Genomic DNA, 72089 nt, shown 5'->3' with positions numbered 1-72089 from the left:
GGGGTAACTCATACCACCAGCAAGGACATACATACCACTGAACAACTAGTATCTTGAAAATTGACCCCCTAGGCAGTAAATACGTCACTCTAATGAATACTTTGTACAGGCAGCGAAGTAAGATACACACACAACTGTACAGTACCCCAACAGCTTTATGGCAGGCCTCTTCAGTTTACTCTCTCTAATTGGAACTTTTTACAAGACCACTCAAGGGTCTTTGCTCTATCAAGCTGAGCTGTGGCACCTTTCTAGTCCTGCAGGTGCATTCCTTGTACAGTATATACATCATACTACATACACATAGATTTGTTTACTAGATTTAGTGAAATACAAGAGTAGTATAGTACAGAACTACTAAAATGTGACACTAGTTTAGGAAGCAAAATTTTCCTTGTTCTCACCAACTACTTGTTTGGGACAGCAAAATGGTATAAGATATATTCTATGTTGATGAATGTTGTTTTGGCCATTCTAGTTTCTGATTTTGTTGAGTGCCAAAAGTTGACTTGCGTGCACTTGACTGGACAGTTTTGTTTACTTCTTTAACTGCCTAAAACCAACTCAACGGGAAGATGTATGCACAAAGATTTTCTTCATTAGCCTTACCATCAGTACACTTATATGATACACAATGACAAATGTCTTTTTGCAAGACAAAGCTTGTGAAAGATGTTTGTAACACATCATGCTATCTCTAAAGTGGTTAATTTTTATTGAGAATTTTTTTTTTTTTTTTTTACCTATCTCGTTACAGAGATTGTATCTTGTTTACCAATGACATCTTATGCACACATAGTGCACAGTGCTTGTGGCATGTTCCTATACCCTTATCACAGCCACACTGAACAACAGGGTAATTACTTTAAGGTCAATCTTACAGCCTATGTACCTATGTGCAGGTGTGTATGTCAGTCTTCCATGTCTGTACAAAGTACCCGTGGAAGGAGGCTGTTTCGTGTTTGTGGTTTGTTTGTTTGTTTTTCTGTGTGTTTGTGCGTGCAGGAGCAGTAGTGCTTATAAATGATGAGATCAAGGGCAAAGGGGCAATGCTTCTTGATTTTGTTTTGTTTTGTTTTGTTTTGTGAGGAGCCAAAGGGGGTGGGGTTGGGGGTGCAAGCACCCCCAGGTTCCACACCCAATCTGTAAGACAGACAGGGGTTCAAGATTAGATACGGAAGTGGATCATTTAAATAATTGATTAATTATTCACTAATTATGCTTCGACAGTCAGGGTTGAAATTACTTTCCAGGTATGCTGTGAAGGTCAGGGTTCAAGGGGTTTGAGGTCTGAATCGTGCATGTCGCTGCTAATGTGCTTGCTCAAGATTAGGTGCATAGCTTCATCTAAGCTTGCTGTGTTCACACATGACTGAGCCATTTGAGTGAGTACGGTTCTTTTGAAGCAGATCCTTGCAAAATGACATCATTTCTAGTGAATGCAAACTTCAGAATTTGCCAAAGAGTATAGTATGCAGCATATTATGTATAGTGGTAGTCATAAAGCAAGAATAATAGTTATCCCCTAAATCCCTCTTCTGACGAAAAATAAAGATTATTGAATCTTTCTCTCTCTCTAATCTGTCTTTTTGTATTTGTTTCTTTATCTGTCTATCTGTCGTCATGTCCTCACACACAAACTCTCTCTCTCTCTCTCTCTCCCTCTCTTTCTCTCTCTCTATCTGTCTATCTATCTATCTATCTATCTATCTATCTATCTATCTGTCTGTCTATCATGATCTCTGTCTGCTTTTGTAACCTGCTTGATATCCTTATATCTCTCCTTTTTCTCCCTGCCCCGCCCGCCCTCTCTCTCTCTCTCTCTCTCTCTCTCCCTCTCACTCTCTGCCCCTCCCCCTTTCTCTGCCCCTTCCTTTCCCCTCTTTCTTCTATCGTACCATCTCTTGGTATCCCACCTTCTGTCCCTCCATCCCTCTCTCTCTGCCCCCCCCCCTCCTTCTCCTTCTCTTCCTCTGTGTCTTTCCATCTCTCGCCGTCTCTCCGCCGAGTAGACCCTCAAATCCTTCTTGCCACATATGCTGGAGAAGAACCACGGCCACGTGGTGACCATTGCCAGCCTGGCCGGATACCTGGGGGTCAGTGGTCTGGTGGACTACTGCGCCAGCAAGTTTGCCGCAGTGGGCTTGGATGATGCCCTCTTCAACGAGCTCCACTACACCAAGAAGACGGGGGTAAAGTGCACCTGCGTCTGCCCTTTCTACATCAACACTGGGATGTTTGATGGAGTCAAAGCGAAGTGAGTCTAGACCCTTAAACCCTTTAGCAACTTTTTTCGGCCACACATGTACCCAAGAAAGAATATGTGGTGTACCATGAAGCCTTCTGCTACTAAACATTCTGCCACCATGGAAACCTTAAAAAAAAATTCATTCCTTTCTCTTTGCTTTTCTTTGTTTTTTTTTTATTTACACTCTGCAGTGAGCAAGGTCATTATAAATGATGAGTATTAATTCTATTTATTTTTTTTTTAAAGAAAGAGAAAACAGAGATGCCACATACAAGAGACCTTGAGAATTTTACTCCTGTCTCCTTGTAATGAATGAATGAATATATACATACATGGATTTCATGTGCGCCTTCTCCTTTCAGACGAAATCTACTCGTAGACATTCTGGAACCAGAGTATGTCGTCAAGCAGATAATGACCGCCGTACGGACCAACCAACGAACCCTTATCCTCCCGAAGAGCCTCTACTTCTTCCCAGGGTTCAAAAAGTAAGTCGAGTGCAGTGCCCTCTGCCACCAATCTCATCATAAAACCAGAGTTGTGCTATGATAGTATAATGGTCCTGACACTTGCACGCATTTCGGTTTACACTTTGTTTGCGCATTGGCACACAGACAATTTCATGCCAATGTAGGAAACATTTGTGGCAATGTGTGGGAGGTTTTTCGCCAATGCCGTCAATATGTGAAATGCGTGATAAAGATTTTTAACATGTTCAAAATTTTGGTACATTTTTTTAAAAACCATTTATGAACTATGCACAAACTAGCTGTTCCAGCATGTGCAATATTGATATGAGGAGCATTGCAAGAATTACATGAACCAGTTGAAGCAAGTCATGTGACCAAAAAAGAAAAAAAAAAGTGACCATAGCAAGTATCTCTTGGCAATGAATGCCAGCTCATGAATAATGCATAAGCATAGCATAAAGATGACGTGACATTGTGTGTTCTGAAGATTATGCTTTTTGTGAGCTTTTCTCAATTGGACATAACCACATAGGGACCAAATGCCAGTAAAAAGCATGCATTGACACGCCGTAATGTGGGGGCAGTGCGGAAGCCAAATTCGCGCAAATGTCAGGTTGGCTTACCTCATCCAAGCCAGTACCATGCCATGCAAAAAAAAAAAAAAAAAAAAAAAGTGCCCATGTTCTCAAAATGATGCAAGAACATTGCTGATTACAAGTTGTATCATTATCCATGTTTTTTTCTTTTCAGTTTGTGGGTTTTCTTTATTTCTTTCGTTCTTTTTTTTTTAATTCTTTTATCATTTCCATGCATGGTTTGCTCTTAAAATCATACCTTTTATTTGAATACATGTATGCTCCGTGCAAGATATGATAAAAAAGACATCAAAGTTTGATTTCTCATTGTCAAAGGGCAGACGACAATAGCTACTATTTAGCTACAACTTCTTTCTTCACCTTGAGTCACAGAGTAAAAAGAAAAGCAACATTTTTTTTTTTTGTCATAGTTGCATTTTAGCCTTTAACATCATAACTCAAGTCATGAAAATAATGTGTGACTATTCTGTATTGGCGTAGTGCTGCAAACACATATGAAAAGGAAATGGTCTAACTGAGTTGGGAGTGCAAACATGGCAAACTATGTAGTCTTATCGCCAGGCTGTAAGATGAGATAATCATTTTTCACAATATGTTTGTTGTGTGTATATGTGTGTACCAAGTGTGTGTGACGTAAGCTGATGCTGCATCTTGTAGGAAAGTAAAGAGTGAATGTTATTATTTGTGGGGACAGATTTCTTACACTGGCAGTGTGATGTAAAAGAGCATTTGTCAGAACTGTAAAGCCAAGATAAGCAGTCCTTTAGTCCATAGATACTGCTAGCTGTGTGTGTGTGTTTGTGTGTGTGTGTGTGTGTGTGTGTGTGTGTGTGCATGTATGTGTGTGTCTGTGTCTGTATTTTAGGCTGTATGTGTGTATCTGTGTTTGTGTCTGAATGTGCATATGTCTGTCTGTCTGTCTGTCTTTGTGTGTGTGTGTCCGTGTCTGTTTGGTGTGAATATGTCTTTGCCCATTTACATGAAAACCAGGAAAAGAAGAATGAGCTGAGACCATTTTTACATAAGATGGCTTTTGCGGCCCTCTACTCTATTGCTTGCACTTCACTGTGCCAAATGGACACAGTATAGAATGGATCTTATGAGTTTGAAATAAAAAATCTAAACTTCCTAGTATTTGTTGCCCTTATCCTGTCAAGGAAATTGGGGGTTGTTTTTGGAAGGTAGTGATAAAAATGGAGAATTTTTTGAAGTACTTGAATAGAATATTGAGAGGATAGAGTTTTGAGATATTTTGGAGCAAAAATTGATGACATTTTTATCATTGATAAAAGTCCTAAGTTGTATATTTCAAGTTCACCTCTCCTTTCTTTTTTCTAGATGTACCACAGTTTAAGTTTCACAGTAGTCAACATGAAATTAAGCACTGAGATTGCATGGTTGTGTTTGCATGAGTTCATATTTACTATGGCGGCAGGGAGACTTTATCTGCATTTCATTCTAGGAAACTTTGGGTAAAGGTTTGCAAGCATTTACTTCCCCTGTGAAGCAGTGCTTTCTGACTCGCCATGTATAGTAAAGGAGCATCCTCCACAACCTTTTGCTGCTACTTCTACTACTATAAATTGCTCCTGCTGCCACCACTGCTGCTGCCGTCACTTTTTTTTCCTCCATGTCACTGCAAACATGTTGCCTAGCAACCTAACACATTTCCCATTCGCTCAGCTCATCAGCTTGCATTTCAGCTTGGAAAAAAAAAAAAAAACGGTAACAGAGCTTTCAAATGTAATAGCAAGGGTACTTGCCAAGCCAGTTCAGCTGCACCCTTACAAGTTTCATCTTCTGTTCAGCCATTTCTGAATTCAAAGGTGAGTTTCTTTCTATCCTTCTTTTCATAAAGATCTATAACCATGTTACAACTAGAGAGATTTTTCTTTTACTTGGTAATGTCATTCCTTTACACATTATTTTCTATCTGTCTCTTCTAAATAAACTCAGAGATTTATCTTATGCCTTTCCTGCACACAGATTCAGTGATGTTTGCTTGTACTTTCCATAGAAAGAGTTTGTGTCACAAAAACTTTGACCTTTATCATACCCCTTGTTCTTGAAGGAGGAATGATTTTACAATAAATACCCTCTGATTTGGAGCAGGAAATATTTATTTTGCCCTCTGTCATTGCTGCAGTATTCACATTGAATAATATCCCTCACAAGCTGGAATTACAGCAAAATGCTTCCTTGAGATTGTTGAGTTCCATAGTAAATGTCTGTGGAGGTTACCTATACCCAAAGAGCTCGGATAAAACGCTTCAAGAGGATAGAAGCCCTTATGTGGAACGTTAGAATTAGGGAGGAAGGTGTGTGAACTGTAAACACTAGATGTGACTTTATGCAAACCAAGGCAGCCCCGCCCAGTCCGCATAAAATTGAGTACTGTTGAATCCTTATTTGTCTCTCTTTTTTTTTATCTGTATTTTTTGTATGAATGTTATATGGTTCTTTTATTCGCTCTTGAGATTAAGTTATCCTTTTCCTCAAATCTGAAGGACAGAATGATTGCATGGGTATATATGCACTACTGATAATGATACCACTTGTGTTCCTAATATGATAATCATACTGACCAGATTAAAATTGAAAGTTATAAAAAGATTATAATGATAATGGCAATGACATTGACAATGCTGATGATATTAATTATGAAAATCCTGATGATAATTATTTTGATGACATTAATGACGATAATGGGCAGTATCCCACAGAAAAATTGTAACATTGAGGGAGTGGCAAAACAAAAAACAAAATCAAAAACAAGCTCTTGCAAAGTTCTCTAATAATATCTCAAGTCTTAGCATATCTGTCAAACTTACTTAAAATGCTCACAAACTAGTCAAGATGACCATGTATGTATTACCATTTTTGCTTGCATGCATATATATACAATATACCTACCACATCTACTATATATATCCTTAACCACTGTACCATTTTGAATTTGCTTGTATTATGCCCAGCAGCATATCACTTTATATGCATGAATATACCTACTATATTAGAGTGGGAAGTATATTCCAACCTTAACTTGTAGCAGTGAGCAATGAAAATCTCGACACCTATAGTATATTTAAGGCGAGTCTTTTCTTGTGTGAAACATTAAATTCAGTTGACTTTTAGGCCTGTATATAACCATACAAATACCACCTCTCTTCTTCCCACACCACCCCACCCAAAATCTCAAATCTTCAATCTGACACATTATATCCCAGACTTGCCAATCAAAATTCAGCTGCATTCACAGTAGCAGTAGTTCATTGCTCTTCTCATTTATATTTATCAAAATGATTCATTCAGCAGACTTAGACACATAAGACCTTTTGAACACACTTTGGATCTGTATCAAAGCAGAAATTTTACAAATGAACAAAGATGTCATGATTTCAGTCAATAGCTACAACCTAATCCCTCTAAAAATTGAGTTGAAAATGCTTCAATTAATTAGTCTACAGGATACAATTTTTTAATGTTTTCTTTCATGTAACTTAAAAAAAAAAAGATAACTTCAGACAAAACAGGACAGAAGAATGTGAGGCAGTAACATTATCCCATTATATAGTGTGCATATACTTAATTTTTTAGGCAATGTTACTGATCTTTGAAAATGTGTGATTTGTATAAATTCTATAAGCTTTTACTGCATTTTCTGTTTGGCTTATTTTTATCCAAATCAACTTAAAGGGATAGTGCAGTTTCAATTGAGTTGGAGCTTCAGGTTTCCAACATTTTTTGATGATGATGATTTTTGAGATATTGAGAAACTTCTCATGAAGTATGGAGGAGCATATGATTCTAAGAGGAATTCAAATTTTACTTGATGAAAATTAGTTTTGAAATGGCTAAGACATCCCAAACAAAGCAATCCTAAAAAAAAAAGGTGGGACCCACCTTTTAGTAGGATTGCTTTTTTATACTTTGTTTTTGGATATCTCTGCCATTTCAGAGCCAATTTTCATCAAATAAACTTTGAATTCCTCTAAGGTTGTATGCTCTTTACCATTCCATAAAGTGATTTCTCTATAAAAGTATCTTGCAAAAAGCTTGATTCTCACCTCAACCAATACTATGCTATCCCTTCACACTTGCATTGGTACATATAAAGTCATCAAGTCTCTCAGATGTTTGTCAAACAGGGTTACTGAAGAACAATTCTCTTCTGGCATAAATTTGTGGCTGCTGATGCAGACTCATTTCATGGGCCCGTCTTCTCTTTGTTCCCCTCACGACAGCCTCTTCAACGAGCACGCAGTCTTGGCCCTCAATAATGCCAACGGGACCAACACCGCAATGGAGACGTTTGTCGGAAGGAAGAAACAAGACTGAAGGAGCTTATACTGTAAAAGTGAAAATTTTCGCCCATTTCACGCAACCAAAAGCTAGCGCGAAAATAAAAGCGCGCAAATGTTTTTTGCATGCCATATGTTCCAGTAGTTGATGTCCTGATTCCGCGGAATTAAAAACATGTGAAATTCGTCCTACCAGACCGAGTGTGAAAATTTACTCGCATGAAAATATCCACTTTTACAGTAGTTGGACCACAGCAATAAAATCCCATTTGCTTACCAGCGCGTGAGTGACAGTAACCATTTCATAAATATCGATATGGGTAAAAAGTTTTCAGAATTGATCTATTTTGTTTGTTTGTTTGTTTGTTTGTTTGTATGCCCAGTTTTTCCAAGAAATAGGAAATTGGTTATAATGTGAAACCAACCTTTCAAGAAAAGTGTGAGAATATTTAAAAAAAAAATGAGAAGAAGGTGATTTTTTTTCCTGCAAAGATTACTTCTACCTCACAAGCTCATCAACCCATGTCTCTGATCGACAGGATATCCTGTAGTTTTGAAAGCACTGCAAATGCCGATTTACGGGATAATATGTCACAGAAATAACTTGGGCATTGACGCCATTTATAGAGCTTTTTATACCTGTGAACTCTGACCTAACATCCCACAGTCCCTTGCCTTGCTTCCTGTCACTGTTGTTTGGATTGGCATTATCACTTTTTAAGTTAAAAGCTAATTGAATAGTTCTACATCTACAGCTGTATATGAGATGGAACAAAGTCGTGCATGTACATGTACTTTACTGTAGTTCCATCCATAGGTTTATGCATTAGACCACACTAACCTATAGCTGTCAGTCGATTTCCATTCAATATTTCTTTATATTTGTGAGCATTATACACTATTAGTTATATACCACTGGAAAGCTTACGTCATGAACATTTGAAAAATGATGATTGTCTTTCTGTACAAAGACTATTTATATATTTCATAAGTAGTTTCTTGTGAATAAGCAGTATGATTGTCCATAAGTGTGTATTTTATGATGCAAATATTTATATTGATTAATTGATTGAAGTTGATTAACGCTTTCATAAAACAACATATAACAGAAACAGACAGCATTACAAACAATAAGACTACATATAAAAGCATATTATGTAATGTCACACTATTCATCAGAGGAACCTGATTTACATTTTATATTGAAGACCGTTTATTTCTCTTTCAGTTGATATATAGTTTTCCATAGTTTTCGTCTCATATGTGTCAGTGATATCAATTTGAGGGGGGGGGGGGGGAGGGCACCTCCCAGGCCCCCCCCCCCCTCCAGATCTTGACCGTTGACCGTGCGATTGCGACGGAAATTGGCACACACATTGCCTATGATGTAATCTAAAATACCAAGAAGTTAATTTTTTTCCAAAAATTGCAATGTATGCTAAATTATGCTCATTTATGCTAAATTATGCTCATTTATGCATAATGATGCATGAAATCAGACTATTTGGTATAAATCACTAAAAAGCTCAAAACAGGCACATTTTTTGTGTAGATATTCTTTTTTAGTGTCATTAGCAAATTTAAGAGAAAAAAAAATTGTGAAATCAGAAAAATTTTTAAAGTATTTTATTGTTTTTTGAATTTTTAATGTATTTCTTTGTTTTTTCGACTTTATGTTTTCCATTGTTTTTTCGATGACATTTGTTCTTTACATTGTTCCGAACAAAAAAATATGTTATTAATTGATTTTAATCAATAACACCCCAAAATAATCATGCTTTTATGAAATTTGCAGTTTGTATTAAAATTGTACATGGATTCACGGTTTTGAGCAATTTTTGGTCTGACAGGCACGTACATATTTATGCGCAACTTTGGAACTGCTCACCTGGGCATTGCAAATTTGGTGTCAAAAGATGTGGGAGACTCAAAAGAAAAATGTCATGAAACATTGCGGCGATAGCTTTTTGCGATAGCGATACATCGCACGAACGTTGCGGGGGGGGGGGGGGGGCCTCGGAGCCCCCCCTGGCCTAGTTAGGGTTAAGTGAATGTGCATGAAATAGTCTCTAGCACCAACAGCTTATAAACTGCATTACACAACCAGCCGATGTGGGTTAAGAACACCAATGCTTGATCATTGACCAGAGCACTTAACAAAAGCATCAGAAGGAACATGGTGATATTTGTTTGATTCATATGCATTGAATGTCACTGGGATTGCTTACAAGACACAAATATTACTATTACATTACACTACACTCTGAAAGGAGAAAATATTGATCTTTGCTTTCCATTCCTACATAATGATTTAACAGCATTCTTTTTAGTTCTTTTGATTTTTTCTGGAAAAACAAAAATCACCCAGTCTTGGATCCAAGTATCTGTTGTATCCTAATATTTCACATGGAGATGTAAACATGCTATATTGGAAGCATATAAGGTATTTACTTATTGTCTTTTATCTTACTCAAGGCATTTGTCGTACACAGTTTGGATTTGGTGTTTTGCATTCTGGTGTAGAGGCATCAAATGTCTAGCCACTGTTAGAAAAGTTTGGTCACTTTCTCTTGTGTTGCTGTGTGTGTGTATTTTTTATCTGTGTTTGTGTTTGTGTTTGTTTGTTTGGTTTTTTTGGGGGGAAGGGTTATAAGATACAAACAAACATTTGTTCAAAACCAAAATATCCACACACAAAAAAAAATCAATTTGTGCAAAAGTATCTTGGTGTGAACTGTGGTACTACATCTTAACGAGAAATAAATGTTTGTGCCTAATGAAAAGCACATTTTGTTCTCAAGAAAGTCTTCATGTTGTGTGTTCTTTTGTGTGCAAAGATGGCAACTCCTTCTCCTCCTTCTCCTATTTTCTTTCTCCTCTTCTCCTTTTCCTTTCTGTTTTCTTTTCCTTCCTCTTCATCTCCTACCTCCCTTCTCCTCTTCTACCTTTCTTCCTCCTTCCTTTGTTCCTTCCATCTTCCCTCCGCATCTTTACCTTCCTCCTCCTTTTCCTCCCTCTCTTCATTCTTCCATCCTCCTTTCCCTCCTTCTTGCCCTCCTCTGCCTCATCTTTCTTCTCATCTACCTCTTCTTTTTTTTCTCCCCTTCTCTATCCCTACTACACATCGTCCCTTCTTCCTTCTACTCCTCCTTTTCCTCCTCCTTTTCCTCCTCCTCTTCCTCATCTTCCTCCTCCTCTTCCTCCTCCTCTTTCCCCTTCACTTCCCCCTCCTCTTCCCCCTCCTTTTCCCCCTCCTCTTCCTCCTCCTCTTCCTCCTCCTCTTCCTCCTCCTCTTCCTCCTCCTCTTCCTCCTCCTCTTCCTCCTCCTCTTCCTCCTCCTCTTCCTCCTCCTCTTCCTCCTCCTCTTCCTCCTCCACTTCCTCCTCCTCTTCCTCCTCCTCCTCCTCTTCCTCCTCCTCCTCTTCCTCCTTCTCTTCCTCTTCCTCCTCCACTTCCTCCTCTTTCTCCTCCTCCTCCTCCTCTTCCTCCTCCTCTTCCTCCTCCTCTTCCTTCTCCTCCTCTTTCTCCTCCTCTTCCTCCTCCTCTTTCTCCTCCTCTTCCTCCTCCTCTTCCTCCTCCTCTTCCTCCACCAACTAATTCTGCTTCTCCCACCTCTGCATCCTTTCATCAGTCACTGCCAGTGGTGAATCATTAGGCATGGTCACTTTTTTTTCTCCAAACTGAGATCTAAACAGGTCAACTCTGATTGTCTTATCTTGTGGACTGAGAAGACTGTATCCTGTCTCAAAGGAAGGGTGTTGCCAACAGCCCCCTTCTATGTTCCAAGCTTGTGAACAGAGGATTCTGGCTTTCGTTGTGACTGTTGTTGGTGATGGTGATGTTGTTGTAGTGGATGTTGTTGTTGTTGTGTTGTTGTTGTTGTTGTTGTTGTTGTTGTTGTTGTTGTTGTTGTTGTTGTTGTTGTTGTTGTTGTTGTTGTTGTTGTTGTTGTTGTTGTTGTTGTTGTTGTTGTTGTTGTTGTTGTTGTTGTTGTTGTTGTTGTCTTTGAAACAATTGAACCATTAGAAAAATGCTGTTTCTCTGGAAGGAGAAAGCTAGGAGGCGTTGATAATCATGGAATATTCCTTTCAAAAGTCTTTTTCTTTTCGTCTACATTTTCTTCATTATTCACTGTATGAATATGGCTCATTGTGTGGACATACAAATTTGTCCTGTGTGTTTGTTAAAATCATTTCTCTTGTTATTTTTCATTCCCAGCATGCACCAAATTTCTCAAAGGATATCATGCTCTCATATCTCTGACTGTATGGTATAAGCTGAGAGATGAACGCATAATCAATGATTTTTGAAACATAAGCTCAACAGCATTCATCTTCATGTGGATGGAGAAGTCTTGAATGAATGCGTGGAGGGATGTGCATAAATTATGGAGAAAAAAAAAAATCCATGCTGCTTTCTGTCAACTGGTCCTGTGAAGTGGCAGCGCAACCGCTGGTGAGTTTATCCTACCTTTTCATTCCATCACATAATGCAGCGATCTGACTCAAATTCATGATGGCAGGTAAGGTTGATTCACTTCATCCTCCTGATTTATGTAGTTTTGATCTTTTTTGCATAACATGTATGCATCACCAGGAAGAAATAAAAAGAAAGATAATTGCTTTGTTCTCAAATTCCACAGCTCTACTGTCACATTTTGTCAGTGCTTACATGGTTGTAACTTTCCAGGTTTGATGCAATTTCTTTGGCACATCAAATTTCAAAGCTCTAATCATATTAAGAGATGAAAAAAAAAAAAAAAAAAAACGTCTGCTGTAGGTAGTTTGTTTTTTTTTCCTTCCACATCTTATGTCATATATTGATTAATATCTAGTTATTTGAAACTGTCACGTGGTAACAAGAAGACACAATTTCATCTGAGCTCAAAACCTTTTTTTTTTCTCGGCAAATATGAAAATATTTGAGTGGATACTACCCATTCAAGTGAAACCTTTTTATGCATATATAGATGCAAATAATTAGATTGATGTACTGATAGATAAATAGGCCAAATAGATAAAGTATATAAAACAACAAATTAGCATCTGACATTCAATATCGTCATGCTCACCTTTGCCAATAAAAACAATTAAATAAATCTGCTGCAACCTCATCCAAATCACACACACATACATAAACAAATTGATGATTGCATATTTGTCAAAAAAAAAACCCACAAACAAACATTGTTTGAGAATGTCATTGGCTTTGTATCACAAAATGAATAAAAGACAATTCCTAGATCATTGTAAGACTGATGAAATGCTTTGATACCATTTCCTCTTCAACAGAGCATGCTACAGACATGTAAATGATGGGAAAGTGCAGGAGTTTAAATGGATGTGACAGACCTATTTACTGCTTCTGTGTTTGGGTCTGTGTCTTTAAATACTGTAAAAGTGGATATTTTCGCGCGACTAATTTTTCACTCTCAGCCGGCTAAGAAGAGTTTTGCGTGTTTTTAATTCCACGGAATCAAGACATCAACTACTGGAACATATTGCAAGCAAAAATAATTGCGTGCTTTTATTTTCGCATTAGTTTTTTGTTGCGTGAAATATGCAAAAATTTCAACACCTCGAGAGTTTCCACTTTTACAGTACTACTTCTATAGGCCTTTGCAACTGATTGACAAATTTGCCCTACATCGACATAAATAAGCAATGAATTGATCTTTGTTTTAGTAGTAGCCATGATAAAAAAATCATGGGCATACATACTCAAGCAGGATTTGAATCTGTGACTTCCTGATCTCCGGACAGGCATTTGAATCCTGCTCGAGTATGTACGCCCATGTCTTTATCATGGCTACTACTAAAACACTGATCAATTCAGTGCTTATTTATGTCAATGTAGAGCAATTTGTCAATCAGTTGCAATGAAAACATCTTGATGGGAGAATTTCATGAAATCTGTAGGCCTATTTATCATTACTTACTTAATTTCTTCTCTACTTATCAACTCACTTGTTTACTGCTATACTTATCTGCTGTGTGCACTTTATTTTACTCCAGTAGTGCTGTAGGCCTAAGCCTGCTCATCAATCCAAAATCACAACTAGACAGCACATATTCATCTCCTTTATAATGAAGATTCGTGATGTAATCTGACAAATTGTTCCGGTAATGACTGTTCGAATGTCACTTAGTCTACCTACAGTTTGTGAGTAATCAGGATGTAAAGTCATTTAGGAATATTATATGACCTGTTAGTTGTAACAACCACATCAGATTTGTGAGAGAGAAAGTGTGATCACTTTGAATATGGTGTAATATTTGCCATTGAGGATTGTTGAAATATTCTGAGTGATATGAACATTGCAAAGAAAGCTCTGTGTAATTACATAGTGACATTCTTTTTAAGATTCAGAATGGTGCCATGTTCTAAATTCTAACATATACTTCAGCATTATTGTGGAATTCAAAGTGAATGATTGCGTGGAACTTACCTTGTGAGATTGATAGCTTGTCAGGAATTTAAGTATAATTTTAGGTGTTTTCTGTAAGGGGTCATCTGGTAGGGTAACAGAAAGGGTACCGATTGATATATGATGATGTTTTTGTTGTGTTTGCAAGAATTCACTTTATATTTCCTTCTTTTTTTCAGTTTGTGGAATGAGTGGGCGTTCATGGCTGTGGTAAACAGTACCAACGGCAATGCTTCCATGGAGGGGTTCATTGGAAGGAGCAAACAAAACTGATTGCTGCGGCGCTGATGACAAATCCAGTGTCCAAATACCATCGAGCATCATTTATCAGCAATCAGCTACTGTGTCTATGTGTCTCAAGAAAATCATTTGGTGAAATCATTGGGGGGAGGGGGGGGTGGAGGATTGTAGCAAGATGTTTCAGTGGTTGTTCATTGATACATTCAGGGGCTGCACAGTAGTTTTGTTTTGTTTTGTATTGTTTTTGGGTTGGGGAGAGGGGGCAAGTTGAAAAGTCATGGCATGTAAGATTTCTGAGTTAGGGTCAAGTTTGGTCAATAAAGGTACCAATGTTAAAGGGAAGGTAAACCCAAAGAGCAATGTGGATTGAGTGAAAGCAGCAACATTAGTAGAACACATCAGTGAAAGTTTGAGAAAAATCAGACTATGGATGCAAAAGTTATGAATTTTTAAAGTTTTGGTGTTGGAACTGCTGGATGAGGAGACTACTAGAGGTTATGACGTATGAGAGGACAACCATACAAAGAAAATATAAAGGAAATTCAACAAAAAAAAATCATTTTTTTAGCATTATGAAACAGCACTTGACTAACCGCTTTCAGAAAGCAGGGGGAATAATTGTTACCCTTAACATATGTCAGAATCAAGTTTACGGAATTTGTAATTGTCATGAAAAATGGATTTTTGTTGAATTTCCTTTATATTTTCTTTGTATTGTTGTCCACTCATACGTCATAACTTCTAGTAGTCTCCTCATCCAGCTGTTCCAACACCAAAACTTTAAAAATTCATAACTTTTGCATCGATTGTCCGATTTTCTTCAAACTTTCACTGATGCTTTCTACTAATGTTGCTACTTTCACTCAATCCACATTGTTTTTAGGGTTTATCTTCCCTTTAAAGATACAAAATGAAGTGGGTCTTCTGCGTTTTGCAGCTGTTCATTTATCCTCAAAATACATAGCTGTTTAAATGCTCAGGGCCATACTGAGGCTCAGTGGGCAAGACCCCCGTCTCTCAGACTTGAGCTCCCTGGTTCAAGTCCCCAAGGAGCAACTGTTGTGTCCAAAGATAACACACATTGAATACATCGCATGTCCTTCAGATGGGACTATGAGCCATCGGTCCCCTGGTGGCTCGCTCATTGGTGGCTCGCTCATAACACTTTAGTGTTTTTTAGCAGCCTCATAAAATGAGTCCAAAACACAAACACATTGTAGCCTCAAAGCCATGGCTAGTACATTCTCTTACTTAATTATGAGATAGCTCCACTGTGTACAAGTTTTCACTCACCTTTAAAAATGTACCTGTAACTCATCTACCTATGTTAACGCCATCAATTGCATATTTACTCCATGTAGTACCATTGATATCGAGAATTGTACCAATTTACCTCAATTTCAAACTGCCTCCAGCTATTATTGCTCACAATGTATTCGGAAGGAATATGCAGGAATATTTGTACAGTACGAGATGCCTCTGGCAGAGCAGGAAGATGAAAATGGATTAAAATGGACTCTGAATTGGTATCTGCCAAACAAAATTTCAGGTTGGAGTAAGGAAAGCTTACAGAAGATACCAGAGGATATTTCAAAGAGAGACAAATATGAACAAGATATGAAATTATATCAAACAAAAAGGTTTTTTTTTTAAAAAAGCTTTCCCCAACTGGGTGCTAACTCATATTCAAGCACTTGCAAAAGATGGGTCATAAGTAAACACGCTTCAAGGTGAATAAAGCCCATGTATGTGGAGTGGGTAGATGCAGCAGTATTAGTAGAACACAAAGTTTTAGTGCTGCCATTGCTGGAGACTATGATATTTCATGATATCACTCCTGGACAACTCCGTAGAAAATTTAAGGAGATTTCAACATATTTTCACTTTTCTATCATAATGAAAAAGCACTTGATTTATATCTCTTTCAGAAAACTGGGGAATCAATATACGTTCAACATGTTTCAGTATCAAGAGGAGGGAATGCGTACAAAATACATACAAAATTAATTTTTTTTTGAATTCTCTGTATATTATTTTTCTTTATGTCATTGCCCACGGGTAATGTTAGGAACTGTGTTGTTCTCTTATCCAGCAATGCTGCACCAAAACTTTAAAGAGTCATAACTTTTGGACAGATTGTCCGCCTTTCTTAAAACTTCGCTGATGCATTTTACTTTATATTGCTGCATTTCACTCAATCCACATTCATATTTGGGTGTCATTTCCCTTTGATAATTACATGGTACATGTTTGCAAACATGACTTACTGAAATATAAAAGTAAGGTGCTCAATCTCTTCCTAATTCCTCTTGTTAATAATACCATGCCGGCGCATGGGGGATCTTGGATTTCCATTTTTTTTTTTTTTGATCCTTAGTTTGATGAGTAGATGTTGGCTTGCAATTTCTTCCACACCAGTTTCTTACTGAGTAAGAGACTGAGTATCCATTTCTGTAAATTTTCGAGGAATTTCATATGTTTTCCCTTCGATGCGTCCCATTAATGTCTGTTCTTTGAGATGTTTGTCTCACAACATAATTATAGCCCAGAAATGAGTGTTAGCTTTTTCTGAATGAAAGTATTTTTCCCTTTAGATTTTGAGTGTTTGCAGTGTTCATCTCAACATGCTAATCATGAAAATATAGACAGATCTTCTTTATCAAACTTGCTTGTTTCTCTCTTGTTTTTTTTTTTTCTACACATTTATCATAAACTACTTGACTATTTCAGTCACTTCTTTGAAGTTTAACCGTTAAGTTAATCTTATCTGGGCCGTTGCTCATCCCTAAATGTGTTATTTGTGTGTGTATATAATATATATGTGTGTGTGTGTGTGTGTGTGTGTGTGTGTGAGTATGATAGATGATTACAGTGGTTATGACGATGATAACAGTTAAGTGGTATCTGCAATAGCTGATTATAATGATGATAATGCTGATGATGATATTGATGGTGATGATAAGGATACTTGTGTGACATTGGTAGTGATGATATGTTGTCCTTAGAGATGACATTAGGCACGGTCAGACTGGCAAAAGATCAAGAAGTTTAAGATCGCAATCTTTAAGATCTCGAAGTTTTGCCAGTGTGACCGCAAACTTTCCCCGAAACTTCTCGCGAAACTTCTCGATCTGTTTGCGGGCGGTGCCTCCGAAGCGCGAGGCCATTGTCATGTACAGATGTACATTGTTACGTCACAATCTCTAGCCATCATACGGCGCACTCTTTCTTGCGCGCGTACGAATGGCCCAAACTTCGCGATCTTAAACTTCTCGATCTTTTGCCAGTCTGACCGCGCCTATTGACACCACTGATATTTAGCTGTAAAGGTGATATTTGTATTGATGTTATTATGATGATGCATTATTATGTTGGTGGTGATGATTGTTGCTATGGAGACAATGATGCGACATTGTCGTTAGTGGTCATGCGCTGGCTGTCATTTCAATTGTCAGTCTTTATGAGGTGAGTTTGCTGCTCCAAGTACCTGATGAACTGCCTTTGTACAGGGACAGCTGAATATCTTTTTTTTTATTATTGTTTTTAGGGTGGGGGATGCGGGGGTCGAAGGTTCACCCGCTTTAGATGGGAAGAATGGACAGAATCTGGAATGTCATGCATGTTGTTTTCTTTTTCCAATTTTCTTTGTTGCTTTTTTTTTTTTATTACAGTGCACTCCCATTATAATGAAATGCTAGGGTCTGGCAGTTTTTCTTTTTCCAATTTTCTTTGGTGCTTTTTTTTTTATTACAGTGCACTCCCATTATAATGAAATGCTAGGGACTGGCAGTTTTCTTTCGTTATAACGAAATTTCATTGTAACCGAACAAATACAATATATAAAACGAAAACAAGGAAACCACGCATATATATCATATTCTGTTTGCTGAATATTCGTCATACACTCGAAAGCTATGTGAATAATGGGATGGGATTATTGTATTACAATATTAAACGCAAGTTCCCCTCAGAAACTGTGCGTGACACAAGGAGCGAATACACAGTGATGTGAAGCATTCGCCCGTGCAGAGACGCTATTAATGCTTGTTCCGCTACGTATTTTCGGAAGCGATCCGCATTTCGTTATAATGGAGCACATTTCTTTTGTTTTTCTTTGTCAGTGGCGCTCGGAAAAGACTTCGTTATAACGAAAATTTCGTTATAACCATGTTCGTTATAAGCGAATTTTGTACCATAGACTTTAATGGTGTTAATTTTGGGACCAGAAGTTTTACTTTGTTATAACAAAATTTCGTTATAACCGTGTTCGTTTAATTGTAACGGGAGTGCACTGTATCCAAAAAAGTGGAGGGCTGCCACCCCCCACCCCTATTTATCCCAAAGAGGTAGATCATTTTGCAGTCAAGGCCACTTCTCTAGAACCCAAAGCCATGTTAACCCATTAACTGTCATTGAAAGTAGAACGTAGGCACATATGTGCTCTCTCGCTTTTACATGCAGGTTCAAAGGTTACTCATGATTCGCTGTACGCAGCATAACTATGGTACATGCATGGTTGACTGAACCAATCAATTTAACTTGTGGCTTGTGCAGATAACTATTAATCTTACACTTACCCAGCATTCTGTCAAGTACTATGTGCCTGCTGCAGGTATTGATGGCCAAGTTTTCACTGCAAACCGGCAAATAAACAATGTCTTTGAAGGAGCCATAGTAGGCAGAACCAGCCAGAAAAAAATGGCTAAATCAAGAGAGTGTTAATGCCCATTATTTTATTTATTCATTTATTTTTGATAATGGCTGCTACTAAAAGTAACTCTGTATCATCAGTATTCATTTCTTGTTGATGAAGTGCAATTTGTCAATCATTTACAATATAAGTTACTCAATGCAAAAATCATTTACTTGAATGAATGCCCTTTTCTTTCTTTTTTCTGCTTTAATTTTCTGCAGTTTGTGGCATGAGGGAGCTGTACACGCGGCTTACGACTACAACGACATCCAAAACATGATGAATTCATTTCAAGGCAGAGCCAAACAGGATTAGATCTTTCGACGGTGGTAGGATATAATGCAGTTATACAGTGCAGTATATATCTGAATGTTTCTATCTTTACAAATTTCATAAGTCACCTGATCTTTGTGAAACTATGAAACTATGCTCAGGAAATGTGTGGTCCATACAGCATAGTTGCAGAAGGTTGGGATCTACAGCAGAGCTACTGCCTCCCTCGCACAATTTAGATCCAGTAGATGATTCTGTTCTGACTAGTTTGTTCATTTTTGTACTGGGACAGAGGCCACTTCTGAAGCGCAAAATAAAACAAACTGACACAAATCAGCTGTTTACCTTCCTGGCCATGATTATTTGAAGAGTAGAATCATGATTTCAAGAACTCCGATGTATTGAAGCATTTAAATGTTGACTGATATGTGTTATATTCATATGAAATATTATAAGTACTTATTGAAAAGTTTGCTGATGAGGATGATATTTTATAGGCATATTTTGCTTTGACAGGCATGCTGTGATTTATTGCGACTGAATCTCTCAACTCTCGCACGATGAGATTACTCAAAACAAGTGTCAGTCATGATTGTGATGTCCTAAAATTGAAGTTCAAATGGCAGTAGAACCTTATGAAAAGAATTTAACAAGTTTCGACCCCTTAAGTGTGTATCTTGAGGCTGTTTGACTTTTGCCAAATTTGATTTTCATAGCCCAAAGTAATTCACTATGTAGAGGTGGTGAACCCAAAAGCCATTGAAAGATTTGCCATCAACTACAAATAATGCTATGTACATTATTATTGTCTGTCCAGAACTAAAACACTGTGTGAACTTGTACTTTCAGTATGTGAAGTTTAGTTGAAATTGGGGAAAACTTGAAAGTTCTGAAAGTTGAAAATATGAAAGTTATGGAGTTCTGAAGCTTCACAAGTTTTCCCCAAACAGTGACTTTGGTCACAGTTATACATAATACTGGGGAACATTGTTACAACGAGGACCTAAAGACCATGACAATAACTTTGTATCATTTTTTTTTTTGTATGATCAGCTTACAAAACACAGAAATATAAAGAGTTGGGACCTACAAAATCACCTTGATGTAAGGGGGCTTCTTTTGAAATATCAGACCACTTTGTATCGAGGTTCCACTGTAATTAGATTAGGTTATGGCTTGGCCGCACCCATCTCAAACTTGTGTGCATAAAAATCTTATTAGTGTCCTCCTATGAGACATGAATTCATGCAGAAGGAGTTACATCCTCTTTGTATAATTTGCTCTTGAGTTGCACTGATCACCAGTGATGACTTTGTAAATGAGATCGGGCTGTGTTTGATGACTTTGTAAATGGGATCGGGCTATGCTTGTTAGGTCATTGATAAAAAGAAATGTTTGATGATACTTTTATGTTGAAACCAGGAGAAGGGTTGTGAGGTTATGAAGTCATCACAATATTGTCTTACTAACTTGCATTTTGTGTGTTTGTGACGTGACCACAATCACCATTTATCAAAAATATGTATGTTATACTGAAAAGATCCATGACTCTCTGATCTTTTCTCTTTTTGTCTATACAACCTTATAAACTTTCACTCATCTTCTTGATTGACTGTACGTATATCAGAAAAATCTATCTGAAATTGGAGAGAAGGGTCTCATAGGAAGTTGTGTCTTTCTGAATCATACGATGCATGCAATAAGCTAATCAGAGCAATATATGTGAATTTTTTCTTTCTCTTGACCTGTCATTTTGTTGACCAGTGTCAGTGTGAGTCATCTTTCAATTGTGGTTTTATTATGGTTCTTATTACTGAAATTTTTATATATGAGGATATGATTTTTGCAGGAACATGTTGCACGATGAGCATGTATTGATTCATATTCAGATCAAGCATTTGAGAGAACTACAGTGTATGTGTATTGAAAGATATACATGTAATTATGAAGAGTTTGATTGCAAAACGTGTTAACTCCATTCTTGTTAATTTGAGATGTTTGCGATTGAAGCTGCTGAAACAAGGAGAAGATATGGGATATTTGTTTATCATCACTTCAAGAACATTCCCTGTTACACTACAAATAAGGTATCACCTGAGAGGTTTGTACACATGTATTACTCTACCTGATGATGGTCTTACCTTAAAATGTGTAAAATGGCACTTAACCCATGTTGTCATCAAATTCTTCATGTTATCATGGTGACATGACATTTGCTCCTGCGACAATTGTTCCGGTTTTATTTTCTCCAAGGACTTAGGGTTAGGGTTACGGTTGTGATAGGGTTTTAGGTTTTATAGCTTGATGTGAGGATTATGATTAGGGTTAGGGTTATGTCTGTGGGTAGAAATCATGTTTGGCTCAGCGTACAGATATTTCATGGGAGCAATTGTCACAGGAGCAAATGTCATGGAACCATTTTTCCAAGCTTTTATAAGATTTTTAAGGGCGTTGTATCTGTAAATGTTTTGTGATGCATATTCAGACCTCCATTGACCTGAACTTAGAGCTTATACACAGAGCCCCTGGATCGGATAGCAACCTTTTGCATTCAGAGAGGAATAATGTGAGTAATAACTAGTGAAACATATATCTGCTCACCTGGAAGCATTTGCAGACAATAAAAGATGAAGAATAGTATATAAAGACACACATGACTACACTGATAGTTGAAGTCATCCAAAGTGGTATCCTCCAAAGGGAAGACCATATGAGTTAATTTTTGGTAGAAATTGCTCTTTTCGTCCAGCGGAGCATACAATGGTGTGTTATTTCTACGTGAAGATGTCATGGCCATCACTGTAGATGTGACGTGAGAGCAGAATTATAAAGCCTACACATTTTATTATTATTATTATCATTTTATTCAGCTTTCAATCACAAATATATTAAATTTTTCGAAATCAGAACATACACTGGAGTGTATACACTTTTCGCTTGTTATTTGTAATACTAATATGTAAATTGATTTCGCAGAACTAAAAATGTGAAATTCATCCAACTAGGCCGAGCACAAGAAATTACTGGGTACCAGCAAAAATTTCCACTTTTACAGTAGGGTATTTATGATCAGTCTTGCCTTTGTGTCTAGTACTTAGTCCTAGCTGGTCTAGTGGGACACAAAAGCATGTTGCAAGTTAGTATTTCCTATTTTGACTTTCAGTGCATCTAACCACTTATCATATTGAGAGATAGGTATGTATCAGCATACACTTACAGTAAACCATGGGAGTCTCGTTTGTCACTTCAGATTAATACAGTCTTACAGGGAGGACATGTGTTTTCTTCACTGACTTAACTGTGGTACAATGTGTGTACTGAAAAAGTGAACTTGTCATTGTTTGTAAACTACATAATTGCATACTTTGATTCAAGTGTGTTCAATTTTGCAGATTTTGTATTTAAGGTATGAAACTTTCTTATATATGATGCCTTTGATTGTATGAATACATATGTCATGAACTTTGCATGGTGATTTGCATTTCCTTATTATCATGATGATGTTTTCAGTGCTGGGTAATCATTCAATCATGCAATAAATGATTTTCATTTTTTCTAATCAACCAGCCAGTGGTACTTAGTCTGCTTCAATTTGATCCCTTACAACAGTCCTTTATTGTTGATGTGGTACATAATGCTGTCAGTGAGTGATATACCGTCTCAGCTTGTGTGAATTGAATGTTCTTAATTGTTGGAATACATGCCATTGTTGCTAACAAACCTTTTTGCTGTGGTGCATGTTCACTAAAAGAGCACATATCCGAACAAAGTAATAATGTACATTATACACACACATGCACACACAAGCATCCTACATTATTACTATTGTATTTTCTGTACACCATCTACTGCTGTGACATCTTGTAGAATTGTAAAATTCCTATTTGTAAAGGATGTCAAGTGAAATTGGTTAAAGGACAAGTTCACCTTCATAAACATAAGGATTGAGAGAATGCAGCAATGTTAGTAGAACACATCAGTGAAAGTTTGAGGGAAATTGGACAATCGATGCAAAAGTTATGAATTTTCAAAAATTTTGTGTTGGAACTGCTGGATGGAGGAGACTGCTAAGGCTCGTGATGTCATATTAGTACAACAGTATAAAGAAAATGTAAAGAAAATTCAACATACAGTGTATTTTCACTTTTTTTGCAAAATAAAAGAGCACTTGACTTGCCTCTTTCTAAAGGCAATAGGAATGATATCATCCATAACATATGTCAGTAACGAGTCAAGGGAATGTGTACTTTTTTCAAAAGATGAAATTTTGTGAAATTCTCTTTATATTTTCCTTATATTGTTGTACGCAAGTGACATCATACACTGCAGTAGTCTTCTCATCCAGCGGTGACTGCACAAAATTTCAAAAATTCATAACTTTTGAATGGATTGTCTGATTGTCCTCAAACTTTCAATGATGTGTTCTACTAATATTGCTACATTCTCTCAATCCTTGTGTTAATGAAGGTGAACTTGTCCTTTAAAAAAATAAATGAATGAATGAATGAATGAATGAATTTATTATCCAATGCAATAGCAATCATTGTACATGTTTATAGTCGTATCAGTTACATAAAAAAGCGAGGATAATAGGAACCAGAAAATAGCATGAATGCTAGTCAAGTCTGGCCCCTTACAGTTTATGCAGTTATAAAGTATAATCATTTCTTAGTTTATTACCGTTCAGTAATGTGTTACGATTACCAATTATCAATAACTCTAGTACTAAAGAAGGGAAAAAATATCTGATTAAATGAACAGTTTGTGTCGTAATGAATCTACTGATAATAATCTGTAATCCATGTATATCAAAAACATAAACAATGTCTATATATACCGAAAAAATAGTATTTACATTTAAATAGGTAAAAAATATGCTAACAAAATGTCAGGAGTACATTAACTTTCTAACAAAAGTTTTACGACAGCTTTTCGAAAGTATATAAATACATAACTACTTGACAAAATGTCCAATCTCCTATGATTCTCACCAAGTTCCTAGAGTGATCATTACGCTTTTTCTAGATACCATATGCATGAATGTTGATGTGCAATTAGGGAAACTTTCTCTTTGATTGCTATTATGTGGAATATGTTAATCAAAAAATTTGTTTTATTCTAATGCTTTGTGATTGTCTCACAAATATCACAATATTCTTAGTTTATTATAAGATATTTAGTGCTCTTAGACACATTTTGCTATTAATCATTAATTTTTCTAACACAGTGTACACTATTCCTGGCAAATGAATCCCAGATTTTTAATGAAGTTGGAAGTTATTATGGTGTAATAATAATTATGTGAGAGAGAGAGAGGGAGAGGCAAAAAAAAAAAAAAAAAAAAAAACAGACAGACAAAGGGAGGGAGAGAGAGAGAAAAGAGAGAGGGGGAGGGTTGGGACATGAGAGGGGGAGAGGGAGGGAGGGGGGAGGTAGGTGAACATTGACCAGCTATAGTACTGCATTCGCAATTTTGTACTCAAGTACTCAGTACTTGGTAGGATATGAGGAGAGATTTGACGACCGTGTTCCATAGAGGGCGTCCTCACAAGCGAAACTTACATTCGGACTGCGGCCGCTGCAGCAGTAGAAGCTGGTGAAGTGTAATGCACACTTGTGAGGAGGAACAGAAACATGAAAAATAAGGGGAGCTTTAAAAACAAAACATTCGAGGCAGAGAACAGAATAAGGCAAAGAAAAACAAAACTGAAGAAAAAAGCTTAGCGAGTGGAAAAGGGAACGGGAAAAATAAATTCGATTACCCAGCAAAAACATTTCAGTCATCCACAATAAAATTCAGGTTAGGAGAAATGTAGGGTCCAATAACCCTGTATAACAGAGTTATCTTAAACGGTTCCATAATGATTGCTCATAAGACAATCCATTGCTCCCATGAAATATCTGCACGCTCAGCCAAACATGTTTTACCCACAAACATAACCCAAACCGTTTAATCCTAATCTTAGAAAATCCCAATGTAAAATCCTATCACAACCCTAACCTTAACCCTAACCCAAACTCCTTGGAGAAAATAAGAACAGAGCAATATTGTCTGCAGGAGCAAATGTGTCACCGTCTCAAACCACATCGGCATGTCCCGATATTGGTCTTTTAATGAAAGGTTCTTTTTACTTTAAGTTGTGTGTGTGTGTGTGTGTGTGTGTGTGCGTGTGTGTGTGTGTGTGTGTGTGTGTGTATGCGTGTGTGTGTATGTGTATGTGTGTGTGTGTTGTTTCCCATTTTCCACAATGTCTGCTAATGCTTTTGTAAATTAAAATAACTTTAATTTCACTATAAGTAAGATCCGTCTGCGATCTTTCGCTGTCCCGTCGCGAATCGACTAAATTAGAATGACGAATGAATATTCTGCAGACAATCAAAATGTTGTTGCTAGATGAAGATTAACAGTTTGTCGCCATCAAGGTTATTTGTTTGAAAATATTGCCATTCATAATCGATTTGGGCGTCGTTCAAATTAACTAACGGCAACCTATTTTGCATTTGCGCATTCCATATTCACTGAATACGCATTCGGCAATGGTTCGGCCATGTCGCAAAGCCTTATTTCGAAATTTCCATCATGGGAGGCAGACATGAGTAATAAAAGGAGCTTCTATTGGATCCCACACGATTGTAAATAGAAATAATTTCTATATAAGAGTGAAGATCACACAACTGGAATACGTAACGATCATAACGAATTTTAAATGAAGATGTCAAACGAAGATTATAAAACACAATGATGTTGATGATGAAAATAAAAATAAAGAAAACTGAGCGATGAAACGTGTGACCGCTAATGTGGTGCATAAAACAAATGAAATAATTCAAAAGCACTAAACGTGAGAACATTTGAACATAATCACTTCACAGTTTCAAACACAGGAATTTGAATGCATTACATAAAATTTGAAATGGATAAATTTTTACAAAATTGGCCGGCAAAATAAGATTGATCCAGGCATGCATTCAATGACATCTCACCTAATGCATGACACTGAACATCTCTTGAAGTTTTGGTACACAGAGGCCATATTATACCAGTATTATTTTCTTATCATTTCCTTTTTAGGAGGTTTGATTACAATATCTCAACATGATAAAATGGAGATAGCTCGTTTTGCGATGAAACTCTTCATAATCTATTCTGGGTAAAAGAAAAAAAAAGGAAAGTGTGCGATAACTATAAACAATTCGTTTTATATTAGTACTGCGCGCACGATCAACGAACTGTACTCCCCCCCCCCCCCCCCCCCCCGGCACTGGCTGCGGTATATTCCCCTCATCCCTCCCCTCCCCCTCCCCACCCCCACCCCCACCACCACCACTTTGTATTTGTATAAGAAGCCGAAAGTAAAATCAGATCCTGGAGCCCTTTCCTCCAGTTCCCTCCCCGGCCCGTGGGGGGGGGGGGGGGGGGATTCCACCCCCTTTGTATAGACATTGCGCGATTTTGAAATGTTAATTTTAAGATGGATTGATTTCTTGCTTGCATCATGAGTAGGCCTCACAATGCTTTGCTGTACGTCACGTACGCGGAAGGACGTGTCAGTTAGAAGTTGGCAGGGCTCCACGCGAGGACCGTAGCCGTGATTTTCTCTCTCGAATGGTCCTATATTTCGTTGGTATTCTGAGAGGACATTACTGTCATGTATGTCAGTCATGACTATTCATAGCAGCCTGTTTGCATATTTTGTCGTAATGGGTCTTTCATAAAAGAGGGATATTCAACACCTCGTGACGTACACGTGGTCAAATGACGCGAGAAACAAGCCGAAATAAAACAACAACAATAATTCCAACAACAAAACAAAACACAGCACGAAAACGCACGAAAACAAAACAAAAGCTAAGAACCTCCAAAACAAGACGAGACATAAGTTATAAAATACAAAACCGCCGCAAAACAATTGAGAAGAAATCACCCGAACGAACACACGGTGGCGGATCCAGGAGGGACGCACCCTTTATTTTTATTTATTTTTTTGTTAAAATAATAGAAATAAAAAGAAAAAAGGGGCTGTACGCTATCTTCAATTTTGTAAAGCCCCCCTTCACGGAATTCCTGGATCCGCCCCTGAAAACGAATGAAGAAAATATCGCACAAATCGAGCGGGACTAAACTCACATCGATAATAATAATTACAAAAAAAAAAAAAAAAAAAGACTCTGCACGCTGTGATGATAATGATACAAAGTCCAAATGTGGAGTGAGTGAAAGTAGCAATTTTGTAGAACACGTCAATGAAAGATTTGAGGAAAATCGGAAAATAGATTAAAAAAAGTTAATTATTAATTTCTAAGTTTTCGTGCCGTCATTGCTGAATAAGGATCCCGAGACATTAGCTACACAATCACGGCCAGCACCACGTTTTTAAAAGTGGGGAACCAGATTATCATTTTTGGTGCCACTTCCGGGTTTCATCACCTGAAAAGCAAAAGGAAAAAAAGAAAGCCTCTGACCTCAATTTTCTGGTTCCACTTCCGGGTCTGTTCAGCTGAAGAAAAAGACCTTTATATGATACCTTCACTTCTTCTACCACTTCCAGGTTTCATCGGCAAAAAAACAAAAACACCCAACAACAACAAACAAACAAACAAAAACAAAAACAAAACAAAACAAAACAAAAACAAACAAACAAACTCTGGTACACCTTCCAATCGGTTTCCAATATTGACATCGGCTAAAAGCAAAACAACAACAGCAACAATAACAACAACAACCAAAAAAAAAAAAAAACTTAGAGTGGACCTCCGGAAGATTTTCGGACTTTTACATTTGAACAACTATAAATAAGTTATATGAGTACAGAATTTCAGAATTTACAGTAACTATTATGGGATGAGGAATGATAATGTTTTCAGAATTTATAACAAATTGCAATGAACAAGGATGGTGACATGGCAGCCTCACGATAAGAATGCATGGGTTGGGGCTCAAGGCAGCACTGAGAACAAAAGAAGGCATGCATAATTCTACACACATGAACTTGTTAAGCAAGCGGTATAATAATGGAACTATAACACTGCTACATTTCTGAAATAATATGTTAGGTTCTATGTCATCAACACTGTTTATTTATTTATTTATTCAGTCTTTTTCAACAGGGTAGCCCCATCAGTAGGCATGTACTGTTCTTACTGGGGGCCCTGTTCGGTGTAATTTGTTTAAGATTTTCAGATTATTCCATAGTTTCCCTGCTCAAGGGCCATAATAAATTCCACAAGTCTATGAATACATGTATAGCTGTTGACTTATGTACTACATGATGTGAAATTATGAAAATCGTCTGGAATGCCCAGTGGCGTATCTAGGGAAAACGGCGCCCGGGGCAAGCACGAAAATTGCGCCCCTAATTTCTGAAAAAGTGTTCAACCCCAACCCCATCCCGGTAGGGACATTAAACAAAGTCCACATGATGCTTTTTCAAGCACTTAAAAGGGATCTTTTGAGGGTGATTGAAATGTAATGAATTTTGATAGCCTTTGGCGAGCGGGCGCAGTGAGCGAGCCGAAAATTTTTGTATTTCAGCTTACAAAACATGGAATTCTTGTCATTTTTTGCTTACCAAATCTCACAATTCTAATCAAGATATAGTGACAGCCTTATAGATATCGATTTATACCAAAAAACTGAGGACTTTAAAAATACTCTAAATTAGTGCGCGCGAGTGAGCTGAAATTTGTAAGTGTCCTCGTCATCATCACGTATTGTTCTTATCTTTTTTTATATAAATTTTGGCGAGCGAGCGCAGCGAGCGAGCTGAAAATTTTTGTATTTCAGCTTACAAAACATGGAATTCTTGTCATTTTTTGCTTATTAAATCTCACAATTATAGTGACGACCTTATATAGATAACGATTTATACCAACAAACTGAGGACTTGAAAAAATACTCTAAATTAGTACGAGCGAGTGAGCCGAAATTTGTATATTTCTGCGTCATTATTATGTTTTTTTCTTATCTTTTTTGAATTTTTTTTTTGCGCCCCCCCTCTCCCGTATGTTCGAAACCGTTGGCGTCCTCTTTTGATCCAATCGGCGATCGCTTCAGAACAATGAAATTGCAGTCGCTGCTCCGTGTAACATTTTCCTGCTAAATATAAAATGACATGGGTGAACGCAATAGACATTATCATTTTGTCGGCGTCAACGTCACGTTTTGTTCTTATCTTCTTCTCTTTTCTTATACAAATTTTGGCGAGCGAGCGCAGCGAGCGAGCCGAAAATTTTTGCATTTCAGCTTACAAATCATGAAACTCTAGTCATTTTTTACTTATTAAATCTTACAATTCTAATCAAGATATTATAGTGACGGCCTTATAGATAACGATTTATACCAACAAACTGAGGACTTGAAAAAATACTCTTAGTACGAGCGAGTGAGCCGAAATTTGTATATTTCCGCGTCTTCATTACGTTTTGTTCTTATCTTGTTTGATTTGTTGTTTGTTTTTTTTTGCGCCCCCCCCCCCCATGTTCGAAACCGTTGACGCCCTCTTTTGGGCGATCGCTTCAGAACGAATGAAATTGCAGCCGCTGCTCCGTGAAACATTTTGCCTGCTAAATATAAAATGACATGTGGGAACACAATAGACATTGTCATTTTGTCATTATCACGTTTTGTTCTTACCTTATTTTTTATATAAATTTTGGCGAGAGAGCGCAGCGAGCGAGCCGAAAATTTTTGTATTTCAGCTCACAGAACATGGAATTTTTGTGTGAACACAAACATTGTCATTTTGTCCGCGTCATCATCATGTTTTGTTTTTATCTTGTTTGATTTGGTTTTCTGCCCCCCCCCCCACCATTCTCCCTCCCCCTTCCGGGCGAGTTTTTTTTTTCTTTTTTTTTTTTCTTCTTCTTTTCTTTTTTTCTTCTTCTTCTTCGTTTTTTTTTTTTTTTTCGTTTTTTGCGCCCCCAAGGAGTGGCGCCCCGGGCACGTGCCCCCCTTGCCCCCCCCCCCCCCCCCCCAGCGCCACTGGGAATGCCCCTTTGACATTTTTTTTTTTTTTAACTGGTCCCACTTCCGGGAAAAAAGCAAAAATTTCGGGGGGGGGGCAAGTAGGTACACCCAATGTATTTCTATGTAAGCCTATCATAAAAAAAAAAAGTGTGTGTGTGTGTGTGTGTGGGGGGGGGGGGGGCTCTCCGGTTGCGCCGGCCCTGTTTATGACGTCACGGACAGTACAATTAAGAAATTTTGAGAAGTCCACTACCCAGATGCAAAGTACACGTTCATCTACAGTTAACCCTGAATACCAGTACTTGTTATAGGCCTATGTTCCGTCTCCTGCTTTCTGAAAGAGGTAAGTCAAGTGCTCTTTTTATGCTAGAAAAGTGAAAATATGTTGAATATTCTTGATACCAGTAGCTTCTTTTTATTGTTGTCCAAAATGACGCACTCGTGAAGTAGCCTTATGCAGCAATGACGGCACCGAAACTTGAAGAAATAACTGAACCTTTGAATGAATGTAATTATGGCATTAATATTGTCCCATGTCCTCCAACTTTCGGCTTCACTGATGTGTTCCACCGATTTTACTGCTTTCACTTAATTCACATTTGATTATGTTTGGGCTTTGGTTAAACCAAACTGGAAGTGATAAAGTCGAGATGCACTTATGAGGGCAAGAAAATACTCTGTTAAAACATTGTTCCTTCAAAATGTTTCCAGAAGACGAAAACAAAGTATGAAAATCGGCGGTCAAAATAATAGCACCATTCCCTATTTCCTTGCTCGCAAGAATATCTTACATCTAAAGAACGGAAACGGACGTTTTTAGCTATCAAAACTAATCACATGTCCAAACTTTCGTGAATGAATGGAGGAATTAATATCACGCTCCAGCTGCAACGACTAGGTATCGGAAGATGAATGTTGCATAGTTTGCGCGTGACGTCACACTTTGCGCGTGCGAATCGGGTGAGCACATGGCACCCACAATGCTTCACGGTTCAAAATGTCGCCCGCTGACGAAGTGCCGAAGCGGCTATGAATCTGGCTGCATCGAGGTAAGTCGAGTACGAGGAAGCGTGAAAATTTCTTAAAATGTTTGTGAATAAGTGAGAGATCACATATGTTAGATTTGGTGCAATTTGAGGTGTAAATACTGTTCATAAAATCGTATGAAGGCCTGGATGTACATGCTTTTTGTTATGGTCAACTTCTGTAAACAATGCACGTTATTTATATCGCTGCGTAGGTTGGCTGTGTGTATGTGTGCATGCCTTGTACTTAGCATCGCACGGTGAGCAGTAGGCAGTCTTCGATGTGTGCGACGACTGAAGATTCTGTGTGTGTATCCTGTATATTGGCCTTGCGTAGAACCTGTGTCTTACTACGGAGGCTACAATGCACTTGCATGACTCATACTGAGTTAGGCATGGAATGCTACTGCTGAGCCTCTCAATGTAGCACGCTGCCCGAGAACGCTTTGTTAAAAAAGGGCTATGTATGTGCACAAATTTTACATCAGAGGTTAGAATGAATTGTCTAAACGAAGTCTGAAAAACTTGAAATTCAGTGTGGCCATTGGATGGTTACTCTCTTGAGGCATTGTGCCTGTAATAAACGATAAAAACACTGCACAGATGACAGTATTTGAGGTGACTTTTTTTCTTCACTCAAATCTCAATCCATATTCCAGTGTTTTCATTTTCCATTGAATAGCTAGCTCAAATATCATGAATATTACAGTATTCTAGTAGTATAGTGAGGTGCCTGCACCTTGCCAGGGCCAGGGGCCCGAATACCGTCGTCACCCTTTTTAAAATTGTTACGAGCGCACTGAATAATGATTTATGCCTGGGACTGTGTTCGGTATGCTTGAAACTTGGCAGGACTACCACAACCAAGCAAATTGTGGTGAAAACCAAAGAGTTTTTCACAAAAATCTGAAATTATATGAGGAATACGTGTTATCAGTAGATCTAGTGCCTTATAAGTATTACGGTCACCCGCACGCATCTTTTACGTGTAGAGCTCTACAATATGTAGAAACGTCTATGGGAGCATCTCGGTCACCCGCACACGTCTTTTACATGCTTCGTCTATGGGAGCGCGGTTGACGAGTTGCAGGCCCCTTCCTTAGCGCACAACCATTCTGTATCGTTCGCGTTTGACGACGATAGCTGCAAATTTCCGGTATCGATCAGTGAACTTGTGATTCTGTTGGAATCTTCAGCATTTTTTTGTATGTCAGTGGGATTTTATAGAATTTCAGTGACGAAATGTGATTCAAATATATGCATAAACATTAACTGACGAGATGCGGGTCACCCAAGTACAGCTGTATACCGGTAACTGGTATAGAACATTACTGTAGACTGTTTTAATATGTCACAACAAAAGTCAAATGAACTAATTTTGTGTTAGACGAAAACATTGCGTAACCCGTTGGAGGACGAATCCCAAGTAGAACGAGTACTAAAATTTATACTCGAGCAAGGGTCTATTAGAAATGCGTATTGTAGCAAAATCAGCCCGTTCTCAATGGGTTAACAGTATAAAACAAGTTAGAGACTAAGGTAAGCAAGGAAGCGTGCGTGTATCATCTCACTTCTTGCGTAGAATTAGAAGTCTTTGTTACATGTATGCCTAGGCCTACATTGTAGATTACATGTACCTAGATTCTAGAGCTCTTATGTTTCCAAATGACTGTCAGAGTGATCTTTGCATTATTTACTAGAATGTCTAGACCCTATTCAACGTTGTGTTGTTAGATCTAACGTTGGTAAGCTTCAGATGACAATCACAAAGCTGAAGCCCGAAGGTGTGATTTTCGTCAGTTTGTCTCCCTCTACAAATTAGATTTGTTAAGATTGCAACTGCTGATCTGTTAATTAACAAACATGTCGAAAATGTTATGTTTTTCGACATGTTTGCTAATTTACAGATCAGCAGTTTCCAGTTGCAATCTTAACAAATTTAATCTGTAGAGGGAGACAAATTGAAGAAAATCCACACCTTCTTCACCTTCACACCTCTGAATTATACCCGGGATCTTTCTTTCAATCACAAAGCTGTTTAGATTATTGGGTTAGAAACACCTTTCTGAATCATCAGGAAAAGTGTGATCTGAAACATGTTTAAGCCAGAAACACATTTCTGTAGAGATGATAAATGCTATGTCGTTATGAAAGGCACTTTGTCTATAGCTCGCACCTACCCACGCCACGCTAACCTATTTCCGGTTTCGATACAGATAGCGCGCACCCGGCACTTGTAGACACTATCTGGAGTAAAAGCACCAGTTTTCAGATACTAATGCTTTTGTGCAATATTTGTTCAACTAAATACATTGAAAAATAATATCTACAACAATGTATGTCATTAAAAACTACTTCAAACTCAATGTTAATTCTGTTAAATACATCATAGAATTTCACAAAATCCCAAATTATATCACCTGGATAATTCACCAGAATCTTTCCGGCCCCTCCAGAATTCAGACGCATTCAATGTCAATGGCATACAAGGCCGCTGAAACATGCGCTGCATCATACCTTGTTGGTGCAAGGTTGCATTGGGGACATTGCAGTACATTTGTATTCGTTGGTGTCCGAATTCTGGCGAGTCTGCACTTGTAGTCAACCCCTGTGCATTTGTAATAGTCACTCCATTGCATTGGCACATGCAGAGATTTTGTTTTTCTTTTGTGTTTTTGCAGATACCATCAAACTCTGAGCTTGGGATTTAGTGAAAAATCTTGCAACAGAACGGCACATTTCACGATTCTTAGCGTTTTTTTAGTGACCCTGATTCTTAGCAGAGGACTTAATTCATGCACGTTATAGAAAAGTTGTGCCGGTTCTGCATTTTTTTTAATGGCAAAATGTAAGATTTTGGATCAATTTTTGGAGATGACAAAGGGACTTCCCTGACGTGAATGACATTGCCAGTATAAGAAATGGTGTGACATTCGTGTGTTGTGACAATAGAACTTGCTGGCTTGTGATTAGTGACTAGTTGCCGAAAACTGGTGGTTTTACTCTACTGTATGCATGTGTTGATCTCTTCTCCTCGGGTCAAGCAGCGCAATAAAGGTAACTGCGCAATGATACATCTTCCTCTCAGTAGAGATAAGCGCAACAACTAGAGAAATGTGATCGGACAGGCCTTAGCAAACACGTTTTGATAGTGGGCATTGAGCCATGTTTCTGGGAAAGATAATAATCGTGGACTAAGAGGAAGAGCACAAGAAGTAGAGAGCATTTTTGTGCGACTCCAGCTCCAGTGCAGTGTGTTACAGCAAACAACACGCTTTACTTGAGGGCTTCCATCCATGCTCAAGCTACAGCTGTGTAGATGGTATGCTTATTTTGTCTGAACGATATGTCATGCTGTTCATCAACTCTAATGCTCTCAATGCCATAATGTTCAACTTCATGGCTCTTTGTACAGCTGTAGTGTAGGTGAACAGAAGATAAGGCAGGCATCGTCAAAACAAGGCTTTATTCAAGTGGGTACTTGTTCTCTTCCAGGGAAATAGTTGTACATACACAAGCAGCAGTATAGTGAAGTCTTCACGCTCGTATGTCTTTCGTTCTAGTGTTAATATAGTTTCGATTTAGCTCTTCCCATGCTCACAGGGAGTATGTAAAAATATACTGTACAAATGTAGTGTAAGTGGAATTGATGTCTTGATCATGGTACATGTACACAATTTTTGTCATGATGTTGGAGACTTTGCTTTCAAAGATTTTCCATACAGATTCTTTTTTGTTTAAAGAAGAGTTTAACATAATATGTTTTCAGTATCATTTCCACTCAATGCTCTAATGTGATGTTTTTACATAGAATTGTTGAATTCTTGGGGAATGCTTGTTGTAGTTGTGATAACTGCATACCTTTGCACTGTAGTTTTGAATTTTCGAATTTCATGGGTTAACAGAAATATAATGTATGTGAGAGTACAAATTGTAGCAACTTGTTGAACTTGTTGAAATAAAAACACTACATCTAAAACAAAGAATTTTCATATTCAAAATGTGCAAGGTGAGAAGCTGTTCAATGTATATGTACATTGTAGCTTTCCCCTGTAAATGGGATTCTGTGAGCTGTTTCTTGTTGATGTGTGTTCTTGATTGTGAATTTAACCACTCACAAAATTTGTTAGCAAGTCTCAATTTGCTGCTACACTTGTATTTTGCTTGCAAAGTGTCTGTGAGTGTAAAAGTGTGTCACATGTGGTCCATTGTTAATCATCCTGTGCTTGAATTCATGAAAGAGAAAGAGAGACCAGGATTTTATTTTTTCTGCCTGTTAACATGTAGTGGTACATTTTAATGTTAGTAATGTAAGCACATTTTGACAAATTCTGCCTCTCATCAGGCTCTAAATTTAAGCAATTTCTTGCCAGTATGCACATTGTACATGATAAGCCATCTGGGAAGCCTTTTCACTGTTGTTTATAGGTTATGAAGAATAATTTTTATATTTCACAGAACAGTACAATTCCAGGTAGACCAACCTCATACAAACTATTTGTAAGGGCAGCAAATCATAACCTACTCGCATTTAGTCAAACATGGTGAAATTATTACAAGTACATTGTAGATGGAGTTTAAATACAGTTCTCAACTACTAGTAGCAAAAGAACAGAAGCAGAATTATTATCGTTCAATAACTAAACAATTCTGAAACTGCTACCCACCCCCCCAAAAACCCAAACAATAGTTGTCTGTTTGCCTGTGATTAAATGAAGCGATACCTGTAAATCCTTGACAAAATTAGACTTGCACTTCTAGTACCTGCAACCTGCATAACAGAATTGTTAGTCATGCATGCAAAAGGTAAGAGAAAGGCAAACAATTTGTATTCAGAAAAGAATCTTATGCCTCCATGAAAGGAACATGAATCTACAAGTTCCTGTTTCGAGTGGTTAATTGATTTCATGGAGTTCTGTGACTTGTATGGCGGGGGAGAGGGGATGATTAATGTTGGTTGAGAAGTGTCATCATTTGGAAATCTTATATGCCATGCTGTCATTTGGACATTTTGCAAAAGTGATTTTGATATGCATACTGGAGGTGGTTTTAAGTTTTCTTGGATGTATACAGATCTAGACCAAAAGATGCCTTCGAGAGGGTGTAGAGAGTAAAAGTTGAATTAAGATGTTTGGACTATTCAGAAATAAAATCTCTAGTATTTGGACATTACATGTAAGTATATTCTTGCCCCAGTGCATTTTACCCTTTTATCTGTTTAGTACATACCATGCCGACTTTGTTTAAGATTCATGTACTCCAGAAACTTTTGAAAGAACATCGATCAGAGATGGTACAACCCTTCCCCAGCCCCTGCCCCCACCCCAATTGGGGGAGGGGGGGGGGGGTGATTGAAGATGGTTCTAAGTTGAGTAAGAAACATATTTATTGAAGAACTGCATATATCGGCATGCTTGAGTTGATGGTAGATTAAATTGAACACATAATGTACCCAGAGGCGTCTTTGTCGATCTACTTAAAGTGTGCTTAGCATGTATAATATAACTTTGATGGGCAATTTTTTAGTTAACTTTAGTGCCGCTTCTCTGTGAATAGGTTATTATTCCACGAAGCAGAAAGCTGAGGAAATCAGGATGTAAATAGTATCGCACCTGGATTCTCTTGTTTCAATGTCCAGCTAGCTAGCTACAAATATGTATCAATCGTGGACTCAGGGGTTTGCTTGGCTCAAGCTCGCTGTTACTCGAAGAGGAAGCAGGAGAATAAAAATCACAAACGGAAGATATTCTTGAACCATTCCCAGAGGCCATCAACATAAGGCATTGCCATTATTGTTAGCTCTGTGATACCCTGTAGTGTAACGAAAAAGGTGAATTAAGTGTCTCTTTGAAAATGACATGACAAGATTGTAAAGCATTATCCTTGTTCATGAGCAAAACCCCTTATTTTTTCACTTTTTATTTATTGCTCGGTCAAAAGTCAGATTTGACTTCATTTCGTTTTAGTTATTTTATGTCTCTTCATTTATTTGTAGGCAATTACAGCTTCTGTACATCATCCAAATATGCCTAATTTGAAAATATGAATGATTAAAACAATACAGCAAATTATTATGATGTGCATTTTCAACATATCTTTTACTGTTTGGGGTATATGAGATTTTACTTTTTATCCATCGTACAAATATACATTGTACTTCAGTTTTTGTCTCTCGGATTTATTTGACCCGCAGGCCTTGTCATGCGTGTTGCCTGCACAGACATTGTAAATAGCTCAAGCAGGACAAGACGCGAATACCAGGTCTGTCTCTCGCAGTGCGAAACATGAATGATGTTGCATGGGAGAATTCGGCACGCAGCAACAACAGCGGAGGCAGCAGTCAAGCACTTTCCAGCAGTAGTGGCATGAGACAGGGATACGGTCGTATGGCTCAGCCGCAACGCACACGCGACGACGCAACAGTGAGATACTTTTACCAGAGACCGGGACACAACATGACGGAGGCAGGCGGCCAGTACCCCAAGCAGAGATGGGCAGTCGGGGACGACTCCGTCCTTGACCAGGTCAGTTTCGGTTCACTTCTGCACCCTGCGGCACACGTGGACAGTTGAATCACATTTGTGTAATCACAATCAAGTGTTTATAAACCAGTTAATGAACTCCATTCTAAAGTGAACTTGCACATGTGCAATTTGAACATGTACTGTCGTGTGATTAAAATTTCCAGAAAAAGTGCAAGGGTTCCTTTGCCCAGTCCATTATAGAGATTTCACTTCATGTGGGGGCCTAAAATAAAGTGCAAGAACAAAGGGGCCTTGTCCTTGTGGAAATGTGGTTAACATGGCCTTTTAAGACAGGTATGTGAAATTGGTGAATGCAGAAAGATGAAGTGAAACACATGAAAGTTTAGGAAAACCTGACACATTGCTTTCTGATGAAGCTGTGGATAATTCCACGCAGTGCCGTCTCCTGATACGAACTTTACAACTGGACGTGATATCACAGTAGTAAAATGATATGCAGAAAATAAAAGGGGAATTTGAAAGAACTCTTGACCTAGTTCCTCCAGAAGGCATGGAGAATAATGTTTGCCATAACATGATGTCTCATCAACAGTTCAAGGGAATATACGTACTAACCATTAAAGCAACAGTAGCAAGAAAACATGAAGATAAGTTTACTGGGATGTTCTAATTTTATGAGATTGTGAATTGCTGTGGAGATCCCAGATAGACAGGGCAGCACATGGAATTAATAAACTGAATTTAACAACATTCTTTACTCTTGATTGGATTGTCCAATTTTCCCAAAACTTTTCCTGATTGTTTTGTATCCACATGTACATGTTTAGAAAAGCTTCCCCTTGATAGCTTAAAATGGATGTTTTACAGATAATTCACTTGCATACACTGCAATAAATATTGAGGTTGTGTCAGATATCCCTAACTAGTTGCATGGTATAGACGAGGTTCCGTGACGTCAAATGACGCTTTGGCTGAGAGGCAAAAGTAAATTTCATGTGTATTACGCGCATGGCTCAAGCGCGGTGTACGCTTAGCGTATACCCGCCTGCCTATCATGAGACATGGTTATGTAACTCTTACGCGCTTGCCCACTCGTATGGGGGTCCCCTTACGCAATTTTTGCCCCTCAGCATGACTTGGTGACGTCATTGGAACCTCATCTATATGAAAGAGTACCAGGTATAGCAAACTTTCTAGACTGTGTGATGTAATCTCTACTTGGTTTGGTTATCCTTTTCCCTTCTTCCCCCGACCCCCATCACCACCACTACTGCCACCACCACCACCACCACTACCACCACCACCACCATTACCTGCTCCAGGTTCGCTCCGCTGGAGATGTGAGTCGTATGACCAACGAGTTCCATGCATTACACCTTGATAATGATGCTCGGCCACGGAACATTGAGGAGGTGAGTCTCGAGAAATATCTGCAGATGTTGTTATGCTCCGAATCCAAGCCCATGTGAGTGGGCAGACTAATGACACTCATAATGCCATGTGTAATATGTAACCTAGGACTGTGGAAAAATTGCATCTTGTTTAAGTGTAAAGCATGGATGACGGGCTATTGGGGCTCTTTGAAGGGTCATGACGCTGTAGTATTTTAACAAGAGAAATCGTGTGAAAGTGAATTACACAGTAATTACTGACATAAAACTACAGGGCCCCGTTTTATCAAAAGATACTGTAAGATTGATTTTGAATTTCCTTTCCACACAGGCTGCCATAGACTTACAGTTGAAATCAACTATATTATCAATTTTAACTCTTCATAAAACAGGGCCCAGGTCTGCTAGGAGCACTTACCACTTAAAAACCATGATTTAAAAAAGAACAATGATAAATCCACTAATAAAACGTAACTTCTTCCACTTGAAAAGAAAAGCTCATAGTGACGGTAATGACATTTTAAAACGCTGATGTACTTGGTTTCTTACATGGTTATTGTCACTGATACTTTTCACTGGTCCAAGCATGTCTATGGTTACATGTGAATAGACAATCGCTTTAAAATGAACCACCAGGAGTAAATCTCACATTGGCTCTAAACATGCAAATACACAATTATGTGGCATATTGGAACTTCCAGATGTGATGTACTCAAAGAGATGAGATTTGCCGCGATTAGTTTCAGTTGCTAGCTTGGGTTTGAAAGAGAAAGTAAATTTTGACTTCCTGGTTTTAGAAACAAGCGGAGTCACAAGAAACAAGTGAGATATATGCAATGAAAAGTATGGTAAAAGAAAAAAAAATGATCAGGGGAAGCAGGCCTAAGTATCATACAGTGCATTCATTTTAGAAAAAAAAAAATGTCTGAATAATAGATTGATGTCTAAATGTATCTGGGTTGCTCGCCTTCGTGGTAGACAATTGTGAATGCTAACATGTGGCGGCTATGCAAGCGATCAGTTATCACAGTTCGCAGGCGCATGACCCAAATTTCTCACACTGACCAATCATGTTTTTTTTTTTTTTTGTCTGTCTGTCTGTCTGTCTGTCAGAAAATCTGGGATGCACAGGAGAATAACAAGGAAGAGGACATCTTTCAGCAGTGGCCGTCAAATGCATGGGGAGGCAGCGGGGGACTACCAGGCTCTAGTGAGTGCAGATATTTTAAGGGACATTCCAGATGATTTTCATAATTTCACATCATGTAGTACATAAATCGACAACTCCATGTATAGATTTGTGGAATTTATTGTGGTTCTTGAGCAGAGAAACAATACTTTGAAAAACCTTACACAAATTACACTGAATAAGGATGATTACATAGGAGGTTCACATATTTCAGAAATGTAGCAGTGTAATTCCATTACAATACCGCTTGCTTGCGAGTTCACCTGTGTATAATCTATGCATGCCTTCTTCTTTTGTTCTGGTTCCTTGAGCCCCAACTCATGCATTCTTATGGTGACTCTGCCATGTCATCATCCTTGTTCATTGCAATTTGTTCTGGATTTTGAAAATATTCTTATTCTTCATCCCAATTATCACAAATTCTGAAACTCTGTCCTCAGTATAACTAATTTATAGTTGTTTAAATGTAAAAATCTGAAAATCATCCGGAGGTCTCCTTTAATGGCTTTCATATTTTTTTATAAAGACCTGGTAATGTTGGGATACCATGGAGTTGGGAAGGCTGGCCCCTGACTTTGATACAGTTGAGAATTCCTGTCGGGAATTGTGTCCAGCTTTATCACTGATCTCTGTGAAAGTACACACACAGTCTCGAATCTCGACTGGAGTCGATCCTTACCAATAAACGTACATTGCAATGCACATAGGGTATTCGCTGACCAGTGCTCTGTATTGTTTTTGAATGTATTCTGGTGCAGTGATTGAATCAAGCACCCGTGAATTCCCATGCTGCTGGTTCTTTAACATATAAAATACCCTCTAGTGCAAATTAGTGTAAAAGAAGGTAATTTAAGTGTTCAGGCAAGTGAGATGAAACTTCGTGCTCATTAATTTGGCTGACTGGCAGCTTTTTTACTACGAATAGTTGCTCGTGAAGTAGCTTATGTTGTGATAGAAGACAAAAGGGTAAACATATTAGAAGCTCTCTAAGGCTCAGTTTCTGCATAAAAACCGCAGCCGTAAATGAGGTCAGCTTTTTTTGTTGTTTTTTTGTTTTGATTTTAAAGAAATGCTTATGAGAACCAAAGTATAATGTTACCCTGTTGTCACTGTACCCCGTGTCTAAGTGAGTAAATAACCTTTCGACGTTTGTTTGCTTCTTTCTGTCAAGACCACTCCATGTCGCAGCCGATCATGGTGCAGCAGCGTCGGCAGCTCTCGCCCGGGACGGGGACCTTCCAGGGCCAGGAGAGCACCGTCATGTCGCCGCGGTCGGACACCAGCGGCCTGGGGCTGAGCATGGCGGAGTATGTCTTGGCCTCCTCTCCGCAGGGCAAGGATCTGGAGGGCAAGCTGCACAGACTCAAGCCGGGATTTGTCAGCGTAAGAGAGAGAGTGAGACTCTCTTTATATACCATTCCTCCATCAAACAATCAGTCAGACAGTCAGTCAGTCAGTCAATCGGTCGGTCGGTCAGTCTGTCTGACTGTCTGTCTATCAATCACTCAGTCAATACTTTGTATATTTTCCTTTTTCTTTTCACGAAGGAAAATGTTGTGTTTCTGAAATTTGATGTAGTATGCACAGTATTTGCAATATTTTACACCAAAATATGATTTCTGCCTTCAAAATATGTTGGTTTACTCTGCATTGGCATGTCTTTAGGGATGGAGAGGTTTGCAGCTTTGCCTTCGATATATACATTAACCACTGATCTCTGTAGGAAGTATCTGGATATCTCATTGGTTAGTCATTTTGAAGCCACTGTCCCGCCATCTTACCATGTACATCGCCTTACACTTTGTAAGGAGCTCAAGACATGATCTGGATGACAGTCTCTGCTGGGAAATGTGTGCATGTCTGCATAAAGTGTGCATGGTAACATGGTGGTTCAGTAGCGTCAATTGTTTGTACAGCATGAATGAGCCAGTGAGACATCCAGATGGTCCTGTAGAGATCATTGACTTCAACCTTTTGAAGACTAGTCCTGAGCAGGGTGCTACACTTGTACATAACTTTTTTTCTTTTTTTTTTAAACCAATTGCCCAATCGGGCAAGCAGATTTTCAGATTGTTTCAGAGCACTTACCAGAACTTGAATTCCAAAACACTTACCAAACTTTGGTTTTCACTTGCCCCGGGCAATGGGGCAAGTGTTTACTTGTAGCACCTTGCCGAGTACACTTGGGCAGGTGCCTATGGGTAGTGTGTGTTATAACGAAGTGATCGTGTTGTCAAAGGGGTTAATCGTAGTTGATATCGTCTTTCTGCTATCTCCCAGGATGGAGGAGGAGGACAGCATCAACACCAGCACCAGCATCAGCACCAGCAGGGCGGAGACATCAACCAGCAGGCCCAGGGCAATGGCAAGAAGAGCAAGACCCCGTCCCCGTTTGAGGCGGAGGGGGACAAGCAGGAGGTGGTGGAGAATGGCATCGACCCCACCCCACAGGCCAAGGTTGAGGAGGACCCCAACGCATTCAGGTATGCATGCATGCATGCATGTGTGTGCTTTGTGTGGCAGTGTGTCGCACTGCCTGGCAGGGATGTGAGACTTCAGAGTTGAAGCCAATTTCAGATTTTTGCATATTTTTTTTTTTGCTCTGCCCAAAACCCACTTTTCAGAATTTGTGGCAATTCAAATGCATTGATGTGTTCTCAATTTAATTCACTCCAGATATTTTTTTTTTCATAAGTTTCAGATTTTTGCATTTTTTTTTTTTTTTTGCCATGTGGTTAGCTCAGTATTTGTGTGTGTGTGTGTGTGGGTGTGTGTGTGGGTGGGTTTGCAAGTGTGTATGCATTAGCCTATTTTTTTTTTTTTTTTTTTTTTTTTTTTAAAGAAATTATAATGGTAGCTTGGAATGTTATTTTGTGTGAAAACCTACATTCACATTTTGGTGAAACAAGCAACTTGCGCAAGGAGCGGAGTGAATGCAGTACCGGTGCATGGTTGATTCCAGTAGCCAGGGTAATGGTGTGTTATACAGCATTTTTCTCCCCAGAAAGTGTATGACTTAGACCACCTTCCCCCCTCCCCCCCTCCTCCAGTGGTAGTAACCTGCCACACTCAGTCACAGACCCAGTGAAGAATTGTTAATTGTGATGATTGTTTCAGCCGAACCCCGGGAAGCCGGGATCCTTCCCCAACGGAGCAGGAGGAGGGCAAGAACGCGGCGATGCAACAGCCGGTGACCTCCGTGGCCGACATGCAGCTGCAGAACATGATGCAGAAGGTGCACCACCAGCACCACCCCCAGCCCTCCGAGGGGCCCTACATCGAGGGCGGCGTCCAGAACCCCCTGCAGATCGACACCAGCGCCGGCATGGAGAATGTCGGCGGCATCGAGGGGCTGCAGTTCGACTACGCCGGTGGCAACCAGATGGCCCACAGCATGGACAGCCCCAGCTACATCAACTATGAACAGCCACAGGTTGGTCTCGGAGTAGCATATGCATGAATTTCGGTCCATAGCTGGCTGTCTTGTTTACTGTGAAAGTAGCAAGTTTTTTACAATTTTTTGTTGATTATTATTATTTCTGTTTGTGCCAGAGCCAATTTCAGTAAACTTTACCTTAGAATATTTGCAGACGAGAGTATTTTCTTTGTATATCACATTCTATCAAAGAAAAATTTCACCTACTAATTTCATGCTATTTCTGTTAAAGGGATGGTATAGTATTGGTGGAGATGGGGATTAAGCTTGTAACTTCTTGCGAGATACCAAGAAACTGCTTATGAAATAACACAGAGCATACCATTTTAAGAGGAATTCAAAGTTTATTTGATGAAAATCGGTTTTGGAATGGCTGAGACATCCAAAAACAAAGTATTAAAAACAAAGCGATTGTAATAAAAGGTGGGTCCCATTGTGCAGTATGACAATGCCATTTGGGGGGGGGGGGGGTAATTGTCTTGGGGAGGGTTGTATTGCCAGAATAGAGAGGAGTAAATTGTGTGTATCATTTTTTATTCCATGGCGTTCCAACAGCAGATGTTCCAGCAGCGTCAACCCACCCCACAGACCATTTCCGTTCAGCAGCTTACCCCTCAGCAGCAGTACGCACTGGCAGCGGCACAACAGCAGCAGCTCGGTGAGTCTCGCAATATATTGCTCTCGAATGTAGCAAGTTTCTCCTTTTGTTTTGGAAGTGAAGGGGGGTGGGGGGGCGTAGGGTAAGGAGTATACTTTGTATACCATTCTGATCTGGATGTATGTGATTGTATCGGGGACTCTGTAGGTTACAGGTCCAGAATGACCCTTGCCGTGCCATGCAGAGCTAAAAAGCTGCCACAAGATTGGCTATGAGGCACCCATCTTCTGAACAAATCTTTGCACTCCTTGATCACACCACCACTGGTCAAAAGAAGCGCAATGTTTTATTTGTGCTTGTCTTCTTTTTCTAATATTTTGTGTCTGTCGTTTGTTATATTTTGCTTGTCACATTTTTTTTTTTTTAATTCAGTATTCGGTATTCGCCCTTTCACCTAGTGATGGATAGGATTTGTATGCTTTAACTGTTGTTGAAGTTTAGCATGCTGAAAAGGCTCTCATGCATAGGCAGTTACTGTATGTCAAAATGCAGCATACCAACCAGTTTTGGATGGATTTACACAGTTGCACCGTTGTCAATAATAGATATGCTAATGTTAAGCTTAATTTGTTGTCAAGGCTGTTGGTTGTGTCATGCTTAGACTGAATTGCCGTACCACATGTTCAATTGACATAACATAGTGTAAGTTTTAAGAGTGTGATGAGAGGTTTTATCACATTTGACACAGAAGGATAATGTTGCAAGATTCTCAAGTTTGACCCATTTTCACCAAACATTGCTGTTCGTCGCAACCTCACATGCCAATTAAATAAGATTGTGATGTCATCAAATTACACCTGTCCTTCTTGTGTCTACCCTAAAGTATTGTGAAAATGACTCTGTCGGTGAATACTGTAAGTTTTAAAGCCATCTAAAACATTGAGTGGAATTTTGCATGTTGAATATCTCATCACACACCATCCTTCCCCTCTCTCCTCAGCCTTTGCAGCTAACCCCTACATCATAGCCGGCACCGCCCCCACCGCCCAAGACCCCTACGCACTTGGCATTGCTACAGTCACTGGTAAGATGACCCTTTCTCTGCCCTTTGTTTAGGTTTGACCAAGCCAACTGCCCTAGCGCTGATATTTGCTGATTTAGGACTTTGTAGTCAAGTGGAAGGTTGTTGGCGCTTTCATTGGCTCGTGCTCATAAAACTTGTTATCAGTGACAACTGCCACATTTCTATGACAAATTTGCTCTCAGCCAGTCAGATGCAAGGATTTCAGTAGCTTGTCACATCTATGACAACTTGTCACTCATAACAAATTTTATGAAACGGGGCCCTGGTGTGTTTTCTTTTGAAGTACAGGGGTTGTGAATATGGGCATAGAGGGATCTCAGATTTGCATTACAATTAACAGCACATGGTTCTGTGTATAGGAACGTGTATATAGTATGGAAGTTGCAGTAGATTTTCTAGAGAGAGGATTTTCATGAATGATAATTGGTCTCTAGCAAGAGGTCTGATTAAATTGTACATTTCTGAAGATGTTGACAGAAGATCTATATGGGCACACATTCTAAGGATTAAATTTAAAAGGAAGAACGGAGTAATTGCTGTATGCAGCAGGGCTTGTGCCACTTTAGACCTTCCCATTATGGTCTTGCAAGATGTCACCCAAAATAATGCTTATGGCAGATATCTGTTCCAGTTACTCTATACTTGATGCACTAGAAGATAGAACTATCCCAAGCTTCAAGTTCACAAGAGGTTGCCATTATGTCTCCTTTCATTTTATTTATTTAATTTTATTTTATTTAACAGGTGCTCCAGCTGTTGTGCCACCCCAGTACGCCTATGGAGTGACCCCCTGGAGTGCTGTCTACCCGGTGGGGCTCATCCCCCAAGGACTACAGCAGCAACAGGCTGCGGCAGCAGCAGGCCAACAGGCACAACAGGTGAGCTGACCCCAGGGGATAATTTTTTTTTTTTTTTCACAACCTCGATAGTTGATGGTTGCACTGTAATGCAGTATTTAACAGGTCTTGAAGGGGGCGTTTGAGTTGGTAGCTTTTCGTTTTGTTTTCAAGGAGGCTACATCACAGAAATGGAAATGCTTTGAGGACAAAATCTCACAAAAGTGAAGGGATATTGCTGCATGGATGAAAGCATCGTGGCCTGGTGCTGCAGTGCTTGGGAACTTCCGGTCCCCGCCAGTATTGGATCAATTTCTTTGGACACAACAGCAGTGTGACTGTATTGTGGAGCTGTTAGGGTTTCCCATAGGAGGTTTATGTATGACTCCTAGGGCCCTGTTTCATAAAGCTGTTCGTAAAGTTACGAACAACTTTCGAGCGACTGGTGATCAGTTCTGATGTGCTATACTTATCAGAATTTCCATAATTCACCACAAGAACTGATCACCAGTCGCTCGTAAGTCGTTCGTAACTTTACGAACAGCTTTATGAAACACCCCCCAGGATATCATTAACATTCAGCTTGTGAGAATTGCTCCATAAGGAAGTAGGGATGGTGCAACTGCAGTGTTGCAGATTTAATATTTCATTTGAGCCAGGGTCATTGATATAGATTACTCTGAGCACTATACATATTTCCTAATAGTGCTGGGTAAGAAATAATTGTTTGTTTGATTGTAAGTAGTAACCGAGTATTTTTATAGTATGTCCATTCATGCAATAAGAGGTTGCATTTGCCTATTGCCTTCTGTTACCAAGCAAAAGAAACTAATATGAGAATTGTCAAATAGCATAGAAAGAAATCTTTATGAGTGAAGTCTGTAAGGGATGACAGTTTTCAGGCTAGTGCCTGAATTTGTGCTCTGTCAGTATTATTATTTAGGTACTTTTACATGTAAAAATGACTGTGTGCAAGAAATGAGTATTGTCTTTTTTGGGGGGAATTTGTTTGACCACAGGGTGGACAAGGACAGCAGCAGCGAGCCCAGAACGGCGGGAGACCCATGACACCCTCCCAGCAGCAGCAGCAGCAACAAGCCCAGCAACAGCAGCAACAGCAACCCCAGCAACAGCAGCAAGGGGCCGGCACTCCCCAGGGCCAGGGGGAGCAGCAGCTAGCCGGTCAGCCTGGCGCCCAGCCGGGCATGCCGCAAGCCTTCCCCGCAGGTAAGCAAGAGCTATCTTGCTGGCTGGACTATTCATGTGTGTGCAGTTGAGATAGGCCGAACCAGTGCTGTGGTGTCCCGAGTTTACTGCTGATGTTGGTGTTGGAGCTTTCTCAGCGCTATCACCAAAGATAATCTTGGACTTGAAATCAATCAGTGTTAGCAGGTTGACCCGCAAATTACGATGTAGTTTTGGTAGATTTAGTAGGGCCTGGTGTTGAATGTGGTTCAAGTTCAATGTTGGTCTTAATGTTGCTATGGGTACAAGATTGACATTCGTGTGCATGTATGGACTGTGCTGTTATAATGGTCGCCTATGGAGAGTACACCAGAACTCTAGACATGGTCACACAAATGTGTGTCTGGGAGCAAAATTAATGTTGTATTTTGACTAGGAATCAGTGTAATTAATGATCAGCAGGGTTGCAGTTTCTTCTGTAGTAGACCAATATCTTATTGATTATGCCCACTGATGTTTATTCAGTTTTAGTGTGAAGTTGATATCAATTCCCTTTGCTTATATACACATTTTTATTCTCTCTTTCCTATTTCTCTGTGTATTCCGTAAGATTTAGCTATCCATCATTATCAGTCTTTCTATTTAACTGTCTATCTATCTATCTATCTGTCTGTCTGTCTGTCTGTCTATCTTTCTATCTATCTATATATCTTTCTATGTATATGTACTTCAAGCCATCAGTTTCAGTAAATAATACACATTTGTTTGTATGTCTGCATCATGTTTGTGATCCGCTGGTCTTCATCTTCAATTCTCATCCTTTTCCCCCCTCCTCAGCTGGCTATCAAGTGATCACCTACTACGACCAGACTGGGGCCCTGATCAACCTGGGGCAGAGGCCCGGCATGGGGGCCCCCGTCCGGCTGGTCTCCCCTGCACCCGTCATCGTCAGTGGCGCCCAGACCGGTGAGTGTGGTGTGACCGCCTAGGGACAGTTTCTTGGTGTCACATGGAAACTTGAATTTTGACTCTTACAGTCAACTCAGACTCTGTTGAATATGCAGACCCTTCTCTGGTCAAGAGTTTATGGTTGAATACTTGAAATTAGAAATGACCCCAGTTTTTTAAAAGAATGTTGAGAAAATTAAAAGCAAAACAAACAGAAAACATCCCACTATTTGTAATTTTTCAGCCGTGGGAATGTTACATATAAGTTGAAATATATAACACTCATTTGGATGATAGTCTATATTAAAATTACTTTGCAAGGGATCTCCAGATAGCTGAATTTGGACCAGGGCCTTGTTATATTCAGGTATTTATTTGCCACATCGCTTTTATGTTGTCCTATGAGTGCATCCTGTCCGTCTTCACACAGACAGGCCACCGACACACATGTTGCATTGTTTTTAGCCGTGATTGAAATGCTCAGTTCTTGAGAGATTAGAATACATGTTGCTGGTTGTACATTCAAAGTATTTAATTTGCATATTCTGTTTACAATGTAACCTGTCTCGAGCTGCAAAAGTTTAAAAATTGTTCAATTTCAGCTAAAGAAAATGCTTTGGGCTACATATTCTCTCAAAGATATCGCTCATGTAAGGGAATGAAAATAAATAGAAGAAAAATGCAGTAGATCCTGTGTGAAATTGATCTGACTTCGAAAATGCTCTCAGTAGGAATTAGCTCCCAGATGTCTGTCTGTCTTTGCAATCCCCCTTCCTCCACAGTCCAAGCCAATGGCTTCACAGGAGCCACCAACGGTAACTTCAGGATGGTGGGCACCCAACCCCAGCCTCAGCCCCAACCCCAACCCCAGCCCCAGCAAGCCCAGGCTCAGGGGCACAACGCCGGCTCCATGTCCCTGTACACCAACAGCCCCCAGATGGGATCCACCCCGCAGAGCAACGGCGGTGGGCTCGGCTCCTACGCTGGGCAGAGCAGCTCGGTCTTCAACAGCGGTAAATATTTGCCATGCTCTGTTCTGAAATATTGAATACCCCCTGTGCAATATAAAGTGTAGGCAGTTATGTTGACTGTGATCGGCCATTGATGGTACAAGTGTTGTCATCTTTCTTTTTTTTTTCCTCTCTCTCTCTCTCTCTCCAATGGAGATATTTTGTTGTGACATATTATTAGCTGGGATCGGTTTCAGATAAGTGGAAGGGGTGACACCAAAGCACTTGAAGCCCAACTTCTTGTAATTTTAGACTTGTCAGAACAGAGTATTCCCTGTGAACTAATGTTGTGAATTTATTTCATTTCTTTTAAATGGCCAATGGCACACAGATAGTACATTGATCACACACAATCTGTCATATATTTCCTCTTCCAATGATAGGCCTGAGCGGCTCCGGGACCGACACGCCCATCCAGCGCCGCGACTCCCTGGGTGGCAGCTCCGACTACAAACGGGGCCTGGGCATGAGCCAGTTCTACGGCAGCTCGCCCCAGCTGGGCCCCATCATCTCGCCCACCCACACTGGCGGCTCCCTCACCCCGCCGCCGTCTCAGAACATCGGACTCGGACTGAGTGAGTTTGCCCTCTGTTTGTTGTGCTCTTTGTTTGTTTATTTGTTTGTTCATTTGCTTTTTTGATTGTTTTTTGTTTGTTTATTTGTTTGTTAAACAACTGCAGAGCTTTCAAGTCTCCTTGATTCGGCAGGAGTACCCTGAAACCTTGAATCTCGTCATATCGTGACAAAAGATTGTAAAACCTTCTTTGATTTCAGAATTAATTTTACCCATTTGAGATGTATGTAACACATGAGTATCTCCCAAATCGCTCTTTGGAAATCTCCCTGCTTTTGATGTTAGAATATTGACAGCCCTGCCGCTATCAATTCTTTCTGTGTTCAGACCCTCCATATAAGGACCTGCATATTCTCACCCTAATCTCATTGCATTTTCTTGGTTGAAAAGATGAAATACAAACTTTCAGTCGCCATTAGGCACCACTGTGTCCTCAAAGTATCATGATTTTGTTTGGATTTTGCTGAAGACCTGCCACAAACCCATGCAAACTTGTGATAGAACCATGTGTAGTTTAGACACTAGCTTTGATCTTGTTTTCTCCAAAATCAACTTTGTCAGTCGAATAGATATGAATACCTCCCAACGAGCACTCACACATTGTCAAATTGATAATCATTTTATGGCAAATTGGCAGTGAAATAAACAGATGACGAATCATGCTGTTTCTGATTAGAAAACAAGAGTGTGTAATCTCACCAAGCCTGTTTTGATTGACTCTCTGTTTTTAAGCCTGTTCTGATTGACTCTCTGTTTTCATTTGTTTTGGTTTAATTTCCTTTCATGTTGGGCACTCGACAGCTGACTTTGGTAAGTCCCTTGGTGTCTTCCCTCTCACAGTTTGTCTTTCTTTGTCCGGTGTGCCCACTACTGCTCTCAATTACGCTTTCCTTTCATTGAAGTTTGTTGACCTAGAAGATATTTAGAGCTTTACTTCTATACATCTCGGGCAATATTTTTTGGAGCTGCTTGTTTGTATCTGCAAAGCAGAACCTAAATTGAAAAGCTTCTATCTTTCTACATTTCAAGTGTTTCCGTTTGACAGTTTGATGTGCTACCGAGGAGAATGTATGATGAGGCAAACGAGACAACAAGAAAGTGGATACAATATGGGGGTCAGCCTAGGACTGTTGGCAGTTTCTAGTGCAAACACTTTCTTCATCATCATTAAGAATAAAAAACATCACTGTGTTCTGTGCGTTTTTGTTTTTTTAAATCAAAACCTTCCCTCTGTATTTGTTACTTTGAGTAAGCCAGCTACAAGTATGCTGCCCTCTCTTCTCTGTGCTCAGAATGTTTGGATTGGGTGTATTACAGTCTATAGGCATTAATGCATTTGTGGATAATGCTTTCGAATTTCAGGCAAATTTGCAAATAAGGTGCTTCTGTCGAATATTTTGTCCCCCAGATCGAGATTCTTGTGCTCATATCAAATTCTCTTAAGCTGTAAAACATGCAAACATCAATAAGCTAACTGGTGAGGTAATTTTCTATAATGTTTATGGCAGACCATATGAAGGTTGACATGATTCTAATGTATATCAGATGTGATATTCAAATTAGAGAGATATAAATAAGCACTGGATTGATCAGTGTTTTAGTGGTAGCCATGATAAAAAATCATGGGCATACCGTACATACTTGAGCAGGATTCGAACCTACGACCTCCTGATCACCGGACAGGCGTCATCTCCACTAGACCACCGAGCTTTCGCCCGACAGCAAGTGTTGGTTCTAATCCGTATGCATGCTATAAGGATTAGAACCAACACTTGCTGTCGGGTGAAAGCTCGGTTGTCTAGTGGAGATGACACCTGTCCGGTGATCAGGAGGTCGTAGGTTCGAATCCTGCTCGAGTATGTACGCCCATGATTTTTTATCATGGCTACTACTAAAACACTGATCAATTTAGTGCTTATTTACGTTGATGTAGGGCATTTTGTCAATCAGTTGCAATGAAAACATCTCGACGGAAGAATTTCATGAATTCAAGAGAGATATAGTTGTCAAACCAGATGTCAACGCTGGGCTTTCCTCATACATTCTCTTCAAAGTGCAGCGTATGTTATCCATAGAAATCCATCCATAGCAATCAGAACAATCTAGATTGAATTTTTTTTTTTTGGTCTAATATCACTTCATCTTATCATTGTTTTGGGGTTTTGTCTGCTGTGAGAGGTGAAATCAGAAAGGGTCAGCAGAATGCCTAGTGTCTTACGCCTCCACTTTAGCAGAGGTACAAAAGGCAGGGGCGTGGCCCTTGGAGGGTGAACAAGTAGTGCAGTTGTTACTGCATCTGCTGGAACGTTTACCAGTTTACATTTGTGTTCCCTTTCATGATGGATAGACCAACATGAATGCAGTTAATCTTGTCGCGGAATTTGCTCGCTCTGTCACAGACGAGTCTTGTCAAAGTAAGAGAGAAATCATTAAGAATGATGATGCAGCTCTCGAAGATACTATGGTTTGTGTTTCTAGTGCACATACCTTTCTCTCTGTATTTCTGTGGTGTGCTTTGCAATCTTTGTGGAATGCGGAGTGGCTGGGCAGTAAGCCCTTGATGCTTTCAAGGACATTCACCTTTCTGATTTCACTCTCACGTTCTTCATCCAGTGTGTTCTTTTGGTTTCCATGTTGTTATTATTATTTTTTTTAATGAATTCTCTTTAATCTCGTTGGAAGTAGTTGGTCAGTCAAAAGCAGAGATCGAAAAGAAGGGAGAGAAGAAAAAAAAATACTCAAAGATGTAGCTAGAGGAATTTGAGATAGCCAAGGAAGGAAGACATTGAAGCCTCCCTTCCATCATTTGCTGTTTTCAGATAACCTACTAACAGGACCCAACGCTACGTGGTCCCGACAAAAGAGTGAGTGGGGCAACCGGGCTCTGAGCACAACTGCACCATTTGGCATCGACCAAATGCCCTACTCCGTTCCATCCCCAGGCAAGCAATTGTTCACCCTGTCTCAAGCCCTTCTCTCCCCCCTCCCCCTGTCCGTCCCTTTCCTGATCCTGCCCCTTCCTTGACCCCATCCCTTTCTTGGCCCCGCCCCTCATTTGACCCCGCCCCTTCCACTTCTCTCCTTCTCCTCTCCCTTTCTTCCACCTTTCTTTGTCTCTGTTCTGTTTCTCTTCTCCTTCAACTCGTCTGTCTTTTTCACGTTGCAGCTCTAATCTGTTGTTCTTTTCTTCATCCGGGACAGTGCAGCTACACGCGACCAGAACAGTCAGTATGTGCTCTTCAGACCCCACGGCCACTTGAGTAAAAGGGAATTCAATTTAGCAAAGATATAGGAAGATCGATAACTAGGAAATGGTGGGTTGATACCAGTGTTATGAAGAGGTAGGGGTGAGGGATGGGGTGATTTTGGGAATGACTTGTAGCAGGTAGAGACCCGTCATCTGCTGATTGGTCCAATCAGAGTTTACCTTCACCTTTTCAGGACTTCCGCCTCAAAATGCTTTTTTACTCTGCGCACAGAAAAGTCGCCATTGATACCGGGAACTTTGTGCTCTCTTAACTCGTCCTGTGCTTTGTTCGCTGATGGCACGCAGCTGTCTCAAAACTAATCGTCAATTAATTTGAGATTACCTAATCCCCCCTAATCCCTTGATATGTCACCATGGCCTTTCTGTTGGACTGAGGCACATCACTACACCTGAGTGGATTTGCTAATCTACAATGAGGTCGAGTTTGAATGAATCCCTGAATGCTGATGAAAAAGTTTGGAAAGTGCCCTCGCACGTAGAAGGGGTCAAATATTCCACCTGAAAGTTCTCCTTCATAGACTCCAGGCCCACATTCAAAAAAAAAAAAAAAAAAAAAAAGCGTTGTACTTCATTTGCTGCCTGTGCAAACAAACCTCTTTTTTTTTTTAACTGTGTCAAATCCAGAGGAATAAGTTTAAGCCAGAATAGCGACCCTAGCTACCTATCTATTCCCACCCCCACTTTCACTTCTCTCTTCATCTACTATCTTTCTCATTGACTGTCCCTCTCTGTCTCTTCGATACCCCAAACCAGATCCTAAATACTTTTTCCGTCTTCCATGTTTATCACCCCAGTCCGTACAGTATCCGTATTCTCCAATTAGATTGCAAAAGTTCGAAATACTTAGTAAGTGACAGTGCTATTTTATGTATGATGAAATATGTTTATTGTATGAAAAATACAGTATTGGGAACAAGAGGAAAGAAACAGATCATGCTTGATTGTGATTGGATCAACTGAAACTCTTTTAACTGGATTTGCTGTGTTTGGTATTTGATGATTAACTTGTCAGTTTGACGATTTCGACACTAACAAAGAAACACTGCTGTGCCACACTACACCACCACACGATTTGATGTGATTGACAGTCTTGTGTATGTTTTGACCTCTTCTTGCGTTCATTAAATTGATACAATTTGATCTGTTTACTTCTGAGATCTTTGATATATTCAGATTTTGGTTCTAATCATACTGACAAGATACTCGTGTCAAGCATTTTTCTTTTAATTAATTTCGACATGTATCTAGGCTCGCATTATTGACTTCATGTCTGTAGAAAGAGTCTTGCCTTGATTTTTCACCTAATATGATGTCAGATTTGTTTGAAGTTGGCACCCAGCCTTGTTCATGTAATGGAATGGCAATGAATTTTAACACTCGTATTATGAAACTTAGGAACACAAATTTATCCGTAACCATTGCATTTCCTAGTCCCGAATATCAGCCAGCTTTGTATGCCTTTTTGTTGTAGAAGCCACATTGTGGATAGCAAAATATAACAAGTTGGGATTGCATTTTTGACTGATAATTTTTACCTTGTTTGAAAGAAACTGTGACTGGCATTGCAAAATTGTAATCTCCAATGATGGATCATGCAAACTGGGTGACTTATCGATTATGCTGTGCATCTTAAATGTTTTCGAATTTGAACTCTAAAACTTGAGTGCCAAATGTGTGGTGATGTAACTAATTGTAACAGAGAGCTACAGGAAAAAACAAACAAATAAACTGAAGCAAAAATTCTATGCTACCACACATTCCAGTGCTGTTAATTTAATGTAGCAGACCTAAAGTGGAATTGGTAACTGATAACAGGGCAACAATTCCATCTGTGTATTTCATGGGTTGCAATGAATTGTGTAGGGAGTAGGATGATGCATGTGGCTGGCAGAGCAGTATGACGTAGGTGGACGATTTGTTTGATTACTGCATGCATGAATTTTTGCATGGTGCGTAGTATTTACTGCTGTCATTTGGCACAATTATGTTAGCCTGACTGCCTACCATCATTGTAAGAAAGAGTTGATAAGATGCTAGTTTACGAATGAAGATCTGTTGACCGGTCGCATGATATTCATATTGGCACTTGCGTCTCTTTCCTGGCATCAGGTGCGGAGGTAAAGTACCGCAGTGGTTCCACCTCCTCCAGCACCAGCGGCTCTGGCTGGGGCTCCAACACCCTGTTCCCGCCCCGCAGCCTGCGCAGCACGGCCTACATGGAAAAGAGCGCCCCCGGCCGCAGCCGTCTCTTGGAGGATTTCCGCAACAACCGCTTCCCCAACCTCCAGCTTCGTGACCTTGTCAGCCACATCGTGGAGTTCTCACAGGTCAGACTTGGGTCGGCTTAATCGCCGTGATCTCGCCTGTACTGTAGCAAATTACTTGTGTGACTCGTGTCGAATGTTTACGTTGAGTGACCTTTGATTACAAGTTCAAAAAAAGGGTTTCTTTGTTATTTTCAAGTAATTGTGATGGAGCATGAACCTTCACACTGAGAAAACTTAGCACCCCCTCCTCTAAAGTCCCCAACAACGTCTAATACATGCATACATGTATGAAGGAAAGTATATCTAATATGTAGTAATTGTTCTCTTGTATTTGTTAAACCAATCAGTAAACTAGTTCAGAGCTGAGAGAGATGAAGCTAGCCACATAAGACAGAGAATTGCGCAGCTTAGCCAGTTTACTCTGAACTCATCGTGTGTCCATTTTTAATGGCTGGAAATAGTGGAAAAGGACAGAGATTCCAAACCAACAGGTAGCTTTAATAGCCATCTTATTAAAATAAAGTAGCATTGTTTCAGGGTAAATTGAATCCCACCTAACACATTTCATTTGAATTTAACACTTCGCATCCCTTTGGAATTCATACAGGACCAGCACGGCTCCCGCTTCATCCAGCAGAAGTTGGAGCGTGCCACGCCCACCGAGCGCCAGATGGTGTTCAGCGAGATCCTCGGGGCCGCCTACAGCCTCATGACGGACGTTTTTGGCAACTACGTCATCCAGAAGTTCTTCGAGTTTGGCCTTCCGGAGCAGAAGCAGGCCCTGGCCCAGCGCATCCGGGGCCACGTGCTACCCCTGGCCCTTCAGATGTATGGCTGCCGCGTGATTCAAAAGGCCCTGGAGTCTATCCCACCAGAGCTCCAGGTGAGAAACATTCTCATAGTTGTGAAAATGAAAAGTCTCGCTCCTTGCTTCAGTAGTTTTGGAACTTTGTTAGATCAGGAGGGATGTGTAAATAAATGAATTAAAACAAGTTATTATTTTTATGCCTCCGCCAACGAAGTGGCCGGAGGCATTATGTTTTCGGGTCGTCCGTCCGTCCGTACGTCCGTACTTCCGTACGTCCGTACTTCCGTACGTCCGTACGTCCGTCCGTCCCGTTTTGTTTTTGTCGATATCTCAAGAACCGTGTGGTGGTTTTGCATCAAACTTGGTATGAGGGTATATCCTTGGGGGATGATACTTTGTGTGGATTTTAGGGTCACAGGGTCAAAGGTCAAAGGTCACAGGTTATTTTGTGAAAAAAAAAATTGAAATTTCATGTTTTTCTCCATATCTCGCAAATGGTTCAAGGTATCTTCATGGAACTTAGTATATATGCTTGTACCGATGGGCAGTGATTATCTAGGGAAGTTGGGGGTCATGGGTCAAAGGTCAGGGGTCAAAGGTCAAGGTCAACTCCTCAAAATATAACTACTTTCCTTATATTTATGCAGTGCCTGAAGGATTTTTTTAAAACTTGATGTATGCATGTATAACCCAAATATATATTCTGTGGGAAGTTTCTTGCCAAAAGGTCAAAGGTCAAAAGGTCAAAGGTCAAGTGAAAGTGCTAAATTGCACTTTTTCCTCCATATCTCAAAAATAACTCAAGGTATTGTCATGAAACTTACATATTTATGCATGTTCTACCTAACAGTGATTCTCTTTGGAACTGTGGGGTCAAAGGTCAAAGGCCAGGTTTCGATAATACTATTTTACCATTTGATACTGAAATTATACTTTTTCTCAATACCTTGAAAATTACTCAATGCATAAACTTATAAAAGGGTCAAAAGTCAAGTGAAAATCATCAGTTCCCCCAAATACCTGCACTCTGACGTTTTAATCATTCATCCAATTGAACCTAGTTCTAGGAAAGTGAACATTCAGCACATTTGTGGCAAACCTGTCATTTTAATATTTTGCCAATTGTGTGAAACTGTCATCACACATTGTCAAGACATTGTACTATAGACCTATTAGGAGAACCATGTATTATGGCGGAGGCATACACCAGTCGCCGTAGCGACATTTCTAGTTTTTTTTGTGGTGAGGGTGACTTTCTTACTAACATGCCATTACAGGAACAGTAGGGATACATTTATTTTGTTCTACTTATTCTCTTTGAAGACGAGAGAATAAAGAAATGGAACTGATTTTCTGTGACAGAAAAGTTATGCCATTTTCCTAAATATGAATTTGCTGTGACTGCATTTGTCAGTTCCGTCACCCTGCCAGAATTTTGTTGACAAACTAGAATGCAGCAGGTGGATTGTTCTGTTAATTGTCAGGGCCATTCCGCATTTCATGTGTGTGTGTACAGGTGGAGATGGTGAAGGAACTCGACGGACACGTCCTGAAGTGCGTCAAGGACCAGAACGGCAACCACGTGGTGCAGAAGTGCATCGAGTGCGTGGAGCCCCAGGCCCTGCAGTTCATCGTGGACGCCTTCCGCGGCCAGGTGAGGAGTGTTCAAAGCCTTGCCGAACAAACAGAGGAACACCGAGTTCCTCTCTCTCTCTCATTGCCCAAATTGCGGATTTATTCCCTTCTGCCCATGTTTTTGTTCAAGACATGGTAAAAACCCTTGCCTCGCTGTCTTGCTCGACGCATAGAATGTAACTCTTCATCTAGTAGATTTGCGTTTTGATGACCCGTGTCTGTAGTGAGGTTGAACAGTTGTTTGCTGCCTCTTGTTACAAGCCATGTGTTTTGCAGTGTTTTCACTTTCGGGGATTTTGCGAAATTGATGACTATTTATATTATTTTGATGTGGATTTTGACTTGTGAAAAATATTACATCCCATGACATATGAAGAATTAAATGCAAAAAAAAAAAAATGACTGCCATTTTAAAAGTTTACTAAGTAATGTCATTGAATCTTTTCAATGATACTGCACTTGATACCTAGCAAAAATATCTAGATATTAGATATTAAGATTATCACAATTATTTCGATTATTTTCTTTGCTTTTTAGCATCTTTTGATATCTGATAAGAAAAAGTCTGATAGAAATGAAAATATCAATTTTTGTATTTAAACTCTTCAAAATTCTCTCCAAAGTGACAAATCACTAACGTCTCTCTGGAAAAGGGATAATACTTATTTCTAATTCCGTCACTGCAAAATCAACCACTTGCGAAATTATCTTTTGAGATTTGATGCAAAACAAAATATCATGCTTGTGAGATTTATGGGCACATGCCGCATGCGGCATTATCACTCGCAATTTGCCACCGCTCCAGTGTTACTCATTCTCTCTTTCTCATTCGCCAGGTTTACTCGCTGTCGACCCACCCCTACGGCTGCCGCGTCATCCAGCGTATCCTGGAGCACTGCATCGTGGAGCAGACCAAGCCTCTGCTGGATGAACTCCACCAACAGACGGAGAGCCTGGTGCAGGACCAATACGGCAACTACGTCATTCAGGTAACGCCACGGAGTCAGGAGAAGCCAACTGTTACTCTTTTGCTATATTTTGTAGTTTTTGTTTTTGTTTTTGTTTTTGTTTTTTGAGGGGGGGGGAGGCAAAAAAATACTGTTATTCCCCAAATCACATCACTCTATTTGTCCATTATTGCACGTAAGGTAGAAATATCGTTTTTACTCCAAAAATATGCCTTTTCAACCCTATGAATACTGCAAATTTGTTTACAAGGTTAGGCGTCAGGGAATTAAGTCACTGACGTTCTTCGCCGTTCTTCGCCCGTTCTGAACGCCCATTGTTCTCCGTATCGCTAAGTCGAACGCGAGATTACGGGGCAATTCGATGCGCAACAAAGGGTTTTTGTTCCGCCGTGCGATTACTCAACGAGGCACTTCTAGAACAGGGCTATTAAGGGGAAGCCTGGAACGCCATTGAACGCGTCAATACGCGATTGAATCTCCGTCATTTATTCTGGGATACACTGACGGAGAAAAGGCTCTCTGGGACAAATAGCCGTTTGCAAAAACAGGACGCAAAAAAGCTTAACATTGTTAATTCACAAGCGTTTTCCCTCTGTTTTCGTGCGTGTATGTTTTCGTTTTGATCGCAGTTTTAGTGACATATGAGTAATGGTATAACAGACATAAGAATTTCAGGAAAACTACTTTCATCTTGACGGTGATTTTGTATATCACGCATGTCCTTGCTTTTACGTTCGAAGGTAAATGACAATAACATTCAGCTCCGGAAGATGTTATCAATATCGAATGATCTATCTGACGTTCGAAAATTAGTAAGAATAATATTCAACTCTGTATCCGATGATCAAATAAATGTCGGTTTTTTATGTTTACTTTTGAAAGTAAATGGCAATAACATTCGGCTCCGGAAAATGCTAAAATAAATGTCAGACGATTGCGTTTACGTTCGGAAGTGAATAGCAGTAATATTCTGCTCCATACGATGCTGAAATAACTGTCGGATGTTTGCTTTTAAAATTCGAAGTGAATAACAGTAACATCAAGCTGCGTTCGACGGTAACATTAATGTTTGACGTTTGCTTTGACGTTCGGAAATGAATAACGATAATATTCAACTCCGTACGATGATGAAGTAAGTGTGTGGTGTTTGCTTTTATGTTCGAAAGTAAATAGGAATAACATTCACCTCAAGAAGATGCTGAAATGTCGAATGATCCCTTTGACGTTCGGAATGAATATCAATAATATTCGATTCTGTACGATGATCGAATAAATGTCGGATGATCGTTTTTACTTTCGAAAGTAAATATAGCAATAACATTCATCCCCGGAAGATGCCAAAATAAATGTCAGATGATTGTTTTACGTTTGGAAGTGAATAGCAGTAACATTCTGCTCCATGCGATGCTAAAATAAATGCTAAATATTTGCTATTACATTTCGAAATGAATAACAGTAACATTCAGCTGCGTTTGATGGTAACATAAATGTCTGATGTCTGCCTTGACGTTCAAAAATGAAAAACGGTAACATTCGGCTTCGTAAGATGCTAAAATAATTGTCAGATGATTCATTTCCCTTTCGGAAGTGGACAGCAATAAAATTCGGTTCCGTACGATAATAAAATAAAAATTATAATGTCGATGTTTGCTTTTAAATTTGGAAATGAATAACGGTAATATGCTGCTCAGTTAGATGCTAAAATAAACAGCGGATGATTGCTTCACGTTTGGAAATGAACAAGGATAACATTCAGCTCCGTAATATGCTGAAATGAATGTCGGTTGTTTGCTTTTACATTTGAAAATGATACACGGTAACATTCGGCTCCGTAAGGTGATAAAATACTAATAAATTTTAGATGATTTTGTTCACAATCAGAAATGAATAACGCAGGGCTCGACACTAACGGTGGCCCGGTGGCCCGGGGCCACCAAAAATGAAAGTCGGGCCACCAAATTTCAAAAAAGGGCAAATTTGGTGGCCTGCCTCGGGCCACCAAATTTTTTTGAAGAGTATGTCAGTATTTTTTTTTTTTTTTTGCGCCGGATATTAGCAGTTAAATTTGTTTAAAGGATGGATGAAAAGGACTGAATTAGTGCCTGAGAGTGAGTGTTGCAAGTTTGTTGAAGTTTATTTATGAGTAGATATGTCCAACTTCTAATTCTTACTATCATAAAACTTAAATATTTGACTTTTAATGTTTTTTATTGTTTTTTTCGGGACACCAAATTTTTCTCTCGGGCCACCAAAAATTTGAAATTTAGGATTTTGGTGGCCCCATCGGGCCACCAAACAAAAAAGTTAGTGTCGAGCCATGAATAACGGGTCTTTACCATGGTAAAACAAATTCCAAATGTTTACAAATGTCTGCAAATGCTCCCACTTTTTCATTTCAAGCGTAAGTTTTGACCACCTAAATAGGCATCAACTTTTATGATTTAAATTTTCTTTAAATCTTCTTTCTAGATTTTCTTTTCGGGCCACCAATAAATAAAAATCAATAAAAGTTAGTGTGGAGCCCTGTCTTTGTTCATGTGATTTTTCTTTCCCCATGAAGGGATGAGTGGAACCTTTCCTCGGTTAATTAGATCTTGGAAGATATTCGTCGAAAATTGACTGTTTTTTAGGCGGAAATAGAGATACGATTTAGAATCATCACGCCGCAATGATTCCAATATGTTCTTTGACCGAGGCCGTGTAGCCCGTATGACAGCTAGCAGACAGATCCCCGCGCATAAATATAACCATGAAGTATTTAGTTTATTTTCCTTGAAATTAATTATATGCGAAAAAGTGATATTGCAAAAATGAAGGCGCAAATATTCATATGTGCAAAACAGCAACGACAATTTCGTCAGTGTTCCAAGGCTGTGGCCACAATGAACACCTGTGCGCTTGCGCCTGCTTAATCTTTCCTGATGGAAATACTTCGAGACGTTGAGAAGCGTCCAAGTGTTTGTCACTGTCATATTATTACTAGCCGTGGTCAGACTTGCAAAAGTTGGAGAATAAGTTTGGAGAATAAAAAAAGAATGAATAATCGACCTGTTCTTCACTTCTTGTGAATGTGTTGGTGTGATTACGGTGTGCGTGCGTTCATAAATAAACATCAACATTTCCGAGGCCTGTAGGCTGTATGTCTTGCCCCTGACTCGGAAGACAATTTAACCTGTCACATAACAGTTACAAAACGTAGTGATGATGAATGATGATAATCCGAAGTAATGATAATGAATATGATATATAATATAGTAATTGAAATGTCGTATTACTTGGGGCCCTCCCCAAAGTGACATTAGTCATGCCATTAAAAAACAAGACGGAGTGTTGGCCAGTCAAAAAAGTTGCGGACTAGCCAAAATTGAATCTAACTGGTCTGCCTGGCTAGTTAAAAAGTTAAGCGCGACCCCTGAAGAACCAGTTTTCATTTCTGATTGTAGAAAAAAAATATCCAACGTTTATTAGTATTTAATCAACTTACGGAGCAAAATGTTACCGTTTATCATTTTCGAATGTAAAAGCAAACAACCGACATTGGTTTCAGCATCTTACGGAGCTGAATGTTATCTTTATTCATTTCCGGACATGAAAGCAAACATTCGCTATTTATCTTAGCATCTAACTGAGCCGATTGATACCGTTAATCATTTCCAAATGTAACAGCAACAATGTGTTATTTTTTAGCATCATATGGAGCATGATATTACCGTAATTCATTTCCAAATGTAAAAGCAAACATCCGACATTTATTTTATTATCGTATACGAAGCCGAATATTACTGCTGTCCACTTCCGAAAGTAAAATGAATCATCTGACAATTATTTTAGCAATGTACTTAACCGAATGTATACTGTTTTTCATTTCTGAAGGTCAAGTCAGAGATCAGACACTTAGCTTAACCATATAAAACGCAGCTAAATGTTACTGTTATTCATTTTGAAATTTTATAGCAAATATCCGACATTTATTTTAGCATCGCATGGAGCAGAATGTTACTCCCATTCAATTCCAAACGTTAAAAGAATAAAACAATCATCTGACATTTATCTTGGCATCCTCCGAAGCCGAATGTCATTACTGTTTACTTTCGAACAAACAGGCAAACATCCGGCATTTATTTTATCATCGTACGGAGTTGAATATTATTATATTTCATTTCCAAATATTAAGGCAAAATCATACATTGATATCACCATCGAACGCAGCTGAATGTTACTGTTATTCATTTCGAAATATAAAAGCAAACATCTGACAGTCATTTTAGTATCGTACAGCCCGTATGGAGCAGAATTAATACTGCAATTCACTTCCGAACGTAAAAGCAATCATCTGACATTATTTTAGCATCTTCCGGAGCCGAATGTTATTTGCTATTTACTTTCGAAAGTAAAAGCAAACATCCGACATTTATTTAATCATCGTATGGAGTTGAATACTATTGTTATTCATTTCCGAACGTCAAAGGGATCATTTGATATTTACTTCAGCATATTCCGGAGCTGAATGTTATTGCTATTTACTTTCAAACGCAAAAACAAACATCCGGCATTTATTTCATCATCGTACGGAGTTGAATATCATTATTATTTATTTCCGAACGTCAAAGCAAACATTCGACATTTATTTCAGCATCTTTCGGAGCCGAATGTTATCCTTATTCATTTTCGAACGAAAAATCAAATATCTGACATCAATTTTAGCACCGTACAGAGCCGAATCTTACCATTATTCATTACCAAAGGTATAAGTAAACATCCGACATTTATTTTAGTATCATACGGTGTGGAATATTACCGTTATCCATTTCCCAAATTAAAAGCAAATATCTGACATTTACGCTGTTCATTTCCAAAGGTACAATAAAACTTCCGTTATTTGTGTGTGTGTGTGTGTGTGTGTGTGTGTGTGTGTGTGTTCGCCCTGGTTTTTGTCACCACAGATTCGCATATTCCGGAGCTGAATGTTATTGCTATTTACTTTCAAACGCAAAAACAAACATCCGGCATTTATTTCATCATCGTACGGAGTTGAATATCATTATTATTTATTTCCGAACGTCAAAGCAAACATTCGACATTTATTTCAGCATCTTTCGGAGCCGAATGTTATCCTTATTCATTTTCGAACGAAAAATCAAATATCTGACATCAATTTTAGCACCGTACAGAGCCGAATCTTACCGTTATTCATTACCAAAGGTATAAGTAAACATCCGACATTTATTTTAGTATCATACGGTGTGGAATATTACCGTTATCCATTTCCCAAATTAAAAGCAAATATCTGACATTTACGCTGTTCATTTCCAAAGGTACAATAAAACTTCCGTTATTTGTGTGTGTGTGTGTGTGTGTGTGTGTGTGTGTGTGTTCGCCCTGGTTTTTGTCACCACAGATTCGCATATTCCGGAGCTGAATGTTATTGATATTTACTTTCAAACGCAAAAACAAACATCCGGCATTTATTTCATCATCGTACGGAGTTGAAGATCATTATTATTTATTTCCGAACGTCAAAGCAAACATTCGACATTTATTTCAGCATCTTTCGGAGCCGAATGTTATCCTTATTCATTTTCGAACGAAAAATCAAATATCTGACATCAATTTTAGCACCGTACAGAGCCGAATCTTACCGTTATTCATTACCAAAGGTATAAGTAAACATCCGACATTTATTTTAGTATCATACGGTGTGGAATATTACCGTTATCCATTTCCCAAATTAAAAGCAAATATCTGACATTTACGCTGTTCATTTCCAAAGGTACAATAAAACATCCGTCATTTGTGTGTATGTGTGTGTGTGTGTGTGTGTGTGTTCGCCCTGGTTTTTGTCACCACAGAACCCCAAAACAATTGAATTAAAAAGAGGCACATTAACGACAAAAAGAAAAATGGCACATCTTTGATCACAGTGGAGCGACGTCAAGAAGAAAAAGGGGCAGGTGTAAATTGTATGGCCTAGAGAATATCGTTTTCTGCCACATTCTGGGGGCATCACGGCCAAGAGCATCGTCGGCTAATTTTCGAGGTCTACTCTGATAATGGCGCGCGAATTTTATTTGTTACGATCAAGAATTCTTTCTTGCCAAATCCGATAGTAGTATTTCATGTAGATAGCGTCAAACACGGAAGGGAGGTAAGTTTCATGTCATAATTTTAAGGAATACGCGGTCAAATAGAGCATGTCAGTGATGTGCTTTCCGTGGAACGCTCGATAACCAACCCTAATTTCCGCCTTTTCATTCTTATTGTACCACAACACAAGCACCATGTAGCCTCAAATACGATGGGGAGTTCATTTCCCATTCGCAATTTCAAGGTACACAAGCACTGTAGAACGCAAGAGCATTCTCTTATTGTGTGTACACTGTGGATAGATCGTTCAAAAGCGCGTTTTGGAGGAGTAGAGTCGCAATTTCTTAAGTGGATTCGCGAACAATAGCGCACGATCTTTCCGTGGAACGTTCAAGAACCCGTCGTCACTAAATCGGTAATGACTTTGTTCTTGCCCGTTCCGCAAACAATAGCGAGATTTCCGTTAGTTTTCCAGCGGAACGGAAGGTAACGCGCCTTTTGTTTCATTTAAGTACCCCGTTCAGAACGCGTTCAGAACGCGAGCAGAACTGCAGTGACTTAATTCCCTGACGCCTTAGTATCCTGGAAGAGTGCCTCTGTGGATGCTGCAGTCAAGCAACTGGGCTGCGATTCTTGAGTTTCCAAAAGGAGAAATCAACTTTTAAAGCTGGCTCATTTGTTCTAATCTCCCATTAAAGTCTATTTGAAATATGGCTCATTACAAAAATTGTGTTGCTCTAATATTGTTACAACTTATTCCGTAATGCTTGTAGTGAGCGTTCAATGCTTCCTCAGCAGACATGTAAGACAGAATCGGTTCTAATCAATTCCATCAATTCTAGCATATCTATGTATACAGGGCCCAACATTGGCAGTTGCCCAGTGGCCCAGGGCCACTAAAGATCAGGCCCCCAAATTTTAAAAAGGCTATCTTTTGGCATCCTAATTAGGCAGCTAAAATTAAAAATGAATTTGTTTATTTCCTATTATTTCAGGCCAACAAAAGTGAATTTGCAAAGATTTTAGTGTCCCAAATGGGCCACCATGGAAAAAAATTAATGTTGAGCCCTGATATGTATATGAAATGTAAATGTATATATTTATTCATGTACGTGTATTTTTTTTTCCCAATAGCATGTGTTGGAGCACGGTCGTCCTGAGGACAAGAGTAAGATAGTGGCGGAGATGCGGGGGAAGGTGCTCGTCCTCAGCCAACACAAGTTTGCCAGGTAGGTGTGGTCATTCCAGTTTGTACCGTGCCGATTGTCTTTCGCTGTGTAACACACGCTCACGCAGAGCAGGCCTCGAATTTCGCCAGTTTTAGGGACAGGCAATTTTTGGTTTTAGGGGCACTCTCTCTCAAAATTTTTCAAGGGCAGCATGGAAAAGTTGCAGTAAGCATGGTAATTTTGAGAGAGGCATTGCGGCAAGTAGATAGGGCATTGCGGCAAATTGCCTTTTGCCTCCTGGGTAATTCGAGGCCTGGCAGAGACTTTGTTAGTCCCGTAGAGATGAAGGGTAAATAATATTTCTTATAGCGCTTTGGATTTTGTTCCTGGTTTGGCAGTTGAACCCTTGCCTATTTGGGCATGTGGGCAAATGGGAGAGAATATTCCCTGTGGCACCTTTGCTCGAACTAGAGGCCCCACCACACTGGTCTGAATCAAATCACTCTGAGAGTTATCATGTAAAAAAGAGTTCTGGGCCCTATTTCATAAAAAGTTGATATGATAGCAACTCTTGCTGGAATGGCAATTGTCATAGTAATGATGGGAATCCAGCTTCCTGATTGGCTGTTGCAATTGGAAGTTGCCATTCCAGCAAGAGTTGCCATCCTAACTTCTTTTATGAAACGGGGCCCAGGTCACCACAGTATGGTGGGTGTTTGGTGGTTGCATTAGAATAGCACACAGGCGATTCATCTTTCACAGCCCAACCTGTATTCGGTGTGCCAGCACCTCAAGTCCACAAATTTGCCGTATTACAGAAAAGAGAAGAAAAGACCCTACCGTGCTCTGATGGACAAACGAGCGATGTCATATGCCTGTACATATGAATGTTCTCAGGATGACAGGGAATGCTGAAAGCCAGTGATGTTGTGAAGCTAAACACCTGGTAGCATGGGGATTCATGGGAGGCCCGATTTCATTTGCTGCCCACTGAGGTATATGTACATTCGAAAAATGAGAATAGCAGTGGTCAGGGAATATGTACATTCATCGGTAGCTCATCAGGGCCCCGTTTCATAAAAGATGTTAGGATGTCAACTCTTGCTGGAATGACAACTCCCCATAGCAACAGCCAATCAGGAAGCTACATTCTTGTCGTTACCATGACAATTGACATTCCAGCAAGAGTTGTTATCATATCAACTTTTTATGAAACGGGGCCCAGGCCGACTCCAGTCAAGATTCGTCGACTATGCATACTTACACAGAGATCAGTGAAAAAGCTGTACACAAGTCATTACAGGAATTCTGGAATATATCCAAGCTGGGCCAGATTTCCCAGTCCATGGTATATCCATGCTACCAGGTTTTTTACAAGACACTTGAAGAGTGCAGTACTGATCACATTTCACGCTACATGTGTATCAAATTTGTGCAGCGCAGTTCTTCGTAGATAAAAGTTGCTCTTGTCACTCTCTCTCCTGCATTGCAGATATCACAACAGAATAGCTATTGTGATATCATTCCAAAGAATGGTAATTTGTTTGGCTAGCGCATTCACAGTAATCTTTATTTCATCCCTCAACAGCAACGTCGTAGAGAAGTGTATTACCCACTCATCGCGGCCAGAGAGGGCGCTTCTCATTGACGAAGTCTGCTCCTACAATGATGGGTAAGCTCGTCTTTCTCCTCGCATTTGCTGTAAATGCCATAAAATACTTTGTGATCTTCTCGTTCTTGTGAATTTTGCAAGTCGACTGAAAATAGAAAGTTCAACCAGCAGAAACATTACTTTCCAAAAGACAAATGCAGAGTGTTCTAGTCTCCAAAGTGTGAAATCTTTTTGCTTCTTGAAAAAGAGCAACACTCATTTCTTATACCCTTGCTGTGGTTCTTATTTGTGAATTAAACCACTTGCAAAATTGTCTTGCAATTCCTGATTTTTTTGTGTGACTTATGCATGTAAGATATATGGCATTTGCAGTATATTCCAATTAGAATAGATGTATATGTTCTGCCAGGGTATATCTTGTATTCCTGTATACAATATGCCTCAGAAGAGATATCTTCTAGCAGAATATATTTTTTATTTGTGTACCCAATATCCCATTAGGTATGTATCTCTTGTCAGATATATCCTGTCTTTATTTTGATTTTTACTTTATCCCTCTGAAGAGACATGTATTTTCTGTGAGATATATTATGCAAGCTTTCTGTAACATGTGATGTACAGTAGTGCAGAAGTACTACTGTGCACACTCAAGATCAGTGAATCCAGTAATCAGTGAATGGCCTGGCATGTAGATGTCTGGGCACACTAGCATGGCAATTAATATGATACTCGTGTTGTAGGACCATGTAAACACTTCCCGAAGGGTTTTTTACCTGTTACTTGGGTGAAATGGTTGATCAGTGAAATCTGCTGTTACGAGATGCCATGCAACCAAGAGTAGAGTATTATACATCACAGTTTGATGAAAGCATTACACTAAATGCCCAGTCAGTCAGTAAGTGCTCTGAAAGGGAAAAAATACTGATATAATGGCCTCTCATCACTCCTTTGGGACAGGTGGAATCGTTTTGTTGTATTTTAGTTTTGTGATTCAGGGTTTGAACGACAGTAAATTATGAAGAAACTGTCAAGTATGGGGGAAAGGTGAATTATTCTGCTACCATGATCATTTGTTAGAGTAATGTTCCTTATGACAAGTGTCCACTGTATTAACTCTATATGTGCCATGTTTGCATGCCCAACTCAATAGATGGCTTTGCCAACTTCGCATATTGTGCTCAGGACGCCCAACCATGCACAAATCGATTGTTTTGAATACTGGCCATTTGTAAGAAGAATGGCCACAGCTTTTTCATAAAATTTACTTCCCAGCAAAGCTTGCAATTTTCTCTATAACTTTGCTGTACTGCATTTGTTGCATAAACGCATACATGTATAGAAAGTAAACGCATACATGTATAGAAAGTTATATGGCTTGGGAAACGGAATGTTTCCCAAAAGCTTCCAAGCATAGCAGTTTCAGAATACTGAGGCACACGGGGTTTACACCATGGCACACAAAGGCCCGAATTCACGAAGGTGGTACAAATGAAACCATGGTTTAAACCATGGACAAAAACCATGGAGCAAAACCATGGAGTGCCAAGTGTCGCACGGAATATTTCATTACGAAATTGGTCATTTTGTCGACAAAATGACCGTTTCGTCAACGAAATTATCATGTCATGGACGAAATGTTCATTGAGTTACAAAATGTTTTAATTTTGTTACAAAATAATAATTTCATTGACGAAATGGCTGATTTTGTAATGAAATATTCCATGCGACACTTGGCGCTCCATGGTTTTTGTCCATGGTTTAAAGCATGATTTCATTTGTACCACCTTAGTGAATTCAGGCCAAAGAGTTAATGAGAACGTTGAAAGTTTTATGAATACATGTATTAGAAAGGGGAAAATGTTGTGAAAACCGTGCATGCTCAGGGTCACTCGGTACACTCCATGGCCTGGCTGATGCATCGGACACTGTAGCACAAAAAGTCTCTATTGCTGTCTGTGTTAGTCCTCACAGTGCCCTCTACACAATGATGAAGGACCAGTACGCCAACTACGTGGTGCAGAAGATGATCGACGTGGCCGAGCCCAACCAGCGCAAGGTCCTCATGCACAAGATCCGGCCTTACGTGGCCTCTCTGCGCAAGTACACCTACGGCAAGCACATCCTCGCCAAGCTGGAGAAGTTCTTCATGAAGAACAACGATCTGGGCCCCATCGGCGGACCGACCAATGGAACGCTGTAGATACACACGCTCCCTCATATATATCACGTACAGAGAGACCCAACTTTGAAACAAACAAAAAATTCTGAAAAAGTACCAAAAAAAAAGCAAAGAGAAAACTAATCTGGATATACCTGTCATAAAAAAACAAAAACAAAGAAGAATTGAGAGAAAAAATTGCATTGTATATTGATTTCCACATGGAATTCCTAGCTTTCAGTTAAATCTAACAGAGACAGTCGCCTACTTGTATCTGTAGAGAGCAAGGCATTTGCTGAGAGTAAACCCAATTGATCGCTGTGGCCATGTTGATTGAAGTTTGAATGTTGGGGGAAAGCTAGTACCTTGCCCATTGTCTTTTGTCATACTGGAAGAAGTGGAGTGTTGATTGCCTGAAATGATGATATATTCCTCCCCCAACCCATCTTGCTGTAAAACATAGCAAAGTTATTACATGGCACAGGGAGCCTTTCTTCAGGCTGAAATAGACAAACGTTCATCTGTGAAACTTGCCACTCTTGCGTGCCGCACATCAAATTCTTAATTTTGCATCCTCTAGGCGAGTCGTGTCCCTGCCACTGCAAACTAGACCTGTAGGATTCAGTAAGAAGTGGCCAATTCCCACTCTTTTCATAGAAACGGTAGAAACTTGACGGGATGTCTGCTAGCAGTCATCAGTTTTCTGGAAGCTGCTCAACGTATGCACAATTATGTCTTTTCTACCTCCACAAAACAAAGCAAAACAGACCAGAAATGTAAAAAGATAGAACACATGTGCAAATGTTAGGCGTGGCACAAATTGCAACGCTTCCTTCTTCTGCCTCTGCAGACATACATACTCCTTCCGAAGACCCGAAGCCCTACTTCGGCAAATGCCTTGCTCTGAACTTTTGTCATGCTTTGTGGCTGGGCATCACTTTGGACGGCACAGGCCTGATGTTCTTCCTCTGTAAGTGGGGCAAAATGACGTCGATTGTGTGTCGCTCAGAGTGAGCCAGTCCCCTAGAGGCAGTAAAATAAAGAAAAAGATGTCGACAGTCGTCAAAATAACAGCTCTCCAGAAACCCTCCGCCACATACTGGCATGAAGAGGGTTGGTTTGGGACATCATTTCAGGTCTAGGCCAAATCGTGATGGTGACTGTCACCATTTCTGCCCTGCATTGTTGGCTAGCAGTGACTCGACGATGACTCCTTTTGGTTGCCTTGTGCGGGAGGAGGCAGATATCTGCTATTTCTGTACACTGGGCCTCTTTTGCGACTTGACCTTGATCGACCCCGTGTAGCTGCTGAGCGGAGACAAGTGAGGTCGTTCAAGAGTCCAGTTCAAAAGTTAGATTTCCCGCGATCTTGCAAAGAAGCTACAAACTCAAAATCACAGAGGGCATACCAGATTCTGTGCATGAATTTATGATGGTTGATGGAGGAAGAGGCAGTAACCTCCGTGAGAAAGTGATGTCCATTTTATTTTTTTCTCTCTCTTTTTCGTGTAAACATTTTTGAAGATGTATATGATCTCAGAATTATTATAGAGGCTAGAATTAGGGGCTCCTTGTGAAAAAAATGCCCAGTGTATTAACATTGTATTTAGTCATGACAATTTTTGCTGTGGTCTTTTTGCTTGTATTGATGCTTAACCAGTGGTAGAATAGGCCAGCTTATGTATACTAAGTGGACTGGTGACATACTAGTTAGTATAGCTTTTCATTTCCCAACATATTTTTCTGTGACCTTTGTATAAGCATGGACTATGTAGATATCCATCGTATGTACTGCATGAGTATCTGTAATTTGTAATTATGTGGGATTGTAAAATGGAAGTTTGAATATGCTCTATTTGTATGATAAATAGTAATTTTATGTGCATTTGATATAGCTCTTCGGTTATATTCAGAGACCTGTTTTTTTTTTCTCTCTCTCTCTTCTTTGAGTGTATTTTACTTTGCATGTGTATGTGTAATGGACTGCAATTAGCAGTTATATATCTACTGTAAATTGGCTCAATCTTTTTTGATAGCATTTTTTGAGGGTACAAAGGAGTTTTGCTGATTTCTTAACTGTGAACACAAGTTTTAGTCCTGAACAGGATAGATTGTGATACCCAGGTTCAGAGTGTGCACTTGAAT

The 72089-nt window shown here is 39.4% G+C and overlaps 2 protein-coding genes across 2 annotated transcripts in view; both read left to right on the top strand.

The window, feature by feature from the left end:
- The window catches only part of LOC140239970 (protein dhs-3-like), an 11443-nt gene extending 3791 nt beyond the window's left edge, over positions 1 to 7652 (top strand). Inside the window, exons 3-5 of the mRNA XM_072319782.1 lie at positions 2013 to 2257; positions 2611 to 2736; positions 7559 to 7652. Coding sequence (XP_072175883.1) covers positions 2013 to 2257; positions 2611 to 2736; positions 7559 to 7652 — 465 coding nt within the window. The remainder of the gene's footprint in view (positions 1 to 2012; positions 2258 to 2610; positions 2737 to 7558) is intronic.
- A 23550-nt stretch (positions 7653 to 31202) lies between these two features.
- Positions 31203 to 70571, top strand: LOC140240108 (pumilio homolog 2-like). The gene is made up of 23 exons (XM_072319916.1): positions 31203 to 31263; positions 37433 to 37763; positions 39047 to 39136; positions 40229 to 40325; positions 41476 to 41687; positions 42585 to 42787; positions 43422 to 43737; positions 44296 to 44398; positions 45339 to 45422; positions 46167 to 46300; positions 47278 to 47485; positions 48281 to 48409; positions 49174 to 49404; positions 49785 to 49976; positions 50777 to 50785; positions 52795 to 52917; positions 55353 to 55570; positions 56118 to 56393; positions 57835 to 57972; positions 58790 to 58942; positions 66140 to 66234; positions 67763 to 67846; positions 69749 to 70571. Exons 2-23 carry the CDS (start codon positions 37524 to 37526, stop codon positions 69984 to 69986), a joined length of 3573 nt encoding a protein of 1190 aa, XP_072176017.1. The 5' UTR covers positions 31203 to 31263; positions 37433 to 37523; the 3' UTR covers positions 69987 to 70571.
- The last annotated feature ends 1518 nt before the right edge of the window (positions 70572 to 72089 follow it).

This window comes from Diadema setosum, chromosome 16 (assembly GCF_964275005.1).
Source record: "Diadema setosum chromosome 16, eeDiaSeto1, whole genome shotgun sequence".
Taxonomy (NCBI): Eukaryota; Metazoa; Echinodermata; class Echinoidea; order Diadematoida; family Diadematidae; genus Diadema; species Diadema setosum.
The sequence above is the reverse complement of the archived record's forward strand: the minus strand, read 5'-3'. Positions and strand labels throughout refer to the sequence as shown.

Excerpts from the sequence above, each read along its gene's own strand:
- LOC140240108 (XM_072319916.1), top strand. The coding sequence starts at position 37,524 with ATGAATGATGTTGCATGGGAGAATTCGGCACGCAGCAACAACAGCGGA. Across the intron at positions 39,137-40,228 it reads GGCCACGGAACATTGAGGAG|AAAATCTGGGATGCACAGGA; the intron begins GTGAGTCTCGAG and ends TCTGTCTGTCAG. Across the intron at positions 46,301-47,277 it reads CAGGCCAACAGGCACAACAG|GGTGGACAAGGACAGCAGCA; the intron begins GTGAGCTGACCC and ends GTTTGACCACAG.